Genomic DNA, 72,089 nt, shown 5'->3' with positions numbered 1-72,089 from the left:
AGGCTTTCGGCGAGGAGAGCAGGTCGTAAGGGACAGCGAAATGATTGCCAAAGGATATAAGCAAATGTTGTAGACAAGAAAAAAAGGTTAAGTTCTCTATCTCGAATCCTCTCCCATATACTCCACTTCTCTTCCTAACTTGATCGTCGGAGGGTTCACTGGGGGACTACCCCGTTCCCCGTTGAACTTGTTTGCAGGATATCCGGTGGGCTCGATCTTCTGGGCTTGGCCTTGGGGAGCTTGGACCAGTCTGATCCATCTACTGGGACGAACGGTATCAACAAATTCGAATCAGCCTTTGATCAGCAATCCATGGACATAAGACAATGAAATTGATTATGATCGGATGTTATGCAAATTACATAGTCATAATTTAGTCATATTAATGTACTCATATTACAGCATAAATGTATTGGAATACATGCTATCGTAATTAAAGTATATAAAACCATAATTGGCTAAACTAGACTTTATCCCCATAAAGTATGATCTATTGGTTTATTTTTTTTATCAATTTAATTGTTTAATTATTTAATTATTTTAATGTAATTCAATTGGCGACATACCACAAAAAAAGATGAAGAAAATATCATGTCATACCAGCTTAGGTTCTGTTTGTTTTGACATAAAATATTTTTCTCAAAAATATTTCACGCATTTTTTGTTGTTTGGTTGAACCAAAAGTAAATAAACTATTTTTTAAGAAAAATATTTTTGCATCATTTTCCAAAAATGACTTACCTTTAAAAATTTCATAAGTCAATTTTTACAAAGTTGACTCTCACTGACTACATTTTCAACACATTTAGGGGTGCCCTTACACACCATATTTTGAGGCACACCATTAATTGGTTATTTTTTACTACAGTAATGACCTTACCTAAAATGATCAAAATGACCACAAAAGAATATCAATACACACCTTAGTTGAATACATAACATCCAAACCCTAACCCTAGCTACAATTGTTGCAACCGCGGCCATTTCACCGCAGCTACCTCGTCACCCGTCTCTAGCTCCGGTGAATCCCCATCATCACAAACCCTCCCTCTCTCTCTCTCTCTATCTCTCTCTCGCGATCTGTATTCTTGTGATATGCAAGGTGGTGGGTTGTGGGGTTGGTGACGGAAGGGAGGCGCGACTGGGCTAGGAAGGGGACAGCAGCAGAGCGTGAATGAGAAGAGAGATTGACAGCAGTCAAGGTGATCTACGAAACGAGGCAACTTAAGGGACTGGGCAGCGGGTGGAATATGCAAAGGGTCATCCATTTTTGAAAATGAAACAAAAAATAGTAAAGGATAAGTTCATTCGAAAGTACAGAGCCGGACTATTCAATTTTGTTCAACACTAAAATGTCGAACATATTTCGACAGAAACACTCCGAACAGAAGGTTAACGTTCGATAGATCAGTGTCGAACAGGTTGTAAAATCAAACTTGCATATACAATGCCACTGGTTCGTAAAATCAAACATTTATATACAATGCTCATAGCAATGAAAAAAGTACATAAAACCCTCAAATCTAAGCAAAATGAGAATTCTCACGTACTGTATCTCCAATGTGGAGTTGTTTTCACTAGCGTTTTTGATGAAACAAAGAATGAAGAAGAATGGGTCTTCACCACTGGTGTCTTTGATAAAACAGAGAATGGAGGGAGAGATGGAAGATCGTGGATAGGGTGTGTGAATGAATAAGGGTGAAGATGGAAGATGTGGGTGGAATGTGTAAGGGTAAAGATGAAAGATTGTGGTGTGTATTGAGAAAATTTTGTATTTATCAAATTACAAAATGTGTGCCTTGAGTAGTGGTGAGAGGAAATGTGGTGTGTAAATAGAGGCTCCCCACATTTAGCCTTCTTAAATATCTTAGCTCATTGAAAAGTCATAAATAACACTTTATTGAATCAAAATTTCTCCCACTACAAAAATTTCAATTTTTTGCGACGGCATTTTTCCGTCGTTAATACTCCTAATGTCGTCTCAAAAAACTTTAAGCGATGGCAAATGACTTTTAGCGACGGCAAACGGGGGGTTATAACAGAGGGCGTTGCTAAAACGTTTTAGCGACGACATCATTTTTTTTGCGACGACAAATGTTGCCTTTTGAAACGGCATTTTACTCTCGCCTATAATATGTAAAACAATTGAGATATTTTGTGAATGCAATGTTATACCGTCACTAAAAGTTTTATTTGAGATGACAAAAAAATGCTATCGCGAAATGTTTTTTTTGTTGCGACGAAATGACCTCTGTCGCCAATTTCTTTTGCGACGACATTGCCTATGTCGCCAAAAAAATACATTTTAATTCTAATTTTTTTTGCGACGGTGTGGTGCCATCACAAAAAAAAACAAAAAACAAAAAAAAAACAAAAATAAACAACCTGCAATAAAATTATTAAAAATATTAAAATTACCTATATTAAATGGGAAAAAAATTGAAAAAGAAACCAATATAATTATATAATAATATAAAAATTCCTGTATAGAAATAACAATTTCACAATAATAAAAATATTCTTGCATTCATAAGTACACATCAGCAAAATTACCCTACTACATAATGTTCCATAATACACATATAATGTTTAAATACATAATGTTGTTTGCAATTCAAAATAATATAAACCAAAAATAAAAGTTTTCCTCATCATTCTCCGTGGGTAACAAAAATAAAAGTTAATCTCATTCTTCACGGGCATGCATTCCACAAGAAGCAAACTCTTACTCGGGAAATATCTGAAAACAAAAAATAAAAATAATTAATGACAATATAATTATGTGTTAATATGTTAATTACAAAAAAACATAAAAATTTAACCACTATACAATTACAAAGATAATTAAGTAAATAATTTTCGCCTAAACCAAAATCCAGTTCACTCCTAAATCGAGAACCTCATTCGAGTCCCTTCTTCTCCCACAAGTCTCTCGTGCCAAGGCAGTCGTGTGTGCCAAGTTTCATGCTAATTTGACGCCGTTTGGTGATTTTGGGGCATCAACACCTCGAATTCTAAGTTTTTTAAAGAATTAGTTTACCTAGACCAAAATCCGGCTTTAACTCCCAAACCGGAAACCTGATTCAAGTCTTGTCTTCTCCTACAAGTCTCTCGTGCCTAAGCAGTCGTGTGTGCCAAGTTTTGTGCTAATCTGATGCCGTTTGGTGATTTTGGGGAGTCAACACCTCGAATTCTAAGTTTGTTAAGGAAGTAGTTTGCCTAGATTGAAATCCGGCTCTAACTCCCAAACCGAGAACCTAATTCGAGTACCGTTTTCTCCCACAAGTCTCTCGTACCTAGATGGTCGTGTGTGCCAAGTTTCGTGCTAATCCGACGTCGTTTGGTGATTTTGGGCGTTAACACCTCGAATTCTAAGTTTCTTAAGGAACTAATTTGCCTAGACTAAAATCCGGCTCTAACTCCCAAATCGAGAACCCGATTCCAGTACTGTCTTCTCCCAGAAGTCTCTCATGCCTAGGCGGTCGTGTGTGCCAAGTTTTGTTCTAATCGACGCCATTTGGTGATTTTGGAGCATTAACACCTCGAATTCTAAGTTTCTTAAGGAAATAGTTTGCCTAGACCAAAATTTGGCTCTAACTCCTAAACCGAGAACCTTATTCGAATCTCGTTTTCTCCCACAAGTCTCTCATGCCTAGGCGGTCGTATATGCCAAGGACCAGGCTGCAATGGTGTATGGTTGTCACGACCCAAACTCGCCCCTATAGGTTTATTATCGTAACCGGCCAGTAATCCTGGGATTACTGAAGGCCTCTGAGACAAATTAACATAATATTAGGAGCTAGCGGAAGCAAATAACAAATATACAATGTTCATTGAGCTGTGCAGACTTATATGAGATAGAAAAATTTTAAACTTTTTACATACATTTATACACGTCATCCTTACGGCATTATATATATATATATATAGATTAGACGAAAAAGGACTTAGCCCTATTCACAAAATACACAAAGACTTGTTTAACCAAACAAGAAAACAAAACTTAAACTTTAAATCACACAGCCATAGCCACTTGACATATTCAGAACCTCCATGGGAGGCACATAGGTTGGCCGAAAAAAATAGATTCCAAGCAGATGTCTCTAAGCCTGGTCACGCGCTTGATCACTTACGTACATAAATAATACAGTGAGTTAGAACCCAGTGAATAATAACAGAGTAAAAGGCTTTAATGAATGATGTCCATACCAGATTAAGAAATCATAATTCAGATTCATAACAGATTCATGTTCAGATTATATACAGAAATTAGAGTTCATGCTTAATCATACGTGGTACATCCATTAGCGCTAACAGAATAGATACATAACAGATGCAGAACATATGGTGGTTATAAATAACCAGTTCCATAAAGGAACCTCCAGATCCGGGTAATAGAGAATAGATATGCTGAGCCCCATGATGGAGCCTTCGGTATGGGTAACAGAGTGCAGCATATTAAGTTCTATAATGGAACCTTTGATACCGAGTAACAGCCAACATATATCACATGATGCTAAGGATGCCACGAATACATTGTCAGAAATTGGACAATCATTCATTGTACAAAAACATAGCATTTCAGAAAACAGATCTTATTTTATCATACAGGCATTAAATAAAGTTGAATATAGCTTTACTAAGTTATTACTCACAGCGTTCAAATGTCTGGTTTGCCCTTATAGTTGACCCTACACAATTCATCATACACATAGAAATCGAGTCACAATACAATTTATTCCGTTCTTAACGTGTTTAGTTCTCTTACGCTTCTTTTCTACTCTTTTAATCCCTTTATAATGCTCAATATATGCCTAAGAGTGCTTAGAAATGAAAGAGAACATAAAATGAAGCATAAAATATCTTTTCAAAATTTCTGAAACAGGGCCCTTTGCTCGAGCAGACCCCTTTGATTTGCAAAAGTACTGGTTGCTTGTATTCTACGCTCGAGCGGCAACTTCTCCGCTCGAGTGACGAAGCCGATGTATGGGTTTTCTAAAATGTTGATTGTGCTTCAAAACATAACTTTAAATGATACAACTTACATGTTTTAACCCATATATCAACCATACAACTTCTAATCATGATATAATGCCAATTCTACAAGACTCGAAGTTCATATCTCCACGAATTCGTCATACAAGCCCAAATTACTTCAAATTCATTTCCTTAAACTTCATAACTCAAAAATTCTAAAACTTGAATTGAGTTTTCAAAATAATTTCAAGACTTGCGTTCATACATGACTTGTCTAAAAACATACAAACTCTTAAATAATCAAGAAAATATAATTCATTTTAAATCATTTACATCGAAACTCCTTTAATTTATAAATTAAGCTCATTGTTCATAAATCCATAAATTTTCAAAGCTTAATTCTTATTTCATCAAAGCATGAATTCAATTATTAGAAATCCATGATGTATGTACAATCAAAATATTAAGACTTGTAGAATTTGTCCATACATATAAAAATTAGACTCAATTCATGCATGATATTCCAAAATCAAACCCAAAATAATTAATTTCTAAATTAATTTACCTCCAGCATAAGAATGCTTCCAACAAGTTATAATAATAAAACAAAGAGTTGCCTACTCCATTCTTTACAATGCACACGTGCACTCATCCTTAAATTCCAACACATCACTTACATGCATACACATACATATGTTTGCTTAATACACATAACCACATACACCCCCAATTCTAAATTCTTCCATAATTCAATTTATATTTTTGCTTAAATAAATTGAACAATACTTAATCTTAATAAATCTTGATTAACACATAATTAAATTAATCATATCTAATCGCAAATCCCACATAATTTAATTAGTCTATTATGGCCTCCCTTAGAGTCCAATTAATTATATTTAGTTTTATGACTCTAAAACTGAATCGGATTTTTAGTCGAACTTCCAAAAAGTTCCAAATGTTAAATTAAACTTACTGCCATCATAAATTTTGATTTCCCAAATCGTTAAGGTCTTCTATTTCAGCTTAAATTTCAAAATTGTCGTCAATAAATTACATATTCAATTGAACATCTCATAAATAAATTTAATTTATAATAATCTTAATTCGTAATTTGTATAACTTAATTAACTCCAATTCGGACCCAATTAATCAAATCTCAATTTTATAGATCTAAATAAAATATTTAATTAAATTTCCCATATGATCCGATACTCGAAATTTAAATAATTCAATTCACTATTTATACTTTCTTGAGCCATTTAGGTTTTCAATTTCTAATTCCAAAATAAATACTTAATAGAACCATAAATGAATCAATCTCCATAATTTTAGTAAATTCCATATTAAATTAGAATAATTGACAATTAAATTTCAAATCTCCTTTATTAATTAAGTGCTAGTCGTTACAATGATACTAAACTAGTTTCCTGACAACCCAAATACAAAATCCAATAAAAAAATAAAGAAAACTCATAACCCTTGATTCAGTATAAACAACATGAGAGCCAATTAGAACCCTGACAGATATATAATTTATCTTTGTGAGGTACACACCACGTAGATTGCTTAACTAATATCAAATTCAAAAAGAAATCCAAATTAAAAAACCATTTGTTTGTCTTTAAATTTTTTAATTTTGAACCTCAGATCTCACTCATGAGAACTTAATACCACTATCATATGAAACTAAAAGCAAAAGAAAAACACCTCTATTGTAGCATCAGATGCATCAAAAGAATCATAGCTAATGAAACCAAATCCACGGGAGTTCCCCGTCTCTGAATCTCTCATTATCTGAAAAAGAAAGAAAATAGGGAAACACCCGAATCCAAAAGAAAACAAGCATCGAATGAATTGGCACCATAAAAATACTCTATGATTATCCCCCCATTCATTACCACTAACACTATGCCCAAGGCAGGCAGAGATGAGTGAAGAACTAACCATTACTTCCAGACCAAGATTTTAATACAGCTCCGCACATACATTTTAAGCTATCAAAATATATATACATAAAAATACATACAAACAATATATACGAAAATATAAGAATTGTGGTCAATTACCTTACAAAAATTCCAACCAATTCAGTGATCCACCATAGTGATTTTTCAAAAAACACAAGAAATTCATAAATTTTGAGCACTTTAAAAATATGTTTCACCCAATGTCACGCCCCAAAATTTGGACAATTAAATATTAAATTAGGACTAAACTCCAATCAATATTCCATCATCCAAATCCTAGGACAAAATCTAAACGTTCATGTCTCCAAAGGGTTTAAGTAAATTTCCATCCTCAAAAGATTACAAGGGATAATAAAAAATAAAAACAAAAAACGCCAACTGAAGTATCCACTATAATTTCATAACTAGCCAATACTTTCAACATTAAAGTAATAATAAATAGTCAAAATAACTTAAATAATGTAAGGTTACAAATCATTCCAAATTATCCAAATACTAAAATCATAAAAAATAAATAAATACATAAACTAATACCAACCCTAAGTTCAAGAAAACAAAAGAAGTCCAAACGACATGTCCAACAACTACAGTTATTTCTCTTCACCATCGCAGTCCCAACTAATCCTGCAAAGGAAGCTTGGCTGCGCTTAAATAGAATGCACCCGAGATACCAAGAGACAAAATGAGTTAGTATACAAGTATACTGGTATGAGTACAAATATTTGACATCCGCATGTCCACCAGACACAAACAAAAATACATTTAATTCTTGTTACGGGACAAGACAAGTAGTTCCATCCGTACTGAGACGAATGGGTACTTTCTCAAGATACCGTGACATTTAATTTCTTGCCTGTATACAACGAAATATAAATTGAGTATAAAATAAAAATAAAAATAAAAATATGGTAGGTCAACCCTGCATAAAAAAGTTAGTAAGACCTACCATTCTGTAAAAAAATAAAGTTAGTATAATTTAATCATAAGTAACTTGCTGAAAAAGTATACAAATATATCATTTCATGCTTAAATAATTCGAATTAACCAAAACTCAAATAACAAAAGTTGTACAGAATCCAATTTTCTAAAAGGCAACGCGGACAAATTTAGTAGAAACTGAGCAGCTTGAGAGAAAAACTTAATAGAAAATCCTAAACGAAATTTGATCGAAAAATCTAGAACTGAAAACGAAAAGAAACTACTGTAAGATAAATTTTTTCGAAAAAGTTCAAAACATAAAAGTGTTCAGACTAATGTTTTACTTCAGTTTACCTGAAACTAAATAAAAATGAGCTCGTTTCATGGGTTAAAACAGCCTCTAAATTTGCATTGCTAAAATGAATCAAAACTACTATAACCAAGACCATCCGATTATAAGTTCTAATCGATCTTTTTAATAAAAAGTTGAAACACAAAAGTTGTCTAAAATCACATATACATGCCTCTACTCAAATTTCATAATTTATTGAGGTCGTTTACTATTTTTTCAATACGTACAAATCAATACAATTCACACTATAACAATAAACTTATATTTAATTCTTTGTACCTTAACTCTACCACTTCGGTCCTTCACTTTCGGCCTATACATATATTCCATGTGCCTCATGTATATCTAACACCGCTCTGAAGCCAAACTTGCACGGGGATATTATCCCGAGTTTGACCCACACTCCCCGGATGGTTAGCATATACGTACGCGCGTAAATTAAAACACTCGTTTACTCATAAGAACGAGACAACAATATATATATATACACAATCTCTCATCTACTCATGAGAACAAACATAACAATGCTAAGCCTAAGGCATTTAAATAAATCTCATAATTCTCTTTTTTTTTTTATACACTCTTTCTCACCAACACTCAAATAAAACAACAATCCATAGAGTCATGGTGGAGTATAAGGAATTTATGTATGGGTTCTAAGTTTATTTTAATTTCATATAACCATAAGTGTGATTACAACCATAAAAATAAATACATATAAAAATCCTAAATCTAATATACATAACTAATCAAAATAATTAAAATCAATCTATCGCCTTCATGTAAATACAAAATCAAACTAACATCAAATAAATAAAAATAAATAAATAAAAACAACAAATTAAACATAAATTAAGGGAAGTAAGTTTTGTACTCACAATATTTTTTGAAGATCAAAGAAATATTTAAAAAGCTAATGGAGCCACCAAAACAAAACCCTAACTTTTTTTTTTTTCTTTTCTCTCTTCTCTTTTTTCTCTTTCCCAACTGTTTCTCTCTTTTTCGGCTCTCTTTCTTAATTAATTTCTCTCTCAAGTCCCGGTGTCCCACATCGGGAATGGAGGGGGAGTTCCTGGGCTATAAAAATAAAAACCTGGACCCTTATATAACATCGAGGCCTTTTCCTAGGTGGTAAAATCCCTAACAGAACTCCCCAGTTAAGCGTGCTTAGGCTGGAGTGGCTCTAGGATAAGTGACCCACAGGGAAGAACAAATCTGTGCGGGTATGGCTCAAAGTGGACAATATCGATGACATGTGAAGGGTTGGGGCGTCACAAATGGTATCAGAGCCGACTCTCTAGAGTACCGCGTGTGGGCCCCTGGTGTCTCTCGGTGCCTGTGGGCGAGCTTGTGAACTGGTAAGCTACTGCACGAGGATGTGCAGCCCTAAGGGAGGTGGATTGTAAGATCCCGGTGTTCTACATCAAAAATGGAGGTGGAGTTCCTGAGCTACAAAAGTAAAAATCTGGACTCTTATATAGCATTGAGGCCTTTTCTCAAGTGGTGAAATCCCTAACAGAACTCCTTAGTTAAGCGTGCTTAGGCTGGAGTAGTTCTAGAATGGGTGACCTATTGGGAAGAACAAATCTGGTCAGACATGACCCAAAGCAGACAATATCAATGACATGTGAAACGTTGGGGCGTTACACCCACAAGAGTCAATAGGTGAAAGCACAGAAATGAAATGGAATAGACAGAGACTTGCTTCAGAAGGATAATTGTATCAATATGTTAGTTATGCAAGCATTAATTAGAACATGAGACGATTGATAAAAGCATGGCCAACCTATTTCCGAGAAAGTGGCATTTCAAAGAGATTAGGTGGCTGAGGCTGATCAATAAAGAGATAAATAGTAATTGAGAGATAGAATTCCAGAGAATTAGAGAAATAAAATAACAAACTTTATGGCCTACACAACAACTATATTAGAGTTTGTAATTAAAAAGAACCATTTTCAAATAGTTTTTAATTAAAAAGAACAATTTCCAAATAGACTGCTTTATGAAATGTTAAAAGCTTGAGCTCTCTACTATAAAGCAAGTTTGCATGCAACCTCATCACACAAATAAAGCCAGAGATCAGTTCTAGACCAACTCTGCCCCCCTCCTAGCAGCCCTATTAGTCAATATTTACTACTCATTCATATTTATAACATACTTTTAAGGGCTTTTTATTGATAAATCCCATTTAGAAGGGTTCTAACCTAAGAAGTCCATGAAGAAATTTTTTAACCCACTTAGTCCGATATATTTATACGTTTATTCCGTAAAGTCTTTTTTCTTGATTTACATTATTTTCTTAGACTCTTATATTCTTATATTTAATATTGATATATAATGTTGATATTCAATGTTGGGAGAGGAGAGAGAAGGGAAAGGATCAAGGCATAGGAAATTTCATACACAAATTAGATAATATTTGATGTTATTATTTTATATTATTATATAATGTGAATATGTTTTTAATTGACAACACATTAAAAATAATATGAACATTCTTTCTCATATGATGTGAATATATTTTTAATTGACAACACATTAAAGATAATACGAAGATTATCTCTCATCTGATGTGAACGTTCACAACACCTTTTTGAAAAATTATCTCTTGTCTAATGTAATGATGTGAACCTCCACAATATGTGAACCTTCTTATTTTTAATTGACAACACATTCTCATTCACAACATGTAGTGATGTGAACATTCACAACATATGAACATTCTCTCTCATCTAACATAGTGATGTGAACGTTCACATTCGTATATTTTAGGATGAATATTTACATCATGTAATTAACAATATAATGATAAAAATTCAATTTAAATTAATGTGAATATTCATTTCAAATACATGATGTGAAAGCCCTTCAGTCGTCTTTTTGACCAGTTTGAGTGAATATTTTGAAACATGTTATTCTTTGATGTTTACAGACATTTAGATGTGTGCCAACAATTTTGAATGTGATTCTTTAGGCCTTTTCCTCCTCTTATCTTCATTGTCCAATCCACACACAAGTCCTACATCGAGAAAACATAAATGAAAAAAAAAAAAAACAAATCTACAACACTAAAGAATTTCATAAACAAACAAATAAAAAAGGACAATAATATGCACAAACAAAAACATGCTGCAACAATAATTAAGAGAATGAAGAGTGTTGCAAGTACTTCTCAGTTTAATGTGTACCCACCCAAAAAAAACCCAGCAAAACAATATGAAACAGAAGGTAAAGAAGGTATGACCCTGGGGTTTGTAACAATGACTCCAAATGCACTGAAAGTATCATACAAAAGTTTCTCATCCACAACCTGCAAAGAATATCAAGTCAATTTCAAAGTTGAAACTATGGCATAGGCATATGGCAGCAATGAATGTGTGCGTGAATATTCTAGAAAGAAAATATTTGCAAAGAAGAACCATGTGTAGTTCTTTTTTCTTTTTCTTTTTCTTTTTTTTTTTTTTGGGGGAGGGGGGGAGAGATTGTTTGTGATGCAAGGAAGCAAGTTCAAGATCTTATTTCTTACAGGATCAAGGTTTCCAACAAAAAGGTTAGCTCCAACATCCAAGCTCTTTTTATCTTGGGATGCCTGGAATAAAAAGCAACAAGAATGAAAATTACTCATCAGATTTTGCATCGAACTCATGCAGACACTGCAAAAATTGAACCAATAAAACTTCTAGTGATGGTCCTTGAGTTGATATTCCAAAGGTAAGCATAAAGAAACAGCAAATGATATATAATGAGAATAAGGATCCTCACCTTATTCATCCTTATTGGCTTCCCATAAAGTTTAATCATATTCAGAACTTTTATTGCCTGCATCATCAAAAGAAAGAAAGGATCATAAATAAAATAAAAATAAAAAAAAAACATAGAAGGAAGGAGAAAGCAAAACTCAAGAGATGAACCGTGATCTTAGCATCATTTAAGAAGCTATAGAGAGCACTGCTAATGATGCCACAAACAATGAAGTACAACTTACATAATCAACATCCTCTTCACTTCGAAATTCTACAAAGCCATATCCTTGATGAAGATTGATGACTCTATCTTTGGGAGCATACACATTTACTGAAACAGAACAAAAAATATTACAATTATGCATTCTTGAAATTTATAGAAGGAACTCTCACAAGGGAATTCTTTTGAATAAACAACCAAATGCATCATGTAGAAAGAGAAAATAGAGATTGGAAAATATCACCATATCCAATCCCTAGTTTTTCAGAGATTTGAGACGCCGCACCGCCGCTGCTAGCCGTCGTCACTTGCTACTCACCGTCATCACTCGCTGCTTGCCGTCATCCCCCATTGCTACTGCTGCCACTGCTGCCACTGCCGCTACTTGCGGTCCTGAGAGAGAGAGAGTATTTTGGGGATTTTTGAAATTAGGGATTTTTTGTTTAAGGGATTGGGGATTGGGGATTTGAGATCGTGAGAAACAAAAGGGGGAGAAGAAATGGGGGAATTCTAATAGAAAGAGTGGGAAAACGAAAAGAAAAAGAAGAAAAGAAGAGGAGAGTTAGGATAGGCGGGGTGAATCACGTCGTTTTATTTATTTTTTGTTAAAATAAATTTATTTTCTTGTAGGTAATGAAATTTGTTTTTTAGTTACTAAGGTTGAAAATTTATTTGTTTCATTTTTATTTTCATGAAAAAAATATATTATTATTTTTTATTTGGTAGCAGTAGGGGTAATATTTTAATGAAAAATATTTTCTGTTAAAATAAGGTTAATTTTTTGAGTCAATGAAAAATATTTTTCTATAACCCATTTTTTTGGTTACTAAAAATCAGGAACTAATTTTTTGTGGTAGAGGAGAAGGAGTAACAGTAGTGGTGAAGGTGGTGGATAAAAGGTGAGAGTGGTGGTGGTGGTGGTGGTGGTGATGGCGAAAGAGATTAGTGGTGAAGTTGTGGTAGTAGTAGAAGAGATGGAGTGGCGGTGGTGGAGAAGGGGTAATGATAGTAGTGGTGACGGCGATGGTAGTAGTAATAGTAGTCATAGAGGTGGAATGACAATAGTGGTAGTAGTGGTGGTAGTGGAATGGCATTTGCAGTAGTGATGAGAGTGGTAGAGAAGATGTGTGGTGAGAGAGAGAGAGAGAGACAGATAGAGAAGAGAGATAGAGAGAGAGAAACAGAGACAAAGACAGAGTGATGAGCGAGAGAGAGACAAAGTGGTCGCTAAAAGTGTATTTTCTTGTAGTGGATCGATAAATCGAGAGAAAGCTCGGTAAATAGAGAAGAATGGAGGGAGAGAGTGAACAAGGCGAACAAAGTAGGAGAGAGAGAGAGAGAGAGAGAGAGAGAGAGAGAGAGAGAGAGACAGACAGACAGACAGACAGACAGACAGATAGACAGACCAACAGACAAGCAGACAGAGAGAGAAAAGAGTGATAAGTGAGAGAGAGAGACAGAGAGACAGAGAGAGAAAAAGATAGAGATAGAAAGAGAGAGAGAAAGAGAGTGGGAGACATAAAAAGAGAGAGAAACAAGAGATGAGCGAGAGATAGACAAAGAGAGAGAGAGAAAGAGAGCGAAAAGAGATGAACAAGAGAGAGACATAGGAAAAGAGAGAGATAAGAGATAGAGAGAAAAAAGATGAAAGAGATGAGAGAGAGAGAGAGAGAGAGACAAACAGAAAAACGAAGAGAGAAGAGTGATGAGTGAGAGAGAGAAAGAGAAGAGAGAGAGAGAGAGATAGAGACAGAGACAAAACTGAAATTAAAAATTGGTGAAAAGAGAAATGTTATTTCAAAAAAGTAAGATGACGTCGTTTTTTTTTAATTATTTTTTGCGATAGAAAAATACCGTTGCATTTATTCAAACCATTTTCTAACTGTATATATATGAAGTCGTCTCAAAGCTACAATATTTTTTTTTGTACTTTTTTTTTTTTTGCAACGGTACCTATTACAGTAACAAAAAACTCACTTTTTTTTTTGCGACTGCTGCTGGTGTCGTCTCAAAAATCTTACTTTTTCGCGACAGCAATCTCTGCCATCGCAAATACTCTCATTTTTTGCGACAGCAATTTCTGCCGTCGCAAAAACTTATCTTTTTCACGATAACAAATTGTGTCGTCGCAAAAACTCACATTTTTCACGACAATAAGTTGTGCTATCGTAAAAAGTCACTTTTTTTAGACGGCAAGTATGCCGTCGCAAATGCTTCCGTCTTTTAAGCCCACTTTTCTTGTAGTGTCTTTTAAGTAATAAAATATTTTTCTTTCAAGTGTCAACCAAACGTAAAAAAATAAAAATAAAAATATTTTTTTTATACAAAATATTTTATGTTGAAACAAACGAAACTTTAATGTTGATCCAAGGTCACTCAAGTAACCTGTGAAATTTGCCAAAAATAACCTTATGTAAAAATCATTTTTAGAAAAGAACATTTTTATCCTGAAGTCATTTTTTTAGTAAACAAATTTAGGAAATATGTTCACTTAACAAATTCTCCCTCCATTAATCAAATGTTAATGAATTATTAAACATCTAATCTAAAAACATAAGTTGGAGTGACGTCCAAAAGATTGATTGCTTGCTCTATTATTGCAATAAATTACCATCACCTACTCTATTAAAAATTAAAATTTTAAAAAATGAATAATTTTATTTAAGTTTGGACTGCACCTGTGAACTTGGAAATATTTACTGTGTTCCCTTTTAGCTCAATTCCAACCAATTGGGCTGAGTTTGGTTTTACACGTAAGGTAACTATCTTACAAACTATTTATATAATTACAACCAAAAATAAAAAAACACTACAAGAAAAAGAAAGAACAGGTTGGCCAGAGGCCAACAAAAAAAATTGACTAGTCATTGCCAAATTTTGACTATATTACAGTATAAAATATCAAACTTTGGTAACTTTTTTCAATGTTTGTGTCATTTTTTGACACTACGATTATCTTACATTTCGAAACACCCATATATTTTTGTAAAATTTCTTTTGTCAACAAAAAAATAAAGGATTTTTGTAAAATACATTTAACTATTGATAATATTGCTAAAATTTAACAACTTCAACGGCAATTCCATTGGCGCTCTACATTTACCCTTCTTTCTTTCTTTTTTAAATTTCTTAAATCAACAAAACAGAACTTTATTGATAATCACCAAAAGTTACAATTCAAAATGTGTACCGAACCAACAAAAAAACGGGAGGTGCAAATAGCATAATTAGAAAATGAATTCATCTAAACTAAGTTAGCACAAGAGAGCACGCAAATCAAATGCTAGCACCAAACAAAGGTACAATAAGTCGGAGATATTCCAACTGCAAAACAGTATGAAAAGAAAGATAAATCATATATATTTATTTCACAACATAAATATTAATCAATCGTTTAAAATTCTCTTGGTGCTCATACAACAGAGAAAACAAATTATATATTATATAATATAAGTAAAACCAATATTGGGTCATTGTACTTGTTGGTGAAAATATCAGAAAAAATTATATTTTATTGATAAATAATGCAAAGAAAATGAGATACAAATAGATCAGGCTAAGGTACAGATATCTCATTTTCTTTAAGGTGATCAAGCCCACTGCGGTAGGAAGAATCCAAATACCGATGCAGCAGTCACAAAACTATAATTTGTTCCCTCTAGGATACAATAGCCCGACCACTTGTCATATGGTTCAAGCCAACTCTGCACAAGATGGTGAACCCAAAGCTCCACTAAGAAAAACACGCTTCTTTGCTAGTAATCTCTCTTGTATAGAAAATAGTTGGTGTATTAGTGAAGAAAAAGAGTAGATAAGAGAAACTATTTATAGGTCATTAGGACCTTACAAATTACACCAAAAATAATGATGACAACTAAACTAGAGAAAATGGAGAGACTCTAAATAATAACTCACCACAAAGTTCATGAATTCTAATTAATCTCCATTCATAACCAAGATGAGATTCATGAATAAAACAAAAGAAGATTCATGAACAAAAATATATAAATAAATAAAAGATATTAAAATAGTCCAACAATCCCCCACTCATTTTAATATCAATAAGGACAAGAGAGATTACCAAACAAAGATAGACTAGTATGCATCATGAAGGTGTGCTCTGCATTGGACCTTCATTTGTGAAACAGCAACCTCTACTCCAGAGTCAGTAGTGGTCTCAGACTTGAACTATGACTTCTTAGGGGAAAAAAAGTATTACTGTTCACACATAATAATCCAGGTGCTGACATGAGCTTTAATAGCCAGCACATTACGGCCTTGTGCTTATCCCAGTTTTCATGAGCATATTTGAAAATAAGCCTTGTTCTCATAGAAAGCGGCCCCACTTTCATGCTCACATAGGTGAAATCTATCAAGGATGTTCCTGTAATTTACACACCCCACTCAAGAAGAGCTATAGAATTTCATTAAGAGTATAAAACTCAACCCTCCAACATTACAGGACAAATGCATTTACATCATAGGGATGGACAGCAAAATATTAAGGAGTGCATTTTTTACAATCACTATATGATTCGTTCTTCCCATTGAACCTAGTTACAGGATCTCTGATCCCTAGGTTGGGTATTCTCATACATGGTTTATGATTTTATAGGTTTCAAACCCATCCCCCTTGATGTATTTCAGACCCTATCTCTCGCCAAGGCCTTAGTTAACGGATCCGCAAGATTATCACAAGATTTTACATAATACACAGTTATGATGCCATTACTCAAATAGGATCTCACATTACTGTATTTCCTTCGAATACGTCTGGATTTACCATTATAAAAATGGTTATTCACTCTACCAATAGCAGCAGTGCTATCACAACGAATTAACACAGGAGGAATTGATTTTTCCCCAAAAGGGATTCATGTAACAAATCTCTCAACTAATTTGCTTCCTCACATGCTAAAGCTAGCGCTATAAGCTTAGCTTCCATTGTAGAATTAACAATTATAGTCCGTTTTTTAGACTTCCAACATATAGCATCACCACCCAAGGTAAAGATAAAACCCGAGGTAGAGAGAGAATCACTTGACAAAGTGTTCCAATCGGCATCACTATATTCCTCAAGTATCGCAGGATACTTGTTATAAAACAAACCATAATTTTTTGTACCAGATAAATATCTCATAATTTTTCCCATGTCTAACCAATGATCTTGACTTGGCTTGCTAATAAACCTGCTAAGTACTCCAATAGTATATGCAATGTCAGATCTAATACAATCAGTAGCATATCTCAAACTACTAATCATGCTAGCATATTCCTTTTGATTAATCGCTTATTTTTCATTTGTTACAACATATAAATGTATGCTTGCATCAAAAGGAGTAGTAACATATTTACAGTCTAGAAAGTTATATTTCTTTAAAAAAATTTCAACATAATGCAACTGATCAAGAAAAATGCCATCCTTAGTCTTGGTAATTTTAATTCCCAAAATAAAATTGACTTTCACCAAGATCTTTCATATCAAAGTGGCTATTAAACATATTTTTAGTCTCATTTATGATATGCAAATTAGAGCCAAAGATAAGTAGATCATCCACATATAGGCTAATAATCACATGTGCATTTTCATAAGTTTTGTAATATATGCACTTATCACATTTATTAGTCTTATAGCCATTCTCAAGCATACATGAATCAAATTTCTCATGCCACTGTTTAGGAGCTTGTTTTAAACCATAAAGAGATTTAATTAGCTTACACACATTGCTTTCTTGGCCAGGCTCCACAAAGTCTTCGGGTTGGTTCATGTAAATCTCCTCATTTAGATCTCCATTTTAAAAAGTTATTTTTACATCCATTTGATGAATTTTAAAATCATGAATTATAGCCACTACTATCAACAGTCTAATGGATGCAACTCTAGTAACCGGAGAAAAAATATCAAAGAAATCAAGATCAACTTGTTACTTAAAACTTTTAGCGACAAGCCTCACTTTATATTTACCTATAGTTCCATCCGGTTTAAGTTTTTTACGAAGGACCCATTTACACCCAATAGGTTTACAACCTGGAAGTAAATCCACTAGCTTCCATATTTTATTTGAAAGTAGTGAATCTATTTCATCATTTACAGCCTATTTTCAGAAAATAGCATCAGGTGATGATAAAGCTTCTTGCACCGTAAGAGAAATTTCTTCCGCATTGTAAAGATAACAGTTAAGGCCAAAATCTTTTTCAACACTAACTCGTTTACTCCTCCTTGGTTAGATTTGAGAATTTCTTGTTCTTGAAAAACTTGAGAAGGAATAGAAGAGTTAGGTACGGATAAAATATTTTCAAAAATTATTTGACCCCCACTATTTCTAGATTTTAAAGGAAATTTATTTTCATAAAAAATAGCATTACCTGATTCAAAAATAATACTATTTTCCATATCACAAAATCTATAGGTTGTACTATGCTACACATACCCAAGAAAAGCACAGGTGGCAGCTCGTTTACCCAATTTAGGTCGTTTAGGATCTGCAAGCCTCACAAAAACTAAACAACCCCAAACCCTCAAATAACCTAGATTTGGTTTATGCCCCTACCACAACTCATAAGGTACAATTTTAGTCTTTTTGTGTGGCACTCTATTTATCACATGGCAAGCTGTCAAAATAGTCTCGCCCCAAAGATTTGAGGGAGCACCTGAATCAATAAGCATAGCATTCGTCAAGTTAATTAACGTTCTATTTTTCTTTCAGCTACGTCATTAGATGAAGGTGAATATGGTGGAACAGTCTCATGAATAATTCCCAACGACTGAACAAAAAAGTTGAATCCAAGAGATTCATACTCTCGGTCTCTATCACTTCTAATTCTCTTTATCTTTTTACCGAATTGATTGTCCACTTCAAGAAGGAATTCTTTAAATTTATCAAAAGCATCACTTTTATTTTTTAATAAATATACGTTTGTGCATTTTGAAAAATTATCAATAAAAGTGATAAAATATCGGGTACCGCCCCGAGTTAAAATTCCTTCAAACTCACACAAATCAGTGTGAAATAATTCTAGCAATTCGGTATTTTTTTTCAACACTTTTATGAGGCCTCTTAGTAATTTTTGCTTTACTGTAAACTTCACATTTCTCAAAATTTTTTGTCACTTTAGGAATTAATCCTACACTACTCATGATTCCCACATATTTACTGTTAATATGACATAAGCGAGCATGCCAAAAATTAATAGAAGACAAAGTGTAAGTGGTGTCATAGTAATAATCATAAAATTAATCAGCAAGTAAATTTAAGAGATAAAAGCGACATTTATACTCATCTGTATTATAGGAAGCCACTTTTCCTTCATGTGCCTCGTAGTCTTCATCATTCGTCTCCTCAGTTGGGATTTTGTTTGGGTTCTTCTCGGTAAGAACATATGCAACTTTCAAAAGGCTAAGGTAAAAAAGAACTTTTCTTTTCCACCTCTTAAAATGAACTCCCTTAAACTTGAAAGGCTTGTTGAGATCTCCAATTCCATCATTGATTTTTTCTGGTACTTGTTCCATGGTTGATCTCCTTAAAATTGTTGGTGAAAATACAAGAAAAAATTATATTTTATTGATAAATAATACAGAGAAAATGAGATACAAATAGATTAGGCTGAGGCACGGATATCTCGTTTTCTTTAAGGAGATCAAGCCCACTGCGGTAGGAAGAACCCAAATACTGATGTAGCAGTCACAAAACTATAACTTGTCCCCTACAGGATTCAACAGTTCGACCACTAAGAAAAATACCCTTCTTTACTAGTAATATATCTTGTATAGAAAATAGTTTGTGTGTTAGTGAAGAAAAAGAGTAGATAAGAAAAAATGTTTATAGATCATTAGGACCTTACAAATTATACCAAAAATAATGTGACCATTAAATTATAGAAAATGGAGAGACTCCAAATAACAACTCACCATCAAGTTCATGAATTCTAATTAATCTTCATGTATGAACAAGATGAGATTCATGAATAAAATAAAAGAAGATTCATGAACAAAAATATATAAATAAATAAAAGATATTAAAATGGTCCAACAGAATTTAAAACCTTCAATTCAATTTTTTCATATTTTTGAATTAAAAAAAATATAAAAATACATGTGTCATAAAATCATTGGTCCTTTCAATTTAATTTAATTATTAATATATTTCAAATTTCAAATTTTTTATTTCTAAATATGGAAATAAATCAAAATTTTAACAATAATGAAAACTACTTCACCAAATTTAGTTTTTTACTATAATGGTAAACATGAACCCATATAATAAATATTAATCATGATCATCAACGTTAGTTTTCAAAATTTATCGTGCTAAATTTTATTTTTTCATTCAAATTTTATAGTTATTATTATTATTTTTTTTTTTTTGTCAAACTGCTTTTTGTTTTTTAAAGTTAATAAATATATTTTTCATAAAACTATTAACACATCTAACCATACACCTAATTTGAAATTTGAAAATCTATTAAATAGTAAGTGTAAAATAGAATATTTTCATATTTATGCCACATCTCGTTTCAAATTTAAAATAAAATTTTAGTTGTTGAATTTGAAATTTGAAATATTTAAAAAAATCAAAAATGAAATTTTAGTAATATTATGGCGACCATATTTGGTTTTACTGATGTGGTTAGTGTCATATTAGGTGCCACATTACATGAAACTAAAACTTGATGTTAAAATGTCATCGCATAACATTACTGACATGGGTACGCCCACGAGGCATACGGCCCACAGCAAACCACCCCGAACCCATCGCCTAGGACCGATAGCATAACCCGGTTGGCAAATCTCAGGACAGCTGGAGGCCATCTAGGCATGGGGGGCCAATGGCATTCGGACACATGGCAGGTGGAACACGGTCCACATCAGCAGACAAAGATCTGAAAAGTTATTACCACAACACATCACCATTAATGCATCCCATCACAGCATTTATTACGACAACACCTCCCCGTCGGAACAGAGCCCCCTCGCCCTGAATAAGGTAAGCTACGGCACAGGCTTTCGGCGGAAGGGGGCACATCACAAGGAATAATGAAATGATTACCAAAGGATATAAGCAAGAATAGCAAGACAAGAAAAATGTTAAGTTTTTCATCTCTCGATCCCCCTCACTACATTTTCTTCTTCCTCTACTAATTCTCACGCCGAAGGGTTCACTGGGGGACTGCCCCGTTCCCCTTTGGACTTGCATGCAGGCCATTTGACGGAATCACCCCCCCAAACCGGAACTCGAAGAGCCTGGACCAGCCCGACCCATCCACCCGAGACGGACAGCATTATCAATTACTAACTTTACAAATCTATAAAAATTATTATTTGAAGTGTGAATTATACAAAATTTATTAAAATAAAAAAATATAATTTAAATATATTACAAAACTATCCATAAGGTAAATCAGAAAAAATAGTTTATTCTCCAGCGCTCACTGTAAGTTGAACAACTGGTCTAAACAATTTGGTCTAACTAAAAAAAAAAATCAGACTTAAACTTAAATTTTTATCCATAAATTACACCTTAATCACTAAAATAGTTCAAATTTAAATGTGAGCAAAAAATGTAGGTTTGTGAGCTCATCTATTACATTATTTTATATATAATTATATATTTTTTATTCATTCTAGTGTATTGATTTTTATTTTTAAATTATAAAATATTTAAATAAAACTATTAAAATTAAAAATTAAAAATAGAGGTCTATAATTCAAACCATGAGAATTGTTTTAGTGGCCTAGAAAAGAAAAAAATAAATAAAATTGTAACGTCAAGTAGATTTGGCCTGATCCTAACAGTTTGTATTATCAATGCCATATGTGACTTTTATTACATGTTCATCATAGTATAACGCATAACATTATTAAATAAATTCTTTAAGATCTAAATAGGATGCAGTATGTGGTCAAAATTGTCATCATATAACCTTTAATTATTTAAATATTTAACATACAAATTTAAATAATTCATATGACCCTTATTGTAAATACTATTTCAATATATGCATAATTTATATTCAAATAGTGGAAAAAATATTTTCAAATTTATGACTAACTTTTAAACATTTATAAAAGTACTATTTAAAGTGTAGATTCTATAATAATAATAATAATAATAATAATAATGAATAAATAAATAAAAAGGCTATATATTTATATATATATATGATACAAATTATCACTTAGATGTATTATACATACATCAACGTGACAAACATATTTACCTTAATTAATAAAATAGTAAGTGACAGTTCTCTCAGAGGTATGGTGAAAAAAATTACTTAATTTATATTTAATCACGTTACATATTAGTTTCTTAATTTTTTAATGTGGAACATTTAAAATATATATATTAATTTAAAAATTAAGAGAAAAAAAAAATGATCTTGGTGGAGTCGGACCAAATGAATGGCTTTAAGGTGAGTTGAATATTAGACTAGCCAAGTCAAAACTCAAGTTTTAATTTTTATTTCCAATGGTTAACTTGATTGTAATTAATGTATTGGGGAAGAGATTTTACGGCTATGCTTAGCAAGGTAAAAATTACTTTGAAGGGTGACCTGAGAAAGGGACTACTTTCTTTGTTCTCTTTTATATTTCATTCTACAATTCGTTTTTGATATTTACAATTTTTTACAAGTTCTACAAAAATGAGAAAGAAGTAAAAGTTAATTGACACACATGATTTGCCATGTCATTTGTTGAACTCTAGCATAAGACAAGTTATAATTGCAAAACAATAATAACATAATGCATTTATGTTTTACTATATGTGCAGTTTTTGTAATTTGCTCTATTTTTTTTAATTAATTATGTTATAACACATTTTTTTGTTATTTATTCATTAGAACACACCATTAATGATAAGGCCAAAAAAAATTAATTGTAATTGTAGTGCAAGTAATTAAAATTACTAGATTCTAAATTAGTTTTCTTCTGCATTTTAAAAATATTTTTTAATTACTATATAATATTAATATTAAGTTTTAATTAATTATGTTAGACGGTGCATATCACGGTATAATGCTAGCATATAAATTTGACCGCATAATCACATGAAGTCATATAAAAAATTTCTCCAAAATGAAAGAAATAATTTTATATGGCTCCAATTTTAACCTTTGCCAAACAAGGCGATGTACACTTGAGTAAGGATCTTTTAGATTGATTTTTTTCTAAAGTTTCTTAGAGTGCTATATTGTGTGGTTGAGATTTACTGGTAAGTCACATTAATTTTTTTGATATGACTTACTAGTAAATCTCAACCACACAATGTAACACTTTAAAAAATTTTAAAAAAATTTCACTCTAAAGGATCTTTAGTGTGTACACCTATCCAATGATTCATGACAGAAAAACATGTCTCTTTTTTAAAAAGTCAAAACCTGTGAAAAAAACCCTCCCAAAAAACGAGGCAGCTCCATTGGATTTCCATTTGTAGCAAGCAGCAGGGTGAATAAACGTGGTCCAAGTCAACCACCCAAAAAAAATCGTTAAAAAAACCCTAAACTTGTACTGTAATGGAACCTTCGCAGCAAAACAACGTCATGAAATTGGTCGGTGGTCTTCTAAATTCCCAAGGATAGAGATATTCAAAGGCCTTTGTTTCTTTTTTCACATAGTCTGAAAAACATGACTATTCTGAGCTTTCCAAGCTTTTTTGGAGTAGAGGAAGAGATGGAAAGCAATAAAAACATGACATAAACAATCTTTTACTCAGGAGGAGGAGAGATAAGTACATCCTGAATGGCTGATCTTAGGCCCTTTGCGAGATCATTTGCTATCATGGAGAATTGAGGGTCCATCTGCATGAATTAATAGACATTGGGATATGTATCATTTTACATATTTATAAAATGAGGGTAATTGAAATGAAAATGTTTTAATAGATATGTAGTAAGATTATAATTAAAAATAAATATATTTATAAAATAATAAGAATATGACCTATTAAAGAATAGTTACAAGAGAATAAATTAAAATAATTTGATCATAAATAATGAAACTTTTTGAATCCAATGATTAGAAAAAGTAATATGATCACTATAAATGAAAATACTTAGGAGAGAGAAAAATCTATGTAGATATGGGATGTGATAGTGAAAAAAATAAAAATTTCTTTAATTTAATTGAATACATAGCGTTTTTTTTTTTTTTTTTTTTTTTTTTGGATCGGTGAATACATAGCTCTTAATAGAACTAAATGATGAAAAAATATTCATGTAACTAATCTCATTTGATTGAACACAAAACTTGGTTTGATTTGGGAAATGTATCAATATCAACGATATGGTCATATACGATATATATCATATCAACATTGAGATATATATCAATATCGAAAACAATAATGCTATACTTACCACCTTATTTTACCACCTTCAATGTACCACCTTATATGTCAACCCATCATTGGTGTAACGAGGCTCACCACTCATATTTATATACGTCGAAGGTAGTAAAATAAGACTGTAAGTGTAGCATTATTGTATCAAAAAAATGAGATTTGGGGTTATTGTTGTCCACTATGCACATCAGCAACTGTTGTGCATCTTATTGGGCCCATTTCACAACCCAATTCGACAATCTAAAATGTTTGCATTTTAGAAGATATTGAGTAGAACATATTTTTAAAAAATCATGTTGATCGGATATTAATATTTTTTTCATCAAGTCACATTTATATCTAAAAAAATAAGTAGTAAGTGTAATTTGAAATATTAAAATTAAATGCAAATGTGATTGATAAAAGGGTTACCAATATCCGAACAACTTAATTTTTTACAAGTATGTTTTACTTGATATCTTTTAAAATATAAACAATTTAGATTATCGAATTGAACTTTGAAATTGGCCCAATAAGGTGCGCAACACAACCCTAAAATCCCTGAAAATGCTATACCTACAATTTGTACAAATTTGATTTACAAATTGATATATGCTTTTAAAAAGAAGGCATGTAATAGCATTGACATATAAGTCGAAAGCTAAGAGTATGATTTTTTTTTTTTTTTTTTGCACACATAGACCATCTATAAAGTTATAAGGAAGTGATGAAAATACCTGAGCGATGATGTTTATGGAAAGGATGGAATGACCAAATGGAATGACACTGCTATTGATGACAATCAGATGTAATTTCTCCATTTCACTAAATATTTTCGCTATAAACCGATTTTGTTTCTCGCATTGGATCCGAACAATCACATAATTTTCAGATACTCTTACTGCGACCTCAGGAAGCACTTGTGTGCAGCTCATATCAAAGTCGTCTTCCTCAGAGAGCCAAGATTTCTTCACACAAACAATTGATTCTACAGGATTTTTCTTCGTCTCGTCCTCATGTTTCTTTACATGTTCTTGATTCTTGAAGTTCTTTTATGTACTTTATAGCGTTTCCAAGAACAGAAGCCTTGTCCAACTGTAAGAAAACATCAAGCCGTAAACATGCCAGAAATGGTATAGTAAGTACTAAACTAAGTGAGTCATTTGGCAGGATCTTCATAAGATGTGGGATGATGGGTTTCGCAAAGTCATTCTTGGATTCTGATAACAGGTTTCATCGCCATTACAATCTGACTTTGTAGATCCAAGCTTTGCTTCGTAGATATGGCTCCATTTCATTGGCTCTTGGAACTTAGATTATGCGTTTAGATCCTCTGGTGTGATTCTCTCTGTGGCGTTCGTGGGGTGGACGAAAATTGTTTCGTTTACTCCATACCCAAAAAAACACAAAAAACACAAAAAAACTGATGGGACTTAACGCTGGTAGCTAATGGTTTGTGTAACGGTTGCAGACTGCTACTTACCAAGGGTCGGCGGGTTCTTCGGCAATTTTTGATCTCGTTGTTATACTGGCCTATATTCATCACAGTGCTCTGTTTTTCCGATATGAACCGGTATGAACCGGCTGGTACGTAGCGTATCAGCTGGTTTTTAGAACTGCGATCTCTATCATATAATGACAATGGACGTTGAGAAAGATTGAATTCATTCCATCCCACCAATCACTGGGCCATACATATTTGTTTAATCAATGGATAAGATTGGTGAAAGGAAGCTAATTGGGTTAAGGAGTGTGCTTTTGTTTGGTTTTCTCTCTCTTACCCAACAACGAAAGGAAGCTATTGGAGTTAAGGATCCTCCATCCTTGATGATGCTGTTATGATATAACGGGTTCCAGATGGAATGGGTCGGACTGGTCCAAGCTTCTCCAATCGGTATCTGGATGGTCAAGCCCACCAATGAACATGCACACGAGTTCAACGGGGAACGGGGAGTCCCCCAGTGAACCCTCCGAAGAGCAAGTTAGAAGAAGAGGAAGTGGGATGTAGGGATATGAATTAGAGATAGAAAAGCTTAACCTTCTTTTTGTCTTCAACATCTGCTTATATTCTTTGGTAATCATTTCGTTGTCCCTTCCGACCTGTCACCATGGCCAAAAGTCTATGTTATAGCTCACCTTGTTCAGGGTGAGGGCGTGCTGTCCCGACGGAGAGGTATTGTCGTAATAAATGCTGTGAGGGGCTGCATTAATGGCGATGTGCAGTGGCAATAACTTTGTATATCTTTGTCTGCTGATGTGGCTTACCCGTTGCCTGCCACGTGTCTGAATATCATTGGTCCTTCATCTCATGTTGACTTCTAACTGTGCTGGGCCTTATCAGTTGGGTTATGTACTGGACCCTAAGTGGTAGGCTTGGGTTGTTCATAGTGGGTTATGGCCTTTATGGGCCTACCCACATCAGTAGTCCCCTATTCCCAAGTGCAGCTTTAGCCCAACGAAGGGAATAATGAGGAAGATGGGGGTTGAAGGTCAAGTGAAAGGAACGACCGACCAAAAGTGGCCGAGTGGAGGGACCGACCGTGAGGAGGGCTGACCGCGAAGGGTAACCGAGTGGAGGGACCAACCGTGAGGAGGGTCGACCGCGAAGGGTAACCGAGTGGAGGGATCGACCGTAAGGAGGGCCGACCGCGAAGGGTAACCGAATGGAGGGATCGACCGTGAGGAGGGCCGACCGCGAAGGGTAGCCGAGTGGAGGACGGACTAAAGCTAAAGAAGTGCTATCATCGTCACGTGGCAAAGGGCATTCCTTGTCCCCCGAATAAATGTAGATATGAATAGGAAGGAAGTGGCAGGCCGTAGGGACCGACCCTGAAGAGGACCAACCGCGAAGGGTAGCCAAGTGAAGGGACCGACCATGATGAGGGCCAATTGCGAAGGGTAGCTGAGTAGAGGGACCGACCATGAGGAAGGCCGACCGTGAAGGGTAACCGAATAGAGGGGCCGACCATGAGGAGGGTCGACCGCGAAAGGTAGCCGAGTGGAGGGACCGACCATGAGGAAGGCCGACTGCGAAGGGTAGCCGAGTGGAGGGACCGACCATAAGGAGGGCCAACCGCGAAGGGTAACCGAGTGGAGGGACCGACCATGAGGAGAGCCAACCGCGAAGGGTGAGGTGGCGGGGTGTGGGGCTCGAGAGGCAGTGGGTCACGTGATGACTTGAAGTGGAAAAGACAAGGTAGGGGAAGGGGGCAGTGAATCGTGGTCATACACGTGACAGCATCTCGTGGTGGGGGAGGTTAGGCGTTGGGCCAGAAGTGAAACGATAAGTCATAATGGGTGTTGAAAAGACAGTTTTGGCGGATGGTTGAAAATTTTTCAAACTGATGAAAATTAATTGTGACCCCTGGAATACAGGCAAGCCTTGGGCTTTTGGGATTATATATTTTACCTACCTTTTTCGAAAAATCAAGACATTCTAAGTATAGACTCCTTCGTTGCAAGTGATACACCCTTGCGACATTTTTTGAATTTCCTTACACCCGCATCCGAAGCTATTCGTAGGCACACCACAGAAATGGCCCAAGAAGAAACTACAAACGCCAGGGTTAATCCATTAGGGGACAACGACGCGGTGGATTTGGCAGAGCAATATAGGACGGAGAGGCGAGTGGGGAGTGGGGGGAGCTGTCGGGGCGACCTCATTCGTCCACAATGATGGCGGCACCAATGCCAATCAGTCAGGTGGAGCCAGATCACTGGCATACAAAGGCCGATAAGTTGATTATTACCGCGAAGGAACTGGAGAATATGCAGGAGAAGTACCAGATTCCCGCCGAGATAGAGTTGACACTGCCGGTGTCGAAGGAGAGAGCATCCGACATTCGATCGGGGGAGTTTGCCCTATACGAGGAGGCGCTAAAAGGAAGTTTGAGGTTGCCCCTACCCCGGATAATCGTGGACGTGTTGAACCAGTTGGAGGTAGCTCCAGGCCAACTGATGCCGAATGCGTGGAAAATCTTGCTGGCTTGTGCGAGCATGTGGCCGAAGGAAAACGGGGGTCTGAGATGATGATGGACGAGTTTTTTGCGTGCTACAAGGCGTCGGGGCAGCAAGAGACTTGGGTCACTTTGTAGGCGGCGGCAGGGAAGGGTCTGGTGGCGGGGTTGCCGTCATCGATAAAGCGGTGGAGGCCGTGATGGTTTTATGTGTCTGCCAACGGAGGGGTTGGGATGCGCACAGTGTGAAAAGTGCTCAATAAGTCTGTGGAACCAAAACTGGGAGCAGCAGCAGAAGCGAAAGTGAAGAGGGTGAAAGAATGGAGGGAGAAAGAGGGCGCCTGATGAGACGAGCTTGTTAAGCCGTCAGCCTTGTTTGCGACAGGGTTAGGTCCTCAACCAATCGATGGAGACCTGGGACCGGCGGAGTTAGAAGCGAGAAGAAAAGCGCAAGAGGCTGAGGATATGACCATCCTCGCCAAAGCCAGTAAGTTCAAAGAGTCCCAAGCAGACCAACTGCCGAAGCCAATCGCGAGGGAGAGGATCCAACCGCGCCCCAAACCCCTGGAGGAAAAAGACTTAGGTGGATTTGAGCCACGACAGCTCCCAATTGATCCTTTAAAGGAGAGAGCATACGTGGAGATGGAGGGTGTGATAAAAAAAGAAGAAGAGATTGAGGAGAAGTGAGGGAGAGCCTGCCTTAAAGAGGAGAAAGGGAGCGACGACAGAGCAGACTCCCCTGGCGGGGGAAGTAGAGGGGGCCCCTGAAATGGGGTTGGAAGGGGCGGCCAAAGAGGGAGAGAGTGGGACGACTGGCCTTGGGGAGCAAATGCAAAGTGGCGGGGTTGGCGCTGAGCCAAGGGTAGAGCCTAGGGGAGAGCCACAACCACAGGAGGGTCTGGCACCCCAAGGGGAGGGAGCGAGGCCAGGGTTGAAGACCGCCTTCTACCACGTCCCTACGGTGTCCGGGCGAGTAGAAGGGGAAGAGAGAGAGGCCAGGATGGCTGCAGACCGCCTCTTGAGGGTGGTGGAAGACGCAACCGTTCGCTCGGTGGCTTGTTATACTGAGACTGAGCTGATGAAGGGGTTGTGCTCAGTCCAGATGGAGGTGGCTGCCTTAGTAGGAGCCTTGTTGAATAAGGCGGCGGTGGCGAAAAGTGAATGGAGGAGGGAGAGGGAGAGAGAGAGGGAGAGGGAGAAGTTGGGGGAGGTGGAGGCCCAACTTGAAAATTTCAAAAGGGAGAGCGTGGGTTGGAGGAGGGTTGCGTGAAGTGCGTGTGCCAAGGGGTTGGATGAGGCGAAGAAAGCGAAGAAGATGGAAGTAATGGCGATCGTGCAGCGCAATGTTGCCGCTCGAGCCATGCTGAGCTGCTCGCGGTCAAGTTGGAGCTAGAGGACGATCACCGCAAGGTAGTGTCGCTCGAGTTCCAGCTGGCTGGCGAGTAGAAGAAGCTGGGGGATGCTCAAAATGCCTGCACGGTCGCCACCGAGCGGTTTGAAGAGGCTATGACCAGCAATGAAGAACTGCGTGCCGAGCAAATCAAAGAAAAGGATGAGGCAGACCTGAAGATTGCTAGGCTGTAGAAGGAGTTGGAAGATGAGCGTGCTAAGGCAATGGAGGAGAATGAGAGATTGGAAAAAGAGTTGGAGGAAGAAAAAACCAAGGCAGCCTCTGAAAGGGCAGCATACCCCGACCTGTATGTCGCAGCAGTGGAGCAATTCAAGGGGTCTGCTGACTTCCAGATGGCAGTCGATGCTGCGGTCGCCAGCAACTTGGCAAGGAAGGTGTTTGAGGGGACTGGCCCGTCGGGAATGACCGCGGGGAGCAGGACTGAAGCAGAAGTTATTGAGGGCTTCCAGCGATCGGACTTCTACGAACACAAAATGGCTGAGTTCTGGGACAGTGGTTGGAAGATGTTCAAGCGGAAGGCAGAAGAACTGTTCCCAGACTTAGACCTTAGCGGTGTAAGGATTGATGAAGACGACGTGGGCCAGACCCCCCTAGATGAGGGCGTTGAAGAAGAAGACCTTGTTTCAAGTAAGGAAGAGTGACTGGTGTGAACAAAACCTGTACTTAGGGTTTTGGGTATTTATTGTGCTTTGGGTTGTACAAGTTTTTTTTTTTTTTTTTTGAATTGTTGTAATGAACTTATGTACAAGTTTGTGAATAAATAAAATTTGAGTTGTGTTTTCATTCCATTTTTTTTGCTTGAGAATGGTAACTTGTGTATGAGCAAAGCCAAGGTTGAAATGTAAGAAAAACTGAATGCAGAGTAAAGTTAAGAAAAACTCAATGCAAAGTGAAGTTGAACTTATAATAAAAACTTCATGCAGAGTGAAGTTGAAAATATAATAAAATTATAAGTTTGTGTTTGCCACACTGCTGTCTTTATTTTGGTGAGTCTGAAGTGAATGAGGGTGGTTTATTCAAGTTAGGCTTGATTTGTAAGGAAAGAGGCTGACTTGCAAAAGTTGATAAGTAAGAAAATAATCTGACTTGTAAAGGAAATATGTAAGAATGTCAAAGATGTGAAGTTTCAAATTATGCCCAAAAATGGAGTTGTAAATCATGTTGCAAGAGTGTTGGTAAATAAAAGATAAGTTTGGAATTTGACTAAGTAAAGAATGTTGTAAAAACATAGACCTGGAAGTGTGGCCAGTATGCTATAACCATGAAGTTTGCATGATTGGCCTTGACCGAGCTCCTCATTTGTGCTCAGCTTGGGTTGAGCTATGATTAACTGACTCTTCAAATAATTCAGTAGCGTCAAGTAACTCAGTCTGGCTGAGCTCTTCGTGCTCAGTCTGGCTGAGGCGTGTCATGCTCAGTCTGGCTTTATATGCTCGGTCTGGCCAAGATTTTGCATGCTCGGTCTGGCCGAGGCTTGTCATGTTCAGTTTGGCCGACGCTGCAATGCTCAGTCTAGCTGAGGCTTTATATGCTCGGTCTGGCCGAGGCTTTGATGCTCGGTTTGGCCGAGGCTTTTATGCTCAGTCTGGCTAAGACTTTGTATGCTCGGTCTAGCCGAGGCTTTTATGCTCAGTCTGGCTTTGTATGCTCGGTCTGGCCAAGGCTTTGCATGCTCGGTCTGGTCGAGGCTTGTCATGCTCAGTCTAGCTGAGGCTTTGCATGCTCGGTCTGGCCGAGGCTTTGTATGCTCGGTCTGGCCGAGGTTGCAATGCTCGATCTGGCTGAGGCTTTGTATGCTCGGTCTGGCCGAGGCTTTTATGCTCAGTCTGGCTGAGGCTGCAATCAAAGCGTTAATTGAAAGATCACACATATTAAAGTGTAGCCCATTTGATCAAAAATTTACATCACAGGAGAGAAGAATGAGAGCAATGAAGTGTGCAAATTGTCAAAAGGAAATACAGCAAAAGATTGATACAAGAATTGAACTTTTATTGAAAATAGCACTTCAAGTGCTCAGCGTTCCATGGGTGGGGGAGATCGCGACCTTCCATGTCTTGAAGTTGGTAAGTGCCTGGACGAGGTCTGGCTTTAATGACGTAAGGTCCTTCCCATTTGGCTGCCAGCTTGCCCTCAGCCGGATTCTTGGTGGCGAGGGTTACTTCACGCAAAACAAGGTCCCCCACAGTGAACTCCCTTGGTCGAACTCTGCGGTTATAGTGTGTTCTCATTTTCTATTAGTATGAGGCCCGTCTGACTGTAGTGGCCTCTCAGAGTTTTTCAATTAGGTCTAAGTCTGCCCAGCGCAACTCGTCAGTGAGTTCTGGATTCGGATGTAGAACCCTTGGTGTAGGAAGACCGACTTCCACTACGATGACCGCCTCAGCGCCGTATGTTAAGCGGAAAGGGGTCTCCCCGGTGGGAGTTCGAGCGGTAGTGCGATAGGCCCAGAGTACATTCGGTAGTTCCTCAGCCCAGAGTCCCTTAGCAGTTTCCAACTTGGTTTTAATGATCTTCAGAAGAGAACGGTTGGTGACCTCAACTTGACCGTTGGCTTGGGGATGACCTGGGGAAGAGAAATATGGCTGGATTTGAAGCTCTGCACAGAATTTCCTGAACCTGGCGTTGTCGAATTGTTTGCCGTTGTCGGAGACGATGGCTCGAGAGATACCAAACCTGCATACGATTGACTGCCAGATAAATCGGGTTGTGTTCCGCTCAGTAATGGTAGCAAGGGGTTCTGCTTCCACCTATTTAGTGAAATAGTCGATGGCGACAATTGCAAATTTGGTTTGGCCTCGGCCAGTGGGCAATGGGCCAACCAGGTCGATCCCCCATTTGGCGAATAGGTAGGGGCTGCAAAACGTGATCAATTCTATAGGAGGAGCATGTGGGACGTTGGCAAAACGTTGGCACTTGTCACATTTGAGCACAAAGTCTGTCGCATCTTGATTGAGAGTAGGCCAGAAATAACCAGTGCGAAGTATTTTGTGGGCTAGGGACCTGCCGCCCAAATGATTGCCACATATACCCTCATGGACTTCTCTCATTACGTAGGTCACCTGAGCAGGATTGAGGCATCTCATGTATGGGCGTGAGAAGCCCCTTTTGTACAAGAGTCCGCTGACAAGAGTATAATTAGCCGACCGGGCCCTGACTTTGGCGGCCTGCTATTTGTCGTCTAGAAATCCCCCTGTTGTTAGATACAGGAAGATGTCTGCTGCCCAAGGGATGGGTTCATTTTGGAAGAACTGGACTTCTTGCTGGTTGGGGTAAATGGCAGGGTGGGCTAGGTAGTCGAGGCGGACACCATGGCTGAGGTCGGACTGGTCCGCAGAAGCCAACTGAGCCATCTCATCCACCTTAGAGTTTTCCGCCTAAGGGATGTACTTGATATGGAAGGTATTGAAGAGGCGAACAAGGGGGAGTGCTATATCCCTGTAAGCCCACATTGTGTCCTCTTTGGCATCGAATTTCCTCGTAATTTGTCCGACAATGAGCTGGGAGTCGCTGAACACCCGGATGTGGCTGACACCAATATCCCTGGCTAGGCAAAGACCTGCTATCAATGCCTCATACTCGGCCTCATTGTTACTGGCCTCGAACAAGAAACGGAGAGCACATTTGAAATAACCACCCTCAGGGGCGGTGAGAATGAGACCAGCCCCACTGCCTTCCCTGCGAGATGATCCGTCGACGTTGAGAGTCCAAGAGTGAGGATCTTCTAGGTCGGTAGGGGTTGGTGGAGGTGGAGGGGTCGTGGTTGGGGTAGGATTAGTGAATTCCAAGATGAAATCGGCGATAGCCTGCCCTTTAATCACTGTTCGAGGCCGGTAAGAGATGTCAAACTGGCTGAGTTCCACTGACCACTACATGAGTCTGCCGGAGAGTTCTGGTTGCTGCATTACCTTCTTCAAGGGTTGGTCGGTGAGGACCACTATAGAATGGGCTTGGAAGTAAGGACGGAGTCATCTGGAGGCGGTGACCAAGGCCAAGGACAATTTTTCTAGCAGTGGGTAATTCTACTCCGCTTCTCTGAGAGCCCGACTGATGTAGTAGACCGGCCGTTGGACAGAGCCGTCTTCCTTGATAAGAGTTGCACTGACTGCGGTGCTTGACACGGCTAAATAGAGGAAGAGGGGTTCGCCCGTGATTGCCTGTGAAAGGAGGGGGGTTGGCCATGCACTGTTTCAACTGCTGAAAAGCCTCTTCGGATTCGGTCGTCCATTCAAAAGTTTGCCGAAGAACTTTGAAAAATGGGAGGCACTTATCCGTTGCGCGGGAGATGAAGCGGTTGAGGGCGATAACTCGGCCAGTGAGTCTTTGAACCTCCTTAACCGTTCTGGGTGACTGCATTTCAATCAAGGCCGTGATCTTTTTAGGGTTGGCTTCAATGCCCCGCTGACTGACCATGAAACCCAAAAACTTTCCAAATCCTACGCTGAAGGCGCACTTCTTCAGGTTGAGCTTCATTTGGTACTTTCATAGGGTGGCGAAGGTCTCTCACAGGTCGGTCAGATGATCAACGGAGAGTTTGCTCTTGACTAGCATGTCGTCGACATATACTTCCATATTCCGACCAATCTGATGATGGAAGACAGCATTGACCAACCGTTGGTAGGTGGCCCCAGCATTTTTCAGTCCAAATGGCATCACACGGTAATGGTAGGTACCTCAGTCGGTAATGAAAGAGGTGTACTCCTAGTCAGATGGGTGCATCACGATTTGGTTGTACCTAGAGAAGGCATCCATGAAACTGAGCATTTGATGACCGACAGTGGCGTCGACCAGCAGATCTATGCGCGGCAAAGGGTAGCTGTCTTTGGGGCAAGCTCGGTTGAGGTCGAAGTAGTCGACACAGAGTCGCCATTTACTATTGTTTTTGTGAACCAAAACCACATTCGACAGCCATCTGGGGTAGTCCACATTAGTGATAAACTATGCCTCAAGGAGTTTGTTTACTTCAGAAGTAATAAGGTTATTGCATTCCGAGTGAAAAATGCGCTGCTTCTGATGGACAGGTCAGAAATAGGGCTCAACACTGACACAGTGGCTGATGAAGGAGGGATCAATACCCGACATATTGGAGTGAGTCTAGGAAAACACGTCGTTATGCTCAACCAGGAGGACGGTGAGGTCGGCCTTGGCTTGGGGGGATAGTAGGCTGCCGATCTTGGCGCTTTTGGCCGTGTTGGCTGGGTCGACGAGGACTTCGACGAGCTCCTCCACTGGTTTCCCTCTGACCAGCTCGTCTTCGTCTCTGACATCGAGTCCTTCAATGATCATAGCCTCCTTCAGCTTGACTTCTTTGAGTGAGGCGACATAACATTCTCTGGCCACGGTCTGCTCTCCCCCTCACTGTGCCGACCCCAAGGTCAGTGGGGAACTTGACGGCAAGGTGAAAGGTGGAGGTAATGGCTTGGAAGGCGTTTAGGGCGGTGCAGCCAAGGATGATGTTGTAAGCAGAGAGGCAATCGACAACCAGGAAGGTGAGCAGCTTTGTGGTTTGTCTGGGGTATTCTCCGATTGTGAGGGGAAGATTGATGGAGCCGATGGAGGTCACCCAATCACCAGTAAAACCGACCAATGGAGTTTGGAGGGGGGATAGGCTTTCTTCTCCGATCTTAAGCTGGCGGAAGCAATTTAAGAAAATGATGTCGGAGGAACTAACATTGTCGACGAGAACCCGTCTGACCTTGTAGTTGGAGAGGATGGTAGAGATGACGAGAGGGTCGTCATAAGGGTAACGGATGCCGGTGCAGTCGGCGTCCGTAAAGGTGATAGGTTCCGTCCACTGTTTGGGCTGTTTGGAGGGTCGATCCAATGTGGCAACTTATTTGTCTGAGCCTTGCCTTATTTTCCTGAGTTCTACCCGCTGAGCCGAGTGAGATGGTCCTCCACAGGCAAGCCCGCCAGAAATAACTCTGATTTCTCCTACAGGTGGGGCTAGATTACCTTGTGCCCGAGGTTGCTGTGGAGGGCGACCGTGGCCTTGGTTAGGTTGGGCTGGCTGCCGGGGAGGAGTGCGCCGGTGGTTGTTTCTGATGGGCTCAGTCCTTTTCCTCTGCGAAGGGCGAGTATCCGTGAATCAGCTGAGACGTCCTTGGCGAATCAGGCCCTCGACCTGATCTTTGAGGTTAACACACTCCTCAATATTATGGTCGTGATCCTGGTGAAAATGGCAATATTTGGACTGGTCTTTCTGATTTGAAGGAGTCTGTGATGGTTGGGGCCATTTGAGGGGTAGTCCCGCTGGATCTGATTGAGGACTTGTTCCATGGGGGAATTGAGGGGTGTGTACCGTTCGAACCGACCGGGCGGTCGGGCTGGTGTCGTCCAGTCAGCTCTGAGGGGTCGGTCGGTATAATGGGGTGTTTGGTTATTGCACTGGGTGTTTCTGGTTTCTGAGTCTTTTTACTTTTCTCGGGGGGTCGGATTTTTTGCTGTAGGGCGAGCGGCTAGGGAATCTTTTGCGTTCATGTATTTTTGGGCTTTGGAGAGTAGGGCTGCCATGGAGGTGGGGAGGTTTTTAGAGAGGGAGAAGAAGAAATCAGACGACCGTAGTCCGGCGATGAAAGCCATAAAGATGACCTTATCATCGTTTTCCGCCACCTGCAAGGCTTCGATGTTGAAGCGGGTAACGAAACTGAGCAGGGACTCCCCATCGGTCTGGCGGATGTTAAGGAGTTGGGTTGTCAGACGGCGTTGGCACTGGACTCCAATAAAATGACTGAGGAAGGAGTCACTGAGATACTGGAAAGTGGAGACAGAGTCTGCTGGTAACTGGCTAAACCACAGCCGAGCTGACCCCTTCAGTGTCACGGGGAAAGCTCGACACATGATCTCGTCAGGGAATGCATGGAGGATCATGAGGGTTCTGTAGGTCTCCAGATGGTCGACTGGGTCCGTCGTACCGTCAAAAGAGTCGATGGTGGGCATTTTGAACTTGGGGGTAGAGGTTTGTCCCGGATGGAGGTAACAAATGGTGAGTTTACTGTGGTAGAGGGTTTATACTGGATGTTCTGCGTGACCCCTTGGAGTTGGAGCTTCATGGCTTGGAGTTCTGCATCCCAGAGAGGGATGTTATCACCACCGAAAGGCAACGGGGGTTGGACGCTACTGGCTTCCCCTTCAGGGGCTGGTGCCAGGATCGATGGATGCAGGGGTCGAGATGGTGGATTTATATTAGGAGGAGGAGGTTGCAAGCCTTCCAAGTTGGGTGGATAGGGCTGCGGGATAGTATGGCTCGGGGCTCGTTCTTGGTTGGGCGAAATATCTGGAGGTGGTGGAGGAGGCATTGGAAGGTTTCTTTGGAGTAGGGCATTTATCAGGGCTTGGTTTTGCTCGGCCATGCAGTTAATGCTGTTGGTAAGCTCGATGAAATACTGTGGTGGGTTGTTTGGATTGGGGGGGTCGGCATGGTGATCGGCAGCATTTTGGTGAGAAGCCATGGATCTAATCGTGATCATACACTTTGATAGGTAGCAGGAAAGGGTTATTGGAACAGGGTCTTCGACGACAATGAGCACAAGTGGCGCGCGTAGCGAAGAGGTGTTGTCGTAATAAATGCTGTGAGGGGCTGCATTAATGGCAATGTGCAGTGGCAATAACTTTGCAAATCTTTGTCTACTGATGTGGCTTGCCCTTTGCCTGCCACGTGTCTGAATATCATTGGTCCTTCATGTCATGTTGACTTCCAGCTGTGCTGGACCTCATCAGTTGGGTTATATACTGGGCCCTAAGTGGTAGGCTTGGGTTGTTCATAGTGGGTTATGGCCTTTATGGGTCTACCCACGTCAATCCTCAAATCCTTTCGTCCTCATCGAATCATGTGAGAATTTGAGGCTTGGGTCTACCTACATGTAGGACTAATTCAATAGGTATTGGTATATTTTTAAACATGGGGAGAGAGTTTAGGAAAGGAGAATCCTGCAACTTACATCAAGATGCGAGAGTTTACTAGAAAATGAAATGGGGTTCTGGATTATCTATAGTCATAAAACCAATTACCAATTATAAATTCAATCACAAAAAATAACGATGGCAATCCCAAGTTTGAAACTATCCAAAATTTGAAACTACAAGATCCAAATCAAGCCCACATAGTCCCAAGTTTCAAATTCGAAACAACCACTTTAAAAAACACATCTTCTAAAATAGGCTAAACACGTAATGTAAAAGTACCTTCTTCAAGCCAGGAACGAGTGCTGAGAGTGCTATGAACCGCTGGCTCAGCTTTTCTCTGCGCTTCCTCTCCGCCACAACATGATCTTGAGCTTGTAGTGGAGTCCTAGTTGCGGTGGTGTTAGTGGTGCAAACCCTTTGTGTCTCCACACCACCGAATTCCAATGGGATTTCATTGGAATTCTGAGAAAGTATGAACGAGAACTTCATATTTGTGTTAGAGTTAGCTTTGCTCTTCAATGTGCAGTTTACATTTCCATGCAATTGCTTTGAACAGTCTGGTGGTGCTGCATTTGAGTTAGCAAAAGAAATAAACTTGGACGACGATGAGGAAGAAGAAAAAGCTTTCGGATTTGGTGGTTTGAATTTTTCATTATTCTTATGAGAGTTCCAATCATTGGGCTTGAGCTGTTTGGCTTCTGGTTTCGCGATCATCGATGATGCCATCTGAGAAGTCTGAAAGGGTGTGCTTTTGGGATAGAAATATGGGTAGGAGGTTGTTGAGTATGTTTCAGATGAGAGAGAAATGATTTCATGGACTGAGTGATTGAGTGAGTTCATCTGACACTGGTGGATTACGGCAGGCTCTTCCATTCCCTATATAAATTGGAAAATTTTGTTGATTTCTAATTAAAAGATCACACAAAAAACTATGTATACATGTATGTAGATAATTAATTATGCCTACCATTTCAGATAACCATTTGGCTGGTGAGGTATCCATCACTGCAAGGCAAGAAGATTCATATATAATAAAAAGCGATTTTAAGAACGAAAGAAGAAATATGAAGGGGGGGAAAAAATCAAGAATTTAGCAGGATCTGGAGAGGACAACATGTTCACTAGTGATGATAGAAAAATATAGGAACATCAATTGAATATAGTAAACTTTTTCTGCAGAAAGGGTATATCAAAGATCTAAAGCAAGATCTGTGAAAAATACCACAGTAATCAGAAGGAATATTGAATAGAATGAAAGACTTGTACTACTATACAACGATTCAAAAACGCATATTACATGCATTAATTGATACAAAGTCCCAGGAGGGAAAGAAGCAAATCATTGTCCACCAAACCACTGATATTATGGGAAAGGAAAGGAGGGGTTTGAAGCTTTACCTTCAAAGAAGCCAGCAACTTTTGTTTTTGTTTTTGTTTTTGTTTTTTTTTCTTCCAAAGGGACTCAGGAAGAATCTCTAGTTTTTACACATACAGCAGTATAGAAACAGGGTTGGGTGACACGTCCAAGTCACGAGGGCCATGTTTGTTTGTGTGGACATAAGTTTGGGATTGGACTAATAGTCCAATAAAATTATTAATCCGATATTTGGTTAAACAATTGAAATACGGACTAGTTATTTTAAACTTGACTATTTGTTAAGACAGGATACATAATCCAACGGATTCATAGTCCTAGGACTATTAGTCATGAAAATGCTAATTCAGTCCGTCTAAACAAACATAGTCTAGGTGTGAAAGCTAGTCTTGTATAACGTACTGTACAAATGGTGGTTCCTCTTTACCTTCTCTCTTTCTGTCTCCGCATCACTTTTATGACTCTCTCCCTCTCGTCCCCCGTGTTTCCAAAATATTAGAAATTTAAAAAGAAAAATTAAAACTATTAAAAATTTTGTTTAATATTTACCTGAGTGAGTCTAGTAGATGTGTGTTTCACACCATGTAAATATTATATAAAAAAATTATTAATTTTATTTTTTTATTTTATTTTATTTTTTAAATCTATACATTTGCTCGTGTTTTTACATCCTCAATGTACGCAACAATCGAAAATAAATTCGTTCGCATGCTATATACAGACAAAAGTGTGAATAATTTAGGAATAATACTAAAAATCATAAAAAAAATATCACGAAATGTATTATGAAGATTTTTTATTCTTTGATTCGTGTGTGATATTTTATTATATGTATAATTCAAAAATGAAAAATTTTTCATGATCATTTTCATAATATTTTTTTCATAATCTTCAATATTACTCATAATTTAAGGGTTATTTGGGAAGTGCTAAATTAGTATACTTTTTCACTTTTTATGAAAAAATATGAGTTGAGTTTGAAGTGATATGGTAGAAAAGTGATGTGACCCAAATAAAATGATTATGATCCAAATACGATAATTTACTAAAATATTAGCACATACCAAACAAACACTTAGGCCTTGTTTGGGGTGTCTTAAAAAAGTCAAAAAGTCACTATCCTATTTAAGTCACATCATCTTATTTAAGTCACATCACTTCTCTATCACATAACTTCAAACCCAATCCATACCCAACTCATATTTCATAAAAAGTCAAAAAGTACACTTATTTAGATCATCCCAAACCGCCCCTAGTCTATATAATTAGTTTTCTCGTTAAAATTTGTTGACTCCATAATTTTATAACCATCAAAATGTGTATTTGCTCGAATATTTTTTAAAGAGTGTAAACAAAAGAATTGACTCAGCACCAATCAATCTCGTAATTTAAACACCCCCCTCCCCTCCCCAAAAAAAAAAAAAAAGAAGAAAAAACGAAGAGCTCGCTATGTGACCTGCCCTCTTGAACCCATCATCAACTGACTTTCATAATCCAAACCAATTATTTTAGAGTATTTTTTGAAGGGAGTTACGAGACAGTTTTTTGGACCGAACTTAATTCCTATGAGGTCTTGATTTAAAAAGATTTAGCACATTTTTCCATTTTACCCTTGACATTTAGTCCAACTAAAGAAATCACTTAACCGTTCTACTTTCTCTCTCTTTCTCTCTGTCACAACTATTCGAATTTCTCTCTCTTAACCGGTCACCGAAGACCACTTCTGATTGCCGACTACCATCATCGACTTCCGATGACTCATTTGGCCTTTATCTTTGATTGTTGGCAACTATTACTAACCTCCAGCAACTACCTCCGAACTTTAACAATATTTTTTTGTGTGACCATTTTCCATCTCTACCATGTCAATACGGTCAATACCTCCTCAAACAAGTTGGCCACCAAAGAAAAAGTGGAGAATAAGGAGGAAGAAAATGAAGGAGAGAGATGAGGAATCCTTACCGGAAAAAAATTCTTCACATTTGTAGATTAACACAAAGAATCAAAAACAAATCTAGTAAAAAAAATTTATGACTGATACATTCAGTGATAAATTTAACCACTGTCAGCTTGTTAAAAATTACGAAATCTCATTATCATCGTAACAAATCAACACAAAATTCAAAGACATATTCAGTGATAAATTTACCATTAACTGTTTGTTAAAAAATTACAAAAAGAAAATCTCGTCATCATTGTCATAAATCAACACAAGATTCAAAGACATATTCAATGTTAAATTTATCACTAATAGACACATTCACTGATAAATTTCTCACTGACTATTTGTTAAAAAAATTATAAAAAAAAATCTCGTCATCATCGTTACAAATCAACACAAAGATTCAAAGGCATATTTAGTGATAAGTTTATCACTGATATACAGATTCACATAAATTTCTCACTGAGTGCTTATTAAAAAATCATAAAAATAAAATCTCATCATCGTCGTCACAAATCAACACAAAGATTCGAAGACATATTTAGTGATAAATTTATCACTGATAGACACATTCATTAATAAATTTCTCACTGACTGTTTGTTAAAAAATTACAAAAAGAAAATTTCATCATCATCGTAACAAATCAACATATGATTCAAAGACATATATTAGTGATAAATTTATCATTGATATGTTAAACCCTTGTTTGTAACAGATTTGGTTTGAGAGAAATAAAGAGGGAGGGAGGGAGGGAGGGAGGTGAGATTTGGAGAATCAATGTTGCTTGTAATCGTTTGAAGTTGATTTCATAGTAGAAACAACTAGATCAATGTAGATCTAGGACGGAGTATAGATCGGCGATGGCATATTGTATATCGGTGATGGCGAAGGTGGTTGGTAAATAGTGGCAATGAATTGGAGCTGGTGAAGTATAGATCGGCAACGGTGGAGATAGTTGGTGAACGATGGTGGTGGTAGTTGCCGGTGAAGGTGGTGGTGGTCAGTGATAGACGACGGTGACAGTAGTGGTAGTGGTGGTGGTGGTGGTGGTGGGTGGATGACCATAGCCATTGCAACGACAACGGTGGTGGTATTTTCTAGATATATATATATATATATAGACTGAAAACCCAAACACAAACTCACATCATAGTATTTTGATGGCAAAAAGCAAACAGAAAAAAACGGCAAAAGCAGGGAAAACAAAACAGGGGTAAAACAGTACAAAAAATAGAGCTCCAGGACTTATTGGTGCATAAGACCAATCTTGAAGACTAAGAGGGGAATAATTATAAAAAGCAGGACTGGCCAGTAAAAATCTTTTTTTTTTTTTTTTGTTGGAAATCAATTAAAAAATCAAATACAATCCTCTGATATTCGTGAAACTTACAAGAATGTATACCCCCTCTCATGTGAAAGAATGATGTCCAATTCCGTGATCGATTTTTGTTCTTCTAAACTTTTTTATTCTTCCTATTTTAGAGGCTTCTGTGCATAGATTTATATATATTTTTTTAAAAAAAAAAAGAGAAAATTAGTGAAACATCTCTCTCCAAGTTTGTGTAGTAGGAGAGGTCCAAGATATTCTTTTTTATTAGTTAAGGTCCTTTAACATTTTCACATAGAAAATTGACTCAAAAAAATTTTGCCCAATTCATAGAAATTTCGTCATTCTTAAAAAAAAATTCGGCTTCGACTCAAGGAAATTTCAATTTTCATAGATAAATTTTGAAATTTCTTTGTTATGATCACAGAGAAATTTTGAAATTTCTCTAAGTCGGGGTCAGATTTTTCTAAGTTGAGAAAAATTTCTCTAAGTTGAATTTTCTCTATGAAAATGTTGAGAGACCTTAACTACTATGAAAATATTATATTTCATTTATCTTAAAAAAAATTAATATCAAGACCTTAAAAACAAATTCCCTTAAAAAAAATCATATAATTTGTAATCACTTTATCCAAAAAATATAGTATTTTTTCATTCTTATTATGAAAGTTTTTTTTTTCTTATTTGGATCCTTAAACTATGTTATCGTATTCAATTTAATCCAATTATCAATTTAACGAAATTTGTCACCAGTAATGTTAAATTCATCGAACTTGGCCTCATTCGAATTATCCGAATTTGTACATACAGATTGTCCGGTCAGTCATCTAGGAGGTTGTCTGGCCAGTCATCCAGATAGATGCCGGTTGACAATGGTGACAACCGTAGTTGACAAGGGTGACGCCAGTTATCCGACCGGTTGCTCAGTTGGTTGTTTCCTCCACGTCATTCTGGCGCAGTTAGGTTCTCCCCATTTCGGTGGACCAAGCATTTTTCATTTGTCACATAGCTAACCAAATTCAACCACTACCCACCCGACACATATGTTGTACTCCCTCTTCCCTTCTTCTTCTTTTTTTTTTTTTTTTCATCAACAAAAAGAAATATATTAATATATTAATATATTAAGTTGAAATCTATTTAGTTTTGAAGTTTTTAAAAATAATTTTTGAGTTTTTAATCAGTATTTGTTGTTTTTAGAATTTTTTTTTAATATTGAAGAATTTTTAAACTTTTTTAAAATGCATCTAATATGAATTTACTTAAAAAGTAAAATTTTTGAGAATAAATTTGTTAGGTCTTGGTTATTGGCAATCCTGTTGGACAAACTCCTTTCACTTATTCGCTCTATTGTACCTATGAATTTTGAGAGTGTAGATGCAAATCTAATCCGAGTTGTACCTGTACAGAAGAGTTTGTGCTGACATTTCGTATCTTGACTTGAGCATTCATGTTTGTCACTTCGCTAACTAAGTACAAGGATCGAGTTGGCAGATCTGAGGCAGTGTCCAGGCGCGGGTCGAGGGGCAGTGCCTCAGAAGCCAAGAAAGAAGTTAAAGCTGATTAACCGCTCGAGCGGTCTGTTGTGCGCTCAAGCGGTGATGTGGTTCATCCAATATCTCTGTTTGTATTCCAAACTTCTGGAAAATATGTTTTACTGCTAGAATAGTAGATGTTGCGCTTGAGCGGTTGACTTATACGTGAGCACCGCCTTTTGTCACACCGCTTGAGCGGTCTTCGTGACTCTGTTTAGTATAATGCGATGTTTGTTATTTTTAGGATTGAACCCGTCCAAATTCTCAAGGAGTTTTAAAATTATGATTTAAGAATAGAGTTGTATTTTGAGTTTGTGAGTTTTGAAATTATGATTTGAGTGTAGAAAATTTATTTGGTTATGAGTTTTAGAAAGAGTTTTGAATTGAGTTTGAAATTTTTGATGTGACATGTGATATTTGATTCAAAAACTTGTAACTTATAACCAAAGACACAATCCAAAATTCTATTCAAAACTTATAAAAAAAAATTTAAAAAATTCTAAAAATTATTTTTATTTAAAATATAAAAATAACAGGCGCCAAAAAACTTTTAAAAAAAATGAACACTGTTCCGATCATTCGGCCAGGCGTCCGGGAGGATGACCGGGTAGATGTGGTTTCAAAAGTAGTGCGGAATCAATTTTTGAAAACTCTAACCAAACACCACACTCCAACCAAGGGGTGGAACTGACTTTTGAAAGCTGCACCAAACATAGCCAAAGTGTTCTATATTGGTAATCGATTGAGTTTTCTTGATGTATCGAAGATAATCGATTGATCAACGAATTACATATTGACAAACATCAAGGGTTGGTTTTGTTCTTTTATTCACACAAAAAGAGAGGTTCATTGGTGGATTTTGGAAAATTTGGGCCTGAAATTTTGGTATATTCCGAAATGGCTTATCATCGTAAATTTGACATCGGCGTTGCGGATTCAACGTTGAGTAAAGCAATTTTGAGGTAAAGATGATAGTGGAAGAGGCACATCTGGTTTTGTTCGATTTAGGTGTGGAATTGCTATGGGTTTTCGTATGTAATTCTTTTTTTGTCTTCTTAGTGGATTATTTTATGACTTTGGCCTATGATTTTTTTTATCATAATTGGAGGAGTTCAATTGTTATTTTTTTCCACGTAAAATCATTATGCCGATTTGTTATTAATTGTTTGATTATGATTGCTATTTATTATTTAAAATTGAATCATGATTACAAATCAATATCTCAAAGGGTTTTTTAGATTTTTCAAAATCTTTAAAAAATTCAATAAATGCAAAAGAATATAAAAATATACTGAATTTTAATTTTTTAATTTTTAGCATTTAGTGAACTTTAAAAAAAATACAAATTTTGTACTTTTTAAGTGTTTTTAAATTAAGTGAATCTAAAGAATAAAAAAATGATTACAATATTTAAAAACTTCACTAAAAAAGAAAAAAGAATAGGAATTTAAAATTCAAAATTCAAAATTCAAAAACCAAACAGGTTGAAACGAAAGTTTTTATTTTAACTAATTTGGCACAAACCTCTTTAGCTAATCAATTGCGATGATCAAGGCCACAACGAGACCTGAGGAAAACAACAAAACCACAACACCATAGTTGAGGGGAAATTTTATTGTAGTCCTATGTTATTGATCAGCCAATTTATAATTAGATGTACAATATATGGAGGTCTCTTGATAATAATAATAAATAAATAAATCATTGCCTTAGGAACAAATTGTTATGATAAAATATTTCAATTAAAACCAATCATGAGGATAACCTCCCCTCTTCTTATCCCCTTTCTCTTATTTCCCCTGTTCTCTCTTTCCATCAAAATGGGGAATTTTTTTTAAAAAGTTTCCTTACCATTTAACACGACACCTAATGTCATAGGACTAATTCTATTTTCACACATTAATTCTTCTCAGTTCATACATTTAGTAAAAATTTTCATCAATATAATTTTATCTTAGAATAAAAATACTATAATATCCTCATCTTTTTCTATCCAAATCCTAATCCTAAAATATCAAAACCATTTTCTATCGCCAGCGCCACCTCTCTCATCCATCATCCCCTCCCATCGCCTTTTTTTGATATTTATTTTAGTCAAATTAATTTATAATTTTCTTAGAAAAATTTCAAAAAATTGATTCAAACATTGAAACCAAACATAACCTTAGAGTTTTAAAATTGAAAATAAGGGTAATATTAGAATATAGAAATGTGTACTGAGAATTTATATTTTTATAATGTGTATATTAAGAATGGGTTCATTCAGCGTATGTACTGAGAAAAATTAATGTGTAGAAATAGAATTACCAATGTCATAGGAATGTTTAAAAAAATTGGTGAAATTGGTAAATCGATCCAATTCTGTTTAAATCGCCGATTTAGTCTGATTTTTTTAGTTACAGTTCTTCTTCTAGTTCTTAAAATGATAGAACCATTCAAATCAGTCTAGTTTTAGATTCCAAAGCTTTGGTTACGATTTCAAACCAGACCCGACCATGACGTATTTATTTTATTATTATTTTCAATTTCATATAAAAAAATATAATATAAAATGCTTCTTATAAGATTTGAACACTAATCATCAATGTGAAATTTATAAATTCTAACTAATTTAACCAAATTAATTATTATTAATTTGTCTACTAACACAAAACACCTATATATTTATTGTTCTATAAAATTTCTTGAACAGAAACCAAACTAGTTTTTATGGTTCGGTTCCGATCTAGTTCTACAAATTAACGGTTCGGTTCCGATTCCACAAGTTAACGGTTCAGTTATAGTTTTAATTTTTTTGAAACCTTAAAAAACAGTTTGATTCCTAATTTACTCTAAAATCAAACCAATCCGATCAATATCATGTCACACATCTATAATTACAATGCATGAGAGGTGAGGTCTGTTGCATCAATGTAGCGATGATGAGTTAAATGATAAACAAATTTGTTACAAAAATTTGGTCAATATAGCATAACTCAAAATTAAAATAGCAACGATTAGATTATTTTGAAAGAAATAATCATTTTACCTATAAAATAATCTGAAATCTATTATTTATGAGTTTTTTTTTTATATTTGTATGTTAATGCAACTTGAATCAAACATTTGAAAGTGGATTCATACTCAAGATATTGTTCTTGGGAGTGAATTATAAGCCATTTTTTTTTTCCAATAATGTTCCAGACCCCCTTTCTCCCCCACTCCCTTTGACCCCCTCTCAACATGATTGGCTAATTTTTCATTTTTATTTTTCTTTTTTTCCTTCTCCTCCAATCATCACCCGCCACGTGTGTGTGGAAGTGGTGTGGAAGTGGTGGGGGTGGTGGTGATTGAAGGGAGTCTCAATCATAACCCTTTTTTTTATTAGCAAAGATAAATTTTATTAATAAAAGGCGAAGAAATAATTACATCACGGTCAGGTTACCAACCAATCCAATATTGTTTTGAGTTATTTATTTACATTGTTTAATAATTAAAAGGGATTTTGGTCCAAAGTAGGGATGGCACAGGGTGAGTTTGGGACGGGTTTGGCATTCCCCGATTTTCATATATATAAAAATAGTGAGACTTTTAGAATTATTATTTATTTATATTTAAACAGAATTACAGACTTCACTACAACAAAAAAATGTTTTTACGACGTGGAATACATGCCGTAAAAACCCTTTTACGACGTGCAACACACGTCATATTATGACCAGTCATGAAAAGTCATTCACTTTTAACGACATACTTCGTACGCCATTAAAAACTATTTAACGACAAATTTTGTATGTCGTCGTTACTTTTTTTTATGACATGCTATAATACGCCGTTAAAAATTATTTAACGGCAGATTTTGTGCATCGTTATTACTTTTTCTACGACTACTTTTGCACGCAGTTAATTGGTGAGACAAATAACGACACTGATTGCACGCCGTAAAATATGTAATACAACTTATTATGCCTGCCATAGAATATGTAATTTTTTTTTTAATTTATATAAATTCAGCCGGTTCTATTTGACCAATTTTGTACAATCTAACAAATATTACAAACAAGTATCACAAAACATCAATCAACTACCAAAATATTGTTTAAAACATCAAAATGAAACTATATCCATAAATTATAAACATTCAACAATTGTCTATACATTCCAAACATTCGAAAACTATATCCTTAAATTCTAAACTGTACAAAAAGTTTAAACCATCCAAAACTATGCATATCTAACTTTCTAAATATATCAACAACTATTAAGAGATTATCTAAAATTACCGACAATAGTTTCTATAATAGTTGCAGTTGTAGGAAATCCACTTGCTCCTATCACAGCGACAAGGGTACCCAATGGTACTGTTTGGTGTAGCTGTTAAAACAAATTATCGATTATAACTTAACAGATTATAGATTATAACTTTAATCAGAAACTGTTAATCTGTTTAGTATAGCTGTTGGATTATAAATTTAAATTGCTGAATAGTGTTTGTTAAATAAACTGTGAAGTAGCTTTTTCAATTATTTTTTATTTTTTATTATTCACTATTTATCTACATTTTTCATAAAAAAAATAATAATAATATTTAATAGCCCATTTGGGTCTTTTTTTAATTTTAAAAAAATAAAAAATAAAAAAAACTGAGAGTATAACCATAAATTAACATGTCCACAACAGAAGCTGATAATCAGAAACAAAGGGTGTCAGAATCAGTTTTTTTAACTTAAAATAAATTGTTAGAATTAGAAACTGTTTGAAATAAGTTTAACCAAACAGTCCAAAATAACTTTTTAAAAGCCAGAAACCATAAGTTGACTTAAAAAAGCTCCACCAAACACCCCCAATGTATGTGTTAAGGCACATAAACCCGCGACAATAGCTAGAGCAACTAACCCTGTTGCATTTCTTGTTTGCATGACAAAGGAAACTTCACATAAGTACAAAAACCGACGACTGAGTGACAAAATTATTTCTTGAGGTATTAAGAAATGATCAAGAAATTTTAAAACATCAACAAAATATTTCCAAAATTAATAAGATAATTCAATGGCCCCATAAAAACAATGTCATAATGAAAAATTAGCAAAAATTCATATTTTTTTACATAATGAAAAATTAGCAAAAATTCATATTTTTTTACAAACAATAGCCAACATATTTTTTGGGGTTTTATGATATTCAATCTAAAAGCACATGAATTTTTACAACCATTAGCCAACATATTTTTTCATCACAAATTCCAAATCAGTTTTTATACGAAGAAAGAAATTTAATGACAAATAAGAACTTCTCTAAAACAGTGAAGAAAAATCATACCTTAGAGAAGGAGAGAAGATAAGAAGAGAATGAGAGAGGAAGAGAAAACCAACTTGTTGACGCCGCATGAAAGGAACATAGAAATCAAAGAGAAGATAAGAAAATGAGCAGTTAGGATTCAAAGGTTCCAAACCAATCAACATGCTGTGAAGCTGTTAGTATATTCAAGCTGTTAGTCTATCATCAATTGAAATGATTGTTTTATCAGCCTATCAAGTTTGTTATGAACATATGATGGCCTTTACTATGGAAAACCATATAAGTTGACAAAAGCAGTGAAATTACACTTTCAACATATTATATGTATGAATCTATTATATTAAAGAGAACACAGACAAATACACATATATAGTAATAAATAAATTACTACCTGAATCACGAAATTTCGCCTTTCACAATCCATAAACATATCGACAAACCAGTTAACTTCGGCCATTATTCTGTCCTGTAGAGTGGAGAAGCTCAACTGATCCTCGGAAGTAAAACGATTGACTTCATTAAACCACAGACAGGTGAACAAATTTGTGATGGGAATGTGTTTCTTTATAATCACACAGCCTTCAAGAACATCTGCAGAAAGTCAGACATGAAGTGAAAACTCAATTTTCGAGATAGAAAAATATGCAAAAAACAGAGACTTGTAAATCATGCACCTACCACTAGTTATAGGAAGTATGGTGTTAAACCCTCCTTTTTATAGAACTCAATCTGGTAATTAATAGAGGCATTGCCTTATTTCCCTGCAGCTTTATTACTTCAACTTCTTCAAATACATCAAAGCGTCTGCAGTGACTTGAAATAGCAGAGGTGGCATTGTGGCACCATAAGAACCTGAACAATTGAAAATTTAAGGTAGCACACAAGTTTGATATGCATATTGCAACTGCTATTTATAATAAGAATAACTTTACTCCTATACAGCTGACATAGCCAACACCGAGGATTGAATTCATGAACATAATCCAAAAACAAGAATAATGACAACTTCTCAATACATCAATGTTAAACGTTAGGTTCTCTACAAGGAAAAAATTTTCTTTTTCTAATTAGACTGATTATGCCAAGCAATGACAGATATGGATAGGAGACGTGTCAATTTGTCCAAGACAAATAACCCATAATTGTAACTCAATATGAAATTCATTATCCGACAGCTCAAAGTTGTAATAGATTTTATATCCCTAGTACCTTTAGATACATAATTTAAATACCAAAATGGTGTGTTAATAATTAACTAATACCACATTATGCATAGAGACATTGTTGAACAAACACTTCGATTTCTCATTGTTGCAATAGAGAGTCCATGGATTACAGGCAAACATGAGAGGCTGAATTAAATATGCTAGAGACATTAGTTGGTGAGATTTGATGTTCTCTCTACATTAGCTCTTGCTATTCCATTGGGCCCAATACAAGAGTTACCTATGCTAGATGCCATAACATAGAAATGAATTCCAGGTAGGAACTGAATTTTGAGATTGAATTTGAGCATAGTGCAATACCTTTCCCACTGCAAGAATAAGTTAGCAAAATTATAAATCACGTTACGAAGGATGCATTGTTGTTACATCCTCCCACCCACTTCAATAGCCCGCTTTATCTACATCTAGCAAAACTCTAACCATTTTCCCTTAGGCTCATGACACGCTTTTATTTCACCCTATCGGTCTCACATAGTTTCTGTTGTAACTGAAGTTTTCGATTTGAAAGTCAGAAAATAACTATTGATTCCTTTCCGATGTACCCAAAAAAAAAAAAAAGAAAATAACTATTGATTTGGAATCTAAGTTATTTTCAGCCATTTGATGCAAATATTTGGTAATGTGGATACCCATTCATAGGGAGAAAAAAAAAATTGATCTCAAGTAATTGAACAACAAAATCACATTGATCCATAGTAGTAATTGATATCAAAAAACATAAAATCTGAACTGGAGAATATATCAGGGACTACCAAACTTGTCAATATGAATCCTTGAAAGTAGAAAATATAAGCAAAAAGTAAAAGCAAAATTGATGAAAAGATGGCCAACACATAAGCTGTGGTTACAATTTCTGGTAGCTTTCAAACAAAACTTCTTTTCACATGAGTTCTCAGCATCATCTCATGTCAGCAACAATACAATTACTAAAATACTTGAGATTAGAGGGGTGTTTGTGTGTGCACGCACGCAGGCCCTTGTACTGACAACTGAAACTCAGTTATGTTCTACCTCTCTCAATCGACCCTAACAATTGGTTCCAGAAGCAAGAGAATTAGAACTAAAACTGGCATGACAATTCATGGAAAGATTCAGGCAAATCTATGGTTCTTAGGCTGCAGCATAAGCAAGAAAATTCCACCAGCAACAGAAACATTAAGAGACTCAAATTATCCTGCCATTGGAATGCTTACAAGCTCACATACCTGCCTAGTTTTTGCTGAAAGGCCATTCCCTTCGCCACCCAGGACCAAGCACAGTGGCAAATTTGCTAAAGAATCTGCAAGCCCTTGAGAAAGCCTAGACACTGGCTTCGATTGTTCATTACTCTCAGGATGACCAGCCAAAATCTTCAAATGGAATTTATTTCTGAGAGCTTCTAGATGAGTCCAAGTTCCAGAAACTATGGGAAGCTGAAAGGAGGCTCCTCGGCTAGCTCAAAGTGCTTTCTTATTGAATGGATCAAAACAACCAAGAAGCAGAAATGCACCACCCTGTTAGCAGTCGGTGCACCCAGTTTACTTATTTTTATCTTTCACATAACAACAACAACAACAACAACAATAATAATAATAATAAAAGAATAAAATTTTAATTGTCTAGAAGACTGCAGAATAATTGAAGGTGTGTGTGTTTTGGGGTTATGAGGGAATTTGTAAGGAGTATCCCCATGTGTCAGCTATACCTCAGTTTCGTTGATTAACAGGTACAAATACAAAACTATACAAGTCAATTTGATTAGCATATTACTCTATTACTTGTATTTGTGTTTGAACCATGAAGCAAATGATTACAATAACAGAAATGTCAGCAAGGAAAAACAAAACACAGAGAGATAGGTCCAATCTTTGATGGTAGAACTAGAACAAGAAAAGCACCTGAAGGCCTTTTAGATTGAGTTGATTTGCCTTAGAATTTTAGTGAGAAAAAAAATGAGAACTTTTTGCAGGGCTTTATACTAACCAGGTAAGGCAATAAAAACATCAGAATGCTTAGCCATATCTGCTTTCCTTTGATGCATATCTACTACAGCTTTCACTTCCCCTACAGTTTCACCAGTGAACTGAACAAATAAATAGAAAGTCAGAGAAAACATTTGTAGCCCAAAAAATATACAAAAAAAGGTGAAATGTCAGCTGCCAAATTGGTGCTATAGATCAGACTATACAGACTGGTTGTAATTCTTTTGTCATGTGCACTTTGGTTGTATGATGGACCAAGAAAGAAATACATCCTATGAACCAAAAACTGAAAAGAACGAGAACAAAAAAGAAAGAGACAATGGTATAAAAAAAATTACTCATGAAAAAGATATTAAAGGGAGGTGATACGAAAGGAAAATAAAGTAGCTAGACAAAAAGAAAGAAAAAGAAAATGATGGAAAAGAAAGAGAGGAAGATCAGAAAATAACAAAACAACCAAATCAAATCCATGAAAAAGAACTACTACCTCCAAACCCCTCCAACCCAAAAACAAAAACCAGGAAAAAAAAATGGAAAAAAAGAAATGACAATAGTTTAATGGGTTTTTAATTTTTTTTTATTTAAGTACTTAATTAAATGAGAAAATTTTATTTAAGTACTTAATTAAATGAGAAAAGGCTTAAGACTTTTTGGGGGGTAGCAGAGAGACATACCACAATATTAAAATCCAACAGGGAGTTACACAAAAACTAAACTTTTTTAAATGCTTGAAACAGTTTTTCTATCTACAATTTCAAAATTGTGAATCACTTAGTTTAACAAGGTAGTGAATCCACATGGATAAATTTGAAATGGATTGTAAACCTAAATGTTCTACGGTCAGTTACTAATACAAAAAGCACTCATGGTTATGGAGACTTGCTCAAAATCACAATCAGCAGCATGCATCCAAATTATTCAAGCCCTTTAAAGGGCTATCAGCATGCCCCAAAAACAGAGCTTCTATTTGGAAATTATTCAAATTATGTAAGCATATAAGGCAACTCAGCAACAATGACATATAAATATCATTACTAGCAATTTTCAAATCAATTTTTGTGCCACCAAGATCAGCAATTGAGATTGTAACTTGTAGCAGAGTAAGAATTTAGTATTAAGGGACTGAGACAACACACATTGATTGAAATAGAGAGTAAGAATTTCTAATGGATTTTCATTGGCTTACAGAAATTGGCATACTTTCTTCTCCAATTGAATGTTGCTAGAGTTGAAAGAAAATTGAAAAAAGAGGGAGGAAGAAAAAATAGCTCATCCAGTGATATCTAGTTTGCCAAAAAAAAAAAAAAAAAGACATAAAATAGCATCAATTTAAGGAACGCCAACTTGGCCCATTTTACAAGATTACATATTCCATGACAAAAATAGACATGATTGGCAAACCATATATTCAGATAAATAAGATTTTCAAGAACAAAATTAAACAAAAAATGATATTTACAAAAATAGGTTCTTGAATAGCAAGTTTTTTCCTTCTTATTTTGAATTTTTGGTAAACAAAACACAATATCCTTTTATGTTATGTACACATTTCCAAGGGGTTGTTTGGGATGAGCTAAATAAGTGTACTTTTTGTGTTTTTACGAAAAGATGTGCAGAAAAGTAGAGAGGTGATGTGATGGAAAAAAAATAAAAAGATAAAAAGATGGATTATTTTAAGGATGCCAAACTTGGCCTTAATTTAAGGGCACTAGAGTTTCTGTACAGAATATATACATATATTCCCAAACATCGTAATCTAATTCTAATCCACAAAATAGCTAGTACAGCAACCAAGGTAACATGAAGAGGCCATAAATGTTGTGGAGAAAATACCGTGAAATGGAAACAACCAAATATAAAACTAAAATTGAAGATCACAAAGAGAAGGAAGTTTCCATTGCTCAGAATATCATATTAGTGTCAAACCAAAAATTTCTTTATCAAAGCAAACTTGCATAGATTAACATGTTCCAAAGTCCCCGTGCACAACACACACACAGAATCGATATCAAGGTACATAGCCAACTTCATTCATAGAAAGATTAATCCAATCCATCCTTCATTTTGGATATTTTACAAAGATTATTTACTTCTAGAAATTCTTAACAAATCATGGAGATTTTCCCGCTTGCATTGATATATAGAACTACAAACATAATAAAAATACAAAACAAAACATTCTTCCCAAACTATAATCTATTTACTCAGCACCTTCCAGAAACCCCATCAAAATGGCATGGGGACATGAGGGCTGCCCTCATTGGTGGTTGGAGTGGGGAGAGGAGCTCTAGTAAAAAAAATGTTTTACAAATAGTATAGTTTCTCAACAAACAACAAAGAATCAGATCTGATTGAATAAACAAAATTATAAAATCAGATTTGATTGGATCACAAAATTGGAAAGAAAAGTGATGAAGCATACCATGTATGTAAAGAAAAGATATGGACAGACAAAAATCTCAGTCAGAACCTTGGATTTTGCTGGATTTATCTATGAATCGATGAACGAAACAACATCAACTATGATAGACATGAATGTTTATAATTTGGGTTTGAACCAAAACTTGCGCATAGATCTCTTTAATTCCGTCATCATCGTCTCTATGACTTGACTAAAGTGCTGAAGACAAAGCCAAAAGAAATAACTAAAAAAAAATCTGGAAATCGAATATATGAAACCGAAAGAAAACAGAGAGAGATACAGAGATATGACTATAGAGAGCCAAATCATTGAACAAACCTGCACATAGATCTCCTCCTTTATTTTGTCATCATCAAGTCTATCAATCAATTGCAGTGATGAAGTTATAAACCCAAAATCAAGGATATGAAACTGAAACAAAAAACAGAAAGGGAGAAACTAAGTTGCTTCCAGCACAAATGTTCAAAGGTCACAAAGATAAAATAAAATAAAAAAAGCAGATCAATAAAGAGAAAAATTGAGATTGCTTTATTTTTATAGATAGGCTACAAAAATACATACAACAACATAGCAATAAATGACTAAACAGAACAACAAATAGAGGAGGGTTATTATTCTACGAGGATTTTAATCTGTAATACAAATTTCGAATGCAGAGAGAAAACCTTTACCTTCAAGCCCTAGGTTTTTATAAATTTCAAATCAAAAATTTCAAATTCGTAGTACAAATATTGAATGCAAAATTCTTAAATTAAAACCTAGAGAATCTACCTACCTCCAAAATCCGACAATCTACCTACCCCTTCCCAACCCCTCCGCCATCGCAGAACCATAAGAGAGAGAGAGAGAGAGAGAGAGAGAGAGAGAGAGAGAGATGAAGGGAACAACAAATAATCGTACAAATTGAGTCAATCCGAACATACCTCAAAAATCGAACTGAGATTTTTTCCAGGTCGAAGCAAAGAGAAGAACGAAACCCTTCCCCTTTGAACAGTCGATCGTCGCCACCGGCGCCAAAAGAGTCTTGCCACCGAAGAGAAAGCATCGTTCAAGGTAGAAGAGAACCTGCCTAGTCTCCCTTTCTAACCCTCTCTCTTCTCCCTCTCTTATTTGCTTAATAGCAACAACTACAATTTTTTACATTTGTATTTTGATTGACTTTTTATTTTTTAATATACTTTTGTAATTGGCGCTGAAATATTTTGTTTTGCCGCCTTTTTTTTTTTTTTTTTCATACCATTCACGACATAAATTGTGTGTCGTAAAAAGTGTAATACTTTTAACGACGGGCATTATGTGCGTTGTGAAAAATATTCACTTTTCACGATTGACGTATGTGCATCATGTATAATTAATGTATTAACGGCATGTCATATGCACGTCATAGAAAGTTTTATTATTTACAACGTGCATTGCAAGTCGTAAAAAAATCATTGTTTTTACCATTCACGACCTACGCAATAGACACGCCGTGGTTGAAAAAGTATTTAAGACGTGCAAAAAAAGCAAGTCGTAAAAGTGAAAAAGTACGACGTGCATTTATTATATGCTGTTGATGTGGTGCCGTAAAAAATCAGTTTTGTTGTAGTGCTTTTAGTATTCTTTTCATATATCTAATTATATTTTATATATATATACATGTATATTATTTATTTTAATTATTAATTATATCGAGTCGGGTTTGGATAGAGGGAGGCGATATTCGCGCCCTCCCCACCCCCGTTGCGGGTGACTAAAACATAATCCACCCCCTCCCCACATGTAACACCCCCAAAATAAAACAATAAAACCATCTCACAATACTTACCAATTAACAATACTTTTCAGAATATGATATCCTTACATTCATATGAATCAATGGTTATAAAAAATGACACATGCAACTATACATTTATAAGCCCTAACCCTGAATCTATAGCATGTGTCCTAAACAAAACATATGAAATAAAAGTTAAAATAGATAAATTAATGCCTTGATGCTTACAATTTCCAAGACGGTGCTTGGTTACAACAAAAGTGAGTTTAAACTCAATACATATAAAGCCTTAGACTTGTACAAAAATAGATACAACAATAACAAAAATGAAGCTCTTGGCTCCTAGTTCTCCTAAACTACTGCCTTGACGGAGGCATATCATCACTACCTGAAAATGGTTTTCCACATCGGGTAAGCCAAAGCCTAGAGAGAAACTCTAACATTGTGTATGAATTTTAAGAGTTCTAAAGTGAATGCATATGCAATGCTCATGCCAAAACGTTTTATATCTCTTTCCAAAACCATGCAATGCCAAGTTTATATCACAGTTCTTGAAATCATTTGCTTTACAATAGAAAACAGGGTAATGAATACAACACTGGGAATCTCTAGGATGTGTCTGTAAGTAGGCTACAAGTATTACAAATTGTCATTTTTACCGGTACTAACCAGAAGGCTCGATATCTATCCGCGCAGATTTTTGAACTTTCACCAAGGACACATAGGCCAACTTAATACCACAACTACACTCCCTACCTAGATTCACCAAGGTATTCAACCATTTTTCTCAAAATAATAAACATTTTCAATGTGTTAAATATGTTACAATACTCAATGCAAATGGATGAGAAATTAGTTTCAATCTACCTAATTCTCATGCAATTTCTACAGCAATCATTGTTATCCTTCACCAATTGCCCAAAACAGATATCTCTAAATAGATAAATAATTTCCAACAAGGATATACTTTCCAACATTTCAAGATAGGAGTGATAATTCATACCCAACTCCGCCAACATCAACATCAACATCATCATTCCAATTTCATAAAAACCAATATCAATTCCATTTTCTCTTTACAAAAATCAAATATATACAATTTACAAAATCCCATTTCTTTATAATTCAATTCAAAGGATAAAAATACATCATTTTATCACAACTCAACCACATTTACAATTCCATAACCATTTTCTAGAATTTATTTGAAAACTTCTCTTTTGATTTCAAACCAAAACCCTAGATTTGTTCAAAAATCCCCAATATCAAGATTTCTTTAAAAAGACAAATAACTAAGTTAAAAACCATACTAAAGTGCGGAGAAATTCCTACCTCAAAGACAAGGACCAAGAAGAACAAGAGTTGAAACTCGACAAGGCAGAAAATGAACTTTGCTCTGATCAAAGGGAAGCTCTAGGTGAGCTCTATCTTTTTCTCTAAAGGACAAAGGTTGAGAAACCACTAGATCAAGGTGTATTTGAGGTTTAAAGATGGTTTCTAGAGAGAGAGAAAGACAGAGAGAGAAGATCTGAGATTTTGGAGTTTTTAAAGAGAGAGATGTGAAAAAGTGATTCAAAAAGTGGTTTCCTCGAACTGATATACGCACAGATCGCTCGAGAAACCAGATACAATGAAGACACCACTTGAGCGCAAGAATAGTTGCTCGAGCGCACAATGTACCCCTCCCAATAGTTCAGACTTGCAAAAGTGCACTCGAGCGTAAGAATGGCCGCTCGAATGAAAAACTCAAACTCCCAATAGTTTTATAGACTGTAAAAGACTGCTTGAGCGCAAGAATGGTCGCTCAAGCGAACATGCAAATTTCTAGACAACAGCACTTCGAAAAACTAATCTCCAAACCTGTTTCAAACTCAACCAAAACTCCCAAAACCAACAAATAATAAGATGAAAAGAGTTGAACAACCAAATAAGATAAGGAAATTCTAGATCCAAAACAATAAACGGGTCGGGTTTAAACCAAAATCGTTATACCACATAAGTGTTGGAGTGGGTATGGACAGACCCCTGTAGATCAGATTAAAATGGCCATTCCTAGTCCAAAGGTTCAAATTTGAATTTTCTGTATCCAAAAGTTGAAACTCAAAATTATTTTGTCCATAACGACATGCTGAAGCAAAAGGACCAAAATCTATATACATTCATACACTCCTTTCTCTCTCATTAACCCTCCATTTTCCAAAACCCTGCTCTCTCTCTCTCTCTCTCTTCTTTTTTTGTCGCTTTCCTTACTACCGCCGTCAATAGTCTCACCAATGGTCAGATTGAAGTCGATCTCGAGTCATTGCTTCCAGATCTGGTATTCGAATCACCCAATAACTTTGAATCGAGTGTGTTGATTATTCATTAAAAAAAATTAATTTGATAGTCACATATATATGATTTAATCATATTTATCTTCAAACAAAATTAATCATATAATTTTAAAATTATACTTGTTACCAACTTTTGTATAACAAATGTAATAAAATTGTACTATTATAATTATCATATCAATTTGTTTTATTTTTTATTTTTTTATTTTTTAATGATCTACACATAATAAATAAAAAAATAAACAAATCAAATTAAGTAGAGCCTGTGAATGACCCAGCCCAACAACACAATTCAGCCTTTTCTCCCAGCTATATATATTTTTTTGTTTAATATCCCATATTTTATCTCATATGTTTTTTTGTTTAACATCTCATATTTTATCTTATATATATATATTTGTTTATACGTCAGTCATACAGTAATAACATATAAAATAGATTTTATTTAAAAATGATGAGGATGACATAAGCACTCTTTTAGGTTTCCAGTATTGTCCATGTTAGCATCCTTACCATTTTTGTAAAGAAATAAGGGGGACTTACCAGCCAGTCCCATGGAAATAGATTAATACCAGTCAAGTCCTGCCTTATTTCAGTTTTCAATTTTACCCCTCAATACCACACCACACGCATGAAACAAAGAAGCCATCACGAGCTCTCCCTGTGCACGTGACACACACGCTCCTTCTCAAGGGTTCTGATTTAGAAACCATTTTGAGGTGATTTGGAAACCATTCTGAGGCGATTTTCGATTTGGAAATCGAAACAAATGAAGAGATTTTTCGTGAATCTCCCATCGTTTCCAAAGAAATCACCTCTATTTTCATACCGATTCCAAACAGATCCCCAGCAAATCTTCCACCATTTCGATCTATATTCTGATTCGGACATCTACTCTCCTGATTTAGCTCATTTTCAACAAACATGCCAATCAAACGTGAGTCGTACTCATTTTCCCTTCTTCTTTGATAACTATAATTAAGTGATAAAATTCGACTCGAAGCTATTTTCAATGTATATCATACAATATTAATTTATTAGTGATATTCAACTTCAGAATAATCACATCTTCATGTTCATTTGCAATACAATGACGGATTTGCTTACTTTTGCTAATTCAGTGATAAAATTTGATATATAATGACAGATTTACTTACTATGCCCAATTCAGTGATAAAATTTTCTATAAGAATGATAGATTTGCTTAATTTTCCTAATTGAGTGATAAAATTTGTTATAATGATGGATTTGCTTCCCTTCTTCTTTCATAACTATAATTGACTGATAAAATTCGATTTGAAGTTATTTTCAATGTGTGTCATACAGTATTAATTTATGAGTAATATTTAACTTCATAATAATTACATCTTCATGTTCATTTGCTATACAATGATGGATTTACTTACTTTTGCTAATTTAGTGATAAAATTTGATATATAACGACAGATTTGCTTACTTTGCCCAATTTAGTGATAAAATTTGCTATAAGAATGATAGATTTGCTTAATTTTCTTAATCGAGTGATAAAATTTGTTATAATAATAGATTTGCTTCCCTTTTTCTTTCATAACTATAATTGAGTGATAAAATTCGACTTGAAGCTATTTTCAATCTGTACCATACAGTATTAATTTATGAGTGATATTCAACTTCATAATAATCATATCTTTATGTTCATTTTCTATACAATGATGGATTTGCTTACTTTTGCTAATTCAGTGATAATTTGCTACACAATGACAAATTTGCTTATTTTGCCTAATTGAGTGATAAAATTTGCTATACAATGACAAATTTCCTTACTTTGTCTAATTCAGTGATAAAATTTGTTATAACAATGATAGATTTGCTTAATTTTCTTAATCGAGTGATAAAATTTGTTATAATAATGGATTTGCTTACTTTGCTTAATCGAGTGATAAAATTTATGTACTTTGCCTCATTGAGTGATAAATTATCAGTTGTTTTCATCTTCATCATGATACTTCATGTTCTTTTGCAATTTGGAATCTAAAATTTGCTATGCAGTTATATATTTGCTTAATTTGCATAATTGAGTGATAAATTCATCTTAGTTTGCCTCGTTCACTGATAAATTCTCCTTAATTTTCAATGTTCATGCTCAATGTTTTTGTACAGATGTTCCCAGTCATCGTAAAAGATTACGTCGTCAAGAAACAAGTTTCTCAAAGAAGAAGAAGATTGACAAAGTTGAGTTCGTTATAGAGCCAACAACACATGAAAGTGAAAATCAACTAGAAGTTAAACCTGAATCTAACATTGACAATGGGGAGCCTGTAGACACCCCAATTTTGACCACTCGTAAGACTTAGGTGCTTGATTTCGAACACTCAATGATGAAGGTTACATTGTGTAAATGGTTTGAAATCTCGACAAAGAAATCCGAATTCAAGCTCTAAACAATCCTAACTTGTCATATCCACTGTATTTCTACCCTAGAAACTCAGTTTTGAACATTAAACCAACCTGCATTGAACTTGAAAGAGAGGAACAGTGGAAATGTACTGAGGCTCAGCCGTGCCTCAGTGATGGCCTGTCGGGCATCTTGACTTTTCAAAGCAAATTGTGTAAGTATCTGCCAGCTGTCTATTTTAGCAAATATTTTGATCTGCAGCTCAGTCTCTATAAATACGAGGCTGCTGGACTGAGGTGAAGAGGTTGAAAGTTTGAAGAGAGTGATATATTTCAAGGTTTAGATATATCAAAGTATAAGAAACTAAAGAGTTGAAATCCTTCTTTCATCTTCCTATTTTCATAATCTATATATCATCCATCCATACCATACAAACATAGAGCTTGGACTTGGAACTTGATTAAGATTTTGAAAACCATAACTCAAACTTGAGGGTGTTGGAATCAAGTTTGTCAACAAAGAGCTTACCTCTTTTTCAAAGGTAGAATTTTGCACCTTCTTCTTTCATCTTCTTCTACTCTTTTCTTTTATTTTTCTTGCCTTTATATATTGATTTTCAGAGTTGAATTGAGGCCCAAAAAACATGATTTGAGGTCTTGATATTGGAGGGGTTAGCCACTCCTCCTTAGGCTTTATTCCATAGCTTTTTCTCTACTTTTTTAAATTATCTTTTCTTACTTTTAGCTACTGTTTTTCACCTATTATGGGCTGCTTTAGGACAATTTCAATTTATTTAAATTGCTTATGCTTTGACTAGTTTGCTTGTTGTCTCATAAGTTTGCTTGTATAGCTTGTTGCATGTTTATTCTAAGCTTTTATCTTTAAGTAATTTCTTTATTTAATAATCTCATTTTAATAATCAAGTTGTCACTCATTTTATTTCATTTGAGAGTTGTTTCAAATGGTTGATGGTTATTCAACACATGAACTAGAGTTTTGCACTTAATGGCTTAATCTCTAAGGAGAGTCATTGTCAACCGTGTAATCTTTCTTTCATGTTGAGAATTACTTCTCATTTGATGCTTCTCTCCTTTTAGAGGGCTTAACATCACCATGGACAAAGAAATTAATGAATGGCAACAAACTCACCTTGCATACACTTAGCAAATTCCTTACACAAGGTTTCATTAGTAGCACCAAATATAATGTCATCCACATATATTTGCACAATAAGTAAATCATCATTTTTAGTTTTAACAAAAAGTGTTGTGTCAATCGTTCCTCTAGAAAAATTATTTTCAATCAAAAATTTACTCAATCGTTCATATCATGCACGAGGTGCTTGTTTCAAACTATATAGAGCTTTTGATAGTTTAAAAACATGATTTGGAAAAGCATGATCTTCAAAACCTGGGGGTTGCTTAACATAAACTTCCTCATTATGAAATCATTTAGAAAAGCACTTTTTACATCCATTTGATAAAGTTTGAAATCTCTAAAACATGCAAATGCAAGTAACATGCGAATGACTTCTAATCTAGCAACTGGAGCAAAGGTTTCATCGAAATTGATACCTTCTTTTTTATTGTATCCTCGTGCAACAAGTCTAGTCTTATTTCTTATTATTGTGTCGGATTCATCAAGCTTGTTTCAAAAGATCCATTTGGTGCCGATAATGGTATGATCTTTAGGTTTTGGCACAAGATTCCACACTTTGTTTCTTTCAAATTAGTTAAACTCTTCATGCATAGCTATCATCCAATGTTCATCGAATTCGGCTTCTTGAAAGTTTTTAGGCTGAATCTGTGAGAGAAAAGCCAAGTTATTACAAATGTTTCTAAATGAAGAACGAGTTTCGATACCTTTTGTAGGGTCACCTATGATTAAATCCTTAGGGTGATTGTGAACAAACTTCCATTCTCTTGGCAAATCATCATTGTTTCCTCCTTCTTCTTGAGGTAGGAGAATAGATTGTTCAATCTCTTTGTTCAACTTACATGGTTGGTTCTCTTCTTTATAGATACTTGAGTCTTCCATATTTGGTTTCAAATCTATATTATCATTAACAATTTGCTTTTGAACAGAGATGTTAGTTTCATCAAATACCATATGTATAAATTCTTCAACAACAAGAGTTCTTTTATTAAAAACACGATAAGCTTTGCTAGTTAAGGAATAGCTAAGAAAAATTGCTTCATCAGATTTTGAATCAAATTTACCTAAGTTATCCTTACCATTATTATGCACAAAATATTTAGGTTGTTTTAGGACTGTTTTAGGTGTTTTAGGACTGTTTTTAGATGTTTTAGGACTGTTTTAGGTTGTTTATTTCATTTATGCTTTGTATAGCATGCTTCTAGTGTAATGGTCCTCATAGGTTTGGTGTTTTAGGCATTAGACACCGACTTATTTGAGTTGATAACATCTATTTCATGCTTTTCATACTTGTGTTCACCTCTAATCTCCTCTACACTCCCCCTCTTTTCTTGGCATTTTATTTGTTTCGAGAGTTGCTTCAAAATGAGTGTTGTTTAAGCTTGAGATGTGACCTTGTGCTTAATGGTTTATAATCTCTTCGGAGGTTCATTACCAATGGCATGATCTCCCTCTCATGCCTAAAACAACCCTTGGTTTGACACTCATCTCCATTAGTGGACTTAATCTTCATTTTTGGACTCAATCGATTAATGAATGGAAAGGTAATTAAATGGAGTAATAAAATTGGGGTTAAAGTAAAACAAGATAATAAAATCAACTTGGGTTCAATCGGATGCTAATTGAACCTATGGAGTCTTGATTCATTTCATACTTGTTAGTGATGAAAATGATTCAAGGTTCCAAGGTCAACCACTTCCCTTTATTAAAGCCATGATAGGGAGAGATTTTTGTGTGTTTTCATCATCATTTATTGAGATTGTATCCCTTAGTCCATAAGTCATCACGCAATGAGTTTGCATCGATTGATGGCTTGCACATCAAGCCTACCCCTCCTTTGATCTATTAAATGAGAAAGAGAGTCAGGGTGGATAAACATCTCCTAGAAACACTCTGTTTCTACTCTGTTCCTTTTCTACTGCAACAGGGCAACACCAACAATAGTAGCCGGCCGGCTACCTCTTCTGTACAGCCGTCCACTTGTACTGGCCGACCAGCCACCTTTTTTAGCCAAGCAGTGTTCATTTTCCTACAAAACCGAGCAAAAGTAGTGGCAAAATAGAGGCATTTTCTGCAAACAGAACAGTTCTGGCAGCAAAACAAAGGCGTTTCCGGGAGGATGATCGCATTCGTATGCATTTAACCGCCGCTCAAGTTTAATTAGTGTTAAATTAATAGCTTAGAATTTGTAATAGCTTAGTTAATTAATCTTGTGCTGTAATTAATTAGTTACTCTTCATTTGTAATAATTTGTTATTCATTTTTGTATTGTAATAATTAGCTAGTATAATTAATTTATTTCTTTGGTTTGTAATAGTTAGTTAATTCGTAGTAATTAGCTAGGACATTTATTCGGACCCTCTTGTGCTAGAGCTAATGTGTAATAATGTGTATGTCTTTCTAACCCTCATTTCTTTCTCCTTTTTATTCACTTACTTATGATGGATAGTTTAGAGCAACATGTTTCCTTTAGCATTTCTCATGCTTGCATCCATTAGTCTTGCATGAATAGAGGCTCGGTTCATCATTCTAACAAAGCATTGTTCTTTATTATTTCCTTGAATATGTTCTTAAAATCGCATGCTATCAAATTGATTTACATGTCATGTTAGTAGCCGGGCTTAATAATTGCATATTGTATGTGTTGCATTAGGCACTTGCACATTAGGATCATGCATGTTTCCTAATTGTTTTATTTCTTTTGGCTTGTCTTGGAGTATTAGGTGAGCATTTATGGCTTTAGCATATCGCATGTATGTGATTGCTAACATATCAAGCATGTTTTCTATGAGGCTAAGTGCTTAATTGATATACTTGTTTGAATGCCTATGGATGGAGGCTAATTTCTTAAATTGGGATAATTTGATTAATGTACATACGAGCCCACTTTTTCAAGTGGTACCTATTCAAACCATTTTTCAAAACAAACGTGAAATCAAAGTGTTCCAACTTTTGCAAATTAGTCTATACTTGTGTGTGTCACCTAGTAAAGTTAGCCTAATAATCGAAACAAGAGCATATAATGTAAATAAGAATCACATCATGATTAGTAAAGGCCGATCTTTGATCGAGTGAGTGTGGTGCTCAATTCATGACCTTCCCCTCTCGTGCCTAAGTTCTTGAGCTAAAACACTTTGGTAATGACAGATAAGTGGCCTTTGGCAGGAGTCTTGAGTTTCCTAAATTTTTCAAAAATATTTAGTTGGCGACTCTGTAATCTGGCAAAGTAGTCCATTTTTTGGCATTTTGATTCAAAATCAATTTTCTAAAAGAATTGCCAGATTTGGACTCATTTGTGTTTATCTATTTCACATTGCACTTGTGGAATCAGATTCAGAACCATGGGAGTCTGAATTGTAGGGCTATCGTATCTGAAAGGAGCACGAAAAGCAAGTTACACTGTGCATCTGTTGTTAGGAGCCGATTTATGGCATTTATTTCTGGGCGTTACAACTTAGTATTAGGGCGTACTGGGTTTGAAAACTTTGGGTATGTAGGAAGTGGTTAGTACCACAATAAGTTTGTCTCGCTTACTAGAGACTTTAGTATAAACGATGTGTGTTTATATGATAACATACATATGTGATTATATGGGTTTAGGATTTAATTTCTACGATGTTGATTGAGTCTACAGGTTTCTAGAAGTCTTATTAGAAAAGCACTCGATCACTGATATTTCTAATTGGAACTCTAGCAATGCCGCGGAATAGTCATTATCCAGGAATGAAATTTGTGAGTTCACGTGACTACGTGCTTATGTAGAGTGAATTACTGTTCTCCACTGCATTAGGACACGAGTGAGTTAGCTTCGGCACATTTGTAAATGTGCTAATCTATTTTGTTACCTTCATTAGGATGTCAGGACGTGGACGTGGTGGTGGTAGGGGTGGTAGGCCTAGGAGGCATGAAGTGCCTTTACCGGATGATATTCCGGCACAGGAAGAAGGGCTGGTCAGGCCAAAGTGGTCAAACCAGTTGGTCAACAAGCCATGGGCACCTTAGCCTGCGAAATGGTCGAAGCATTGCGAGAATCCATGTACATTCTCAGGGCTAAGAATTAAGTCCAGGCCCAAGTAGCTGCGGTAGGGCCATCGTTTTTGAAGCGAGAGTTTTTTCGGTTGAATCCAGATGAGTTTTTGAGTGATCCCAAGAAGCCACTAAAGGAAGATGAGTGGCTAGAGCAAATAGTGAAGACATTCGAGATGCTTGGCATCGAGGATGACCAGTTGAGAATGACGTTGACATCCTTCCAGCTAAAGGAAGATGCGGGTCAGTGGTGGAAGTATGTGCGTGGGCGCATTGGGGTGACTTGGGAGGCCTTTGTTAGCGCCTACCAGGATAAGTTTCTACCTCCTACGATTAAGGAGAAGTTGAGGGATTGGTTTTCCAGGCTTATGCAGTTGAACACTCCGATGGCCAAGTTTAAGGCCACATTCACTAGCCTCTCTAGGTTTGCACCAGAGTTAATGGCCACTGAGGAGTGCTGTTGTTTTGAGTTTGAGAAAAGGTTGAGGACCAGACTTATGTTTAAAGTGGCTGGATCTATGATTAGGGATTATGGATGCTATGTGGAGGCGACGGCTTATCTGGAAACCGTAATGCAGATAAAGAAGGAGATGATGAGGGGCTCTAGGAGAAGTCAGGATATGTAGGAGAATAGTAAGAGACAGAGGGGTTTTAACCTACAGCCGTCCCAAGGAGCTCAGTCGAGGTCTACTTTTCCACTGCCGAGTTCAGGTTCTAGGAGGGGTGGTCAGGGAGACATTACTTATTTCAAATGTGGTCAGTTGGGCCACAAGTCTCTAGCTTGCCCGCAAAGAGGAAGAGGGGAACGATCTGCATCGTCTTCAGCTTGTTCTCAGAGCTAGAGTCAGGGGAGAAGCTAGCCGCTCACTTGTTATTAGTGTGGGCAGGTAGGCCACACGAAGAGGTTTTGCCCACAGTTAGGTGGTACACCCAGTGCGTCTGGTTTGAGGTAGATATAAAGCCACCAACCGGCACAGTCAGCACAGGCTTCGAGGGCCAACCAGGGAGCCTCTTCGGCTCAGTCAATGCATCAAGCTTATGCTCTGAGGGGTGAGCAGGTTGAGCAGAGACATACTGGGCGTGTGCATGTTGTTACCGCACCAGATCTAATACCAACGCCTTCGGTAATGAGAGGCACCTTGTTGTTTTGTAATTCAGTTACTAATGTGTTGATTGATACGGGTGCATCCTATTCATTTATCTCGTCTGTATTTGTATCGGTTTTGGGATTAGAGTTGGCTAAATTAGCATCTCCTCTCTGTATAGAGTCACCTATTGGTAATGAGATTGTTTTGAGATAGGGGTGTCAGGGTTGTGACATAGAGGTTGCCGGTCGCCGACTTCCATTTGCATTTGTATTAATTGATTTGTCTAACTTTGACGTTATTTGGGTATGGATTGGTTGTCATCCTATTAGACTGTTATAGATTGCTACCGTTAGAGGATTACTGTATGTACCCTGAGCGGTGATTGTTTTTATTTCTTAGGGGACCGGGTTGATAAATCCTTATCATCGATGTATGATCCACGTGGGCAGAGTGAGCTTAGGTGCCTTCTTGCTAACTTCTTGAACACTAAGTGTGATAAAGTCCAAGTTGAGTTGCCAAGGGTAGTTTGTGAATACCCGGATGTTTTTCCAGAGGATCTTACTAGTTTACCACCTCACCGAGAGATCGAGTTCTCTATTGATTTAGTGTCTGGAACAGCACCGATTTCTATGGCACCGTATAGATTTACACCTGCTAAGTTGAGTGAGTTGAAGATTCAACTCCAGAAGTTGTTAGATAAGAGTTTTATTCACCCTAGTACTTCACCTTAGGGAGCACGGGCCCTTTTTTTTCCAAAAAGAAAGATGGTGCGTTGCGACTTTACATAGATTACGAGAAGTTAAACCGGGTAACTATTAAGAACAAGTACCCAATGCCTTCTATAGACGACTTGTTTGATCAGTTTAAGGGGTCTTGATGCTTCTCTAAGATAAACCTCAGATCGGGTTATCACCAATTGAGAGTAAGGGAGGAGGACATCCTGAAGACGGCATTCTGTATGCGGTATGGCCATTACGAGTTTCTAGTGATGCCCTTTGGGCTAACCAATGCACCAGCCGTGTTTATGGATTTGATGAACCAAAATTTTCGTGAGTTCTTAGATTGTTTTGTAGTCATCTTTGTGGATGACATCTTGATTTACTCACCCTCTGAGAAGGAGCACGAGGAACATTTGCGAGTGGTACTTGAGTTACTTAGAGCCCACAAATTGTATGCTAAGTTTAGAAAGTATGAATTATGGCTGAGAGAGGTTAAGTTCTTAGGCCATGTAGTATCCGGGGAAGGAGTGACTGCAGATTCATCCATGATAGAGGCAATGCAAGATTGGGAACAACTTAAGAACACTTTCAAGATCCATAGTTTCTTGAGGTTAGTCGGGTATTACCGTCAGTTCATGACGGATTTTTCTAGATTAGCCTCACTATTGACTAGATTGACGAGGAAGGGAGTTAACTTTGTGTGGAATGAGACTTGCGGGAAGTCTTTTCAAAAGCTTAAGGCTAGACTTATCACTACTCCAATATTGATTATTCCGGAAAGGAGTTTGGGTTATTCAGTGTATTGTGATGCCTCACGGGAAGCCTTGGGTTGTGTTTTGATGCAAGACGAGAAGGCAGTAGCCTATGGCTTGTGGCATTGAAAACACATGAGAGGAATTATCCTACTCATGACTTAGAGTTAGCGGCGGTGATCTTTGCCTTGAAGATTTAGAGGCATTATCTGTGTGGAGAGAAGTTTGAGGTGTTTTTTTTATCATAAGAGTCTGAAATATCTATTTACACAGAAAAACTTGAATCTAAGGCAAATGAGGTGGATAGAGGATTAGGATTTCGAGCTACATTACCATCCGAGAAAGGCAAATGTGGCGGTCGATGCCTTCAGTAGAAAATCCGTTAGCAGTGTAGCTTGTATCGCTATTCAGGAATGGGAGATGTTGGGCGCTATTGGGGAGTTTGACTTGCACCTTGGCGAGTCTGTTGAGTCTGCAGTCTTGTTTTCGGTAGTTGTACAACCTACACTTGTGAACTGAGTATAGAAGCACATAAGGGTAACTTAGAGGTAGAATCCCTCCGGGAGAAGATTTTCAGTGGGAAGGTAGAAAGAGGCTTGAACGTGTACTCCAACTTGAGTGTTAGATACCTTGACTGTCTCTTCGTGCTGAAATCTTGCCGAGAGGAAGTACTCTAAGAGTTTCACCATTCACGCCTTGCGGTGCATCCGAGAGGCACAAAGATATACCATGACCTTAGCCGCCAGTTTTGGTGAAGGGAAATGAAGAAAGATGTAGCCATGTTTGTATCGAGGTGCCTTACTTGTCAACAAGTAAAGGCCAAACATCAAAAGCCAATGGGTTTGTTATAACCCTTGCCTATAGCCAAGTGGAAGTGGAAGCATGTCACGATGGATTTTATTGTGGGCCTTCCGAGGACTCAACGGGGTAATAACGCCATTTGGGTGGTAGTTGACCGGTTGACTCAGTCGGTGCACTTTATACCTATGCACGTAAGTGACTCGGTAGATTATCTTGCCAACCTTTACATTAGGGACATAATGAGATTGCACGGAGTCCCAGTGACGACTGTTTTAGATAAAGATCCGCATTTCACGGCTTGGTTGTGACAGAGCCTACAAAGTGCCTTAGGTATGAAATTGACTTTTAGCATAACATATCATCCTCAAATTGATAGGCAGTTAGAGCGCACCATTCAGATTTTACAGGATATGCTTCGAGGTTGTGTCCTTGACTTTAAGGGTTCGTGGGAGAGGCACTTGCCCTTAGTGAAGTTTGCCTATAATAATAGCTTCTAATCGAGTATTGGCATGGCACTGTTTGAGGCTTTATATGGCCAACCATGTAGATCTCCTGTACGTTAGGTCGAGGTGGGTGATGCACCAATGTTGGGCCCAGAGTTAGTCCGAGAAACAACGGAGAAGATTGCACTTATCCGTAAAAGGTTGGCTATAGCCCAAAGTAGCCAGAAGAGTTATGCCGATCGTAGGAGAAGACCCTTGTCTTTTGAGGTGGGAGATCATGTTTTTCTGAAGATATCACCTAGGAGGTGTTTGATGAGATTTCGAAAGAGTGGAAAGTTGTCCCCTCGATTCATTGGGCCTTTTGAGATCCTTGAGCGATTGGGGAGGTAGTTTATCATTTTCGACCTTGCCGCCACAACTTTCTGGGGTTCATGATGTGTTTCATGTTAGCATGCTTCAGAAGTATGAGCCGGATCCATCGCATGTGTTGGATTGGACCGACTTAGAGGTAGACGAGAATGTCTCGTATGAGGAGAGGCCGGTGAGAGTCTTGGATACCCGAGACCAAGTCTTGCGAGGCAAGACGATCCTTTTGGTGAAGGTATTGTGGAAACATCATGGGATTAAGGAAGCAACTTGGGAACGTGAGTTGGAAGTCCGTAAGAAGGATCCGAACTTGTTTGTTAATGTTTGAACATGTATTGCAATTTTGATTATATTAATGAAATATGAAAGCATTGTATATGTGTTGAGAATATGAAAACATTGTGTATGTTGTCTATGTTTTGAAAACATTGTGTATGTTGGATTTAATTTAAATATTGTATATGTTTTGGGAAAATGAGTTGTGTATTCAGTATCGAGAATTTATTCATCATGTTGATGGGATCAAATGACCGGTGGATGGGTTATGAGGTTGAAATTGATTTATAATCATTATGGTAATTGGTTAAAGCTTGGTTTTGAAACTTAATTGGTAATTTCGGAGGCGAAATTCTTTAAGGGGGGAGATTATAGTGATTCCGATTTTAACCCGACCCTTTTTGCATCTTGGACTTGGGTTTCTTGGTTCCATGTTGTTGTATATATCTTACTTCCCTTGCATCTTCTTAAAATTGGCTATTGGATTTTTGTGGTTGCATGTGGGATAGGTTGGTTGCGTAGTTTCTAAACTTTCGTTGTCCAGATTTTTGCTTCTCCGCTCGAGCAGGCTTTGCAAACTTTCAGTACTTGTGCAGGTCTGCAAAACTACTAGGAGAGTGTATTCTACACTCGAGCGGCGTTTTCTACGCTCAAATAGGTGTGCATTCGAGTGGACGTTCTTGCACTCGAGCAATGTTCTGCTGTCTACAAAACTACTAGATGTGTGTATTCTGCACTCGAGCGTCGCTTCTTGCGCTCGAGCGAAACAACTTATTGTGTCTAACGCTCGAGCGACAACTCTTGTGCTCGAGCAAACTGCACGTATATCAGTTCGTAACAGCCACATTTTACTTTTTTTTTCCATCTCTTTCTCTCTCTAAAACTCTTCAAAACCCTAGATCTTGAGTTTCTCTCTAATATTTCACCTAGATCCATTGGGTACTCCACCTTAATGCCTTTGAGAAAAAAGTAGAGCATTTTTAGAGCTCCATCTTGATCCGAATAAAGCTTGGTTTCGGCGCTTTTGAAGTTTCTCTCTTGCTCCCTTGGTCTTCTCAGCTTAAGATAGGGACTTTCTACACTCTTCTATGTGTTTTAAGTTGGTTATTTGTTAATGGGTAAGAAATATTGAGACTTGTTATGATTTTGAACAAACCTAGGGTTT

At 36.5% G+C, this 72,089-nt stretch overlaps 1 long non-coding RNA gene across 26 annotated transcripts; it reads right to left on the bottom strand.

Annotated features, from left to right (window-relative positions):
* Positions 1-48,023: 48,023 nt before the first annotated feature.
* LOC114260127 (uncharacterized) lies at positions 48,024-55,991 on the bottom strand. Of its 26 annotated transcripts, none has more exons than XR_014344079.1 (9): positions 55,759-55,987; positions 55,154-55,193; positions 54,836-55,033; positions 52,415-52,514; positions 51,658-51,945; positions 49,905-50,078; positions 49,618-49,817; positions 49,248-49,299; positions 48,024-48,302 (listed from the first exon to the last, which is right to left on the bottom strand). It is a non-coding gene; the product is annotated as an uncharacterized LOC114260127 (long non-coding RNA). The 26 variants fall into 26 exon arrangements; XR_014344081.1 differs by having other exon boundaries at positions 54,884-55,033; positions 55,759-55,981; XR_014344080.1 differs by lacking the exon at positions 49,248-49,299 and having other exon boundaries at positions 55,759-55,981.
* Between the last annotated feature and the right edge of the window lie 16,098 nt (positions 55,992-72,089).

Source organism: Camellia sinensis, chromosome 1 (genome assembly GCF_055761805.1).
Source record: "Camellia sinensis isolate YWXY chromosome 1, ASM5576180v1, whole genome shotgun sequence".
NCBI classification, from domain to species: Eukaryota; Viridiplantae; Streptophyta; class Magnoliopsida; order Ericales; family Theaceae; genus Camellia; species Camellia sinensis.
The sequence above is the reverse complement of the archived record's forward strand: the minus strand, read 5'-3'. Positions and strand labels throughout refer to the sequence as shown.